Source organism: Antechinus flavipes, chromosome 2 (genome assembly GCF_016432865.1).
Source record: "Antechinus flavipes isolate AdamAnt ecotype Samford, QLD, Australia chromosome 2, AdamAnt_v2, whole genome shotgun sequence".
Classification (NCBI taxonomy): domain Eukaryota; kingdom Metazoa; phylum Chordata; class Mammalia; order Dasyuromorphia; family Dasyuridae; genus Antechinus; species Antechinus flavipes.
Window position 1 is genome coordinate 220,442,325 of NC_067399.1, and position 72,089 is coordinate 220,514,413.

Here is a 72,089-nt window from a genome sequence, read left to right on the forward strand (position 1 = left end):
GTTTGTACCAGAAGTTAAGTGAAGTTTTTCTAGAATTAAGGATGGCTCTCTAATATACCACACTGCCTCTTGTTGATACAAAAACAAAAAATATCAATAATTTTAATAGCTTTATTCAAATTCCAAACCAGAGTCAAAGAACTGAGAAGCTGTGAGCAAAAGTATGACACTCCAAGCTCCTTTGGTTCTTTTAATATTTGTTTATGGTTAACTTTGAGCCCAAAACAAACAATCTTGGGCTGCCCACTGAGTCCTCAAACCCAACCAAAAGGCATCTGGCACAAGTGAGCTCCCTAATGGCCCCACACTCTCCCAGGCAACAGGAGGCAGTCATAAGGAAAGGTTCCCTAAAGAACATGTAATTTAAAGAGCTCTGGAGGATGATTCAGACATTCCAGGCTCGCTTTTATTTTTCCTTTTTTTGTTGATGTGTGAAATATAATTTTAGTCATTTTTTCTGATGACTTTTGAGTTTATAAGCAGTAATTATCAACTTGAGATCAGAGACCATCCCTAACCCATCCACATTGCAAAACTTTGCTTTCTTCCAATCCTCAGGCTATTTTAAAGACAACCAGTTAGCTAGTATTTGACAAAAATTGCTGGGAAAATTGGAAATTAGTATGGCAGAAATTAGGCATTGACCTACACTTAATACCCTATACCAGGATAAGGTCAAAATAGATTCATGATTTAAATATAAAGAGTGATACTATAAGCAAATTAGAAGAACAAAGGATAGTCTATTTCTCAGATCTCTGGAGAAGGAAGGAATTTATGACCAAAGAAGAACTGCAGTACATTATGGAATGCTAAATGGATAATTTTGATTATATTAAGTTAAAAAGTTTTCATACAAACAAAACCAATGTAGACAAGATTAGAAGGGAATCAGAAAACTGGAAAAAATATTTACATCCAAGGATTCTGACTGATATAGGCCTCATTTTTAAAATATATAGAGAATGGACTCAAATTTATAAGAATAGAAGCCATTCTTCTTCTAAAACATATAGAGAATGGACTCAAATTTATAAGAATACAAGCCATTCTCCAGTTGATAAATGGGCAAAGGATGTGAATAGACAATTTTATTATTAATTTTAATTATTAATAAAAAATTAAAATTAAAACTATTACTTGTCATATTAAAATGCTTCAAATGACTATTGGTTAGAGAAATGAAAATTAAGACAACTCTGAGATACCACTACACACTTCTCAGATTGGCTAAGATGACAGAAAAAGATAATGATGAATGTTAGAGCGGATATGGCAAAACTGGGACACTAGTGTATTGTTGGTGGAACTGTGAATTGATTCAACATTTTGGAGAGTAATATGGAACTATGCCCAAAGGACTATCAAACTGTGCATACCCTATGATCCAGTAGTGTTTCTACTGGGCTTGTATCCCAAAGAGATCTTAAAGGAGGGAAAGGGACCCACATGTGCAAAAAATGTTTGTGGCAACCCTCTTTGTAGTGACTAGAAACTGGAAAATGAGTGGATACCTATCAATTAGAGAATGGCTGAATAAGTTATGGCATATAAATGCTATGATTTCAGAGACCTGGAGAGACTTAAATGAACATGATGCTAAGTAAAGTGTATAGAACCAATTGTACACATCAATAAGATTACACGATGATCAATTCTGATGGATGTGGCTCTTTTCAACAATGAGATAATTCAAGCCAGTTCCAATGGACTTGTGATGGAGAGAGCCATCTGCATCTAGAAAGAGAACAGTGGGGACTAAATGTGTATAACAACATAGTATTTTCACCTTTTTTTTGCTATTTGCTTGCTTTTTGTTTTCTTTCTCATTTTTTCCCTTTTTGATCTGATTTTTCTTGTGCAGCATGGTAATTGTGGAAATATGTATAGAAGAACTATGCATGTTCAACATATATTGGATTACATGCTCTAGGGGAAAGGGAGAAAGGAAGGAGAAAAAAATTGGAACTATCTATACATGTATTTTGAAATTTAAAAAGCTTTAAAATATTTCTATTTTAAAACAGGACAGCCAGTTAGGACTTGAGGCAGAAGGACTTGTCCCTAGAAATGTTCTTCTGGGATATCAAGCTTGAAAATAAGATAAAAGTTTGAGTCCCTCCTGCACCTTTTTTCCTCTTTCATCTTCTCCAAGGCAGGGCTAGTTCTCTGTTCTAAGAAGCAACAAACAGAAGAACAGATATTTTCATAGTAAATCACAGATTTTGAAGCTAGAAAAGACCTTGAAGCTCTCTGATCCAATTCCTTCATTTTACAGGTGAAGGAACTGAGAATTTAAATAGGTCACATAGGTAAATCACAGAGCTGGCATTTGAACTTTGATGCCAAATTCAAAACTCTTTTCACTGGGTAATTCATTAGGGAATTATTCTCCAGAAGAATTTGTTTTCTTTGGGGGAATGGGAGGAGGAGGCCTCCAGAAATATACCAATGTCATGGCTATTGGATATCATCCCCTTCTCACCATCCCACAGATACGTCAACAAAGTTAGTTTTATTCATTTGTTAACCCAAGTGATGAGTTAATCTAGACCAGTGGGTCTTGGAAATGACCAAATTTAACCCTTTGACTAGACAGATGAGGTGATCCCCCAAGATGACCCAGCTAGCTTCAGACAGAAAAACTACTACCAACTCACTTCTCAGAAGCCAAGACGCTATGGCCCAACATAGCTGGGAGAGTCACAGGACCTCAGAGGCTGCCTGGTTGTGGCCAAGGCCAGTCAATCTCTAGAATACGCCCCTCTCTCTGCTTGGACTTTGGTGCAGGCCCTCCGATTTTCTGTGATCGCCTCCTGGGGTACTGTCTCAAGTCTGTCCCCATTCTAATCCACCTTCCATTCATCCACAAAGGGATTTTCCAAAAATGAAGGCCCTTTCACGTTAGCACCCTCACCACTCCCCTCCAGCATCAGATAAAATCCTCTGTTGGACCTCCAAAGCCCTTAAAAATCGAGCCCCATCTTCCACATTACTCCCCACTTAATGCGTGATTCTCTGACCCAGTTTCAGACACATTCACTGACTGTCCCTCATTCATGGAAGGCTTTCCCTCCTCATCTTTGCTTCTTGCCATTCTTCAAGTACTCCTTAAAAATCTCATCCCCTACAGTAAGCTTATCCTGAACTGTCTTAATTTCAGTGGCTTCTCTCTGTTGATTATCACCATTTTATTTTGTATAGGACTTGTCAATACATAATAGTTTGTGTGCTGTCTCCCTTATGGGACTTCTTGAGAACAAGAACTGTTTTTTTGTTTACTTTGCAGTCCCAGCATTTAGAACGGTGTCTGGTACATAACAGGCACTCAATAAATGCTTTTTCACTAAGTGACTGACTAATCTATCCTACCCTTCACAAAAATCTCCTGCAGCATATTTGAACAAGACTCAACTGATCGGATGAAGGGGGTTCTAGTGGCAGCTTGTCCCACTTATTCGAAAGCTCTCTGACCTTGACAAAGACTGTGAGACTTGAAGGTATAGTGCTTTGATCCTGTAAGGAAGAAGGTCCCACACTGATGGGTTTTGGGATACAAACTTTGGCCAGGTGACCATGAAGGCCCATGTCAGCTCTAAGGAGAGGGTCAGGGATGGGCCCTTGGGGTATCACTGCCATTTGGTGGACTGTCTCTCTACAAGCATGGCTACTCCAGTAGTAATATCTGTGGGTATTTAGGCTGCTGGTAGCGCCTAAATCCAGCTTAAGAACAGTGATCCCTTACCTCCTTGAGCCCCATTCCTCAGATGTCAAGTGAGGTAGTTTGTCCTAGATAATCTCTAAATAAAATGCTATGGTACTGTGACTTCCCCAGCTCACAGTCTTGCACAAGCTAAATCCTCGGAGAATTCTAATCCTGCTTACCCTGAATCTTGCCTTACACCACCCTAATATCCACCCACTCTTGGGAGACTTTGCAAACCCTCAGCTGGTCCATTAACAGATTATGGTAGGGAAAACTACTTCGTAGGCCCCAGGAGTGGGAAAGCTGGGGGCAAGAAAGAACTTGGGAGGCTAGCCCAGAGAGAGAGTGCTGGCAGGTCCAGCCCCACCCTAATTCCAGGGGGGTGACCTCATCCCAAGGCAAGGGCAGGCAGGTCTTGGCTCATAAGCATCTTGGGGGAGGGGCTTCAGGGGCGTCCCAAGGACAGGACCAAGTGCTTCCACAGGGAGAAGGGAGAAGAGGTGAAGAAGACTTTCCCACCTGGAAGCTTTAGAAGCTAAGGATCAGGGCTGGCCCCCCTGGGAGGACCATCACCCCTGGTGCTTCCTGTGGGTAATGCCATGTAGAATTGTTTCTCATATTTATCTGGTGTTTTGAGGTTGTAGAATACTTTCACATGGACGCCTCACAACAACTCCGTGAGGTAAGCAAAGGAAGTATTGTCAAGTTCATGGTAATGATGAAGAAATTGAGGTTCAAAAAAGGTTACACTGACTTTGCTGAGGTCATGCAGCTAGGGCTGTGCTGAAACCAGCTTGAACTGGCTCTGGAGAGGCAAATTAGGGCTGGATTTGTTATTTTGTGGATTGTCTAGACTCAAGAAAGTGATGAAGAAAAGATTAGTAATACGGATTAAACGGATGTCGTGCGTGCATCTTCCCCCAGTGAGCTGGTTGTTCAACAATTACCAGCAGACAATTGGACTTAAGGTTAGAAAGACTTGAATTCATATCTCACTTCAGACACTTGCTAACTGTGTGACCCTGGGCATGGCACTTAACTTTTCAGCCTCAGTTTTCTCATCCATAAAATAAGGATAATAATAGCACTTGTTTAAGGTTGTCATGAGGGCTAAATGAAATGTTGCAAGTACAGTGCTTTGTAAACCTTATACATGTCAACTATCCCAGTGGCTACCCACCACCATGGAACCATGGAACCTGCCCTTCTAACAAATGATTACAGTTTATAACAAATAGCTATAATTAAAGCAAAAAAAAAAAAAAAGCTCTGAAAAAAATTTTTTTTAATTTTTAAATTTTATTTTACTTTTTTTTTTTTTTGGCTGAGGCAATTGGGGTTAAATGACTTGCCCAGGGTCACACAGCTAGGAAATGTTAAGTGTCTGAGATCACATTTGAACTCAGGTCCTCCTGACTTCAGGGCTGGTACTCTATCCACTGTGCCACCTAGCTGCCCTGAGGTCTAAAAAATGCTTCTGCCTGGAGGAAGGAACCAAATATTTAGCTATCAGTCATCTAAAACCATCTTTGGTCACTTGCATGGATCCAAGTGAGGAAATCTTTCATTGTTATTTTCATTTCCCTGTAGCTAGATGGCAAGATGAATAAAGTCCTGGAGTCAAGAAAACCTAAGTTCAAATCTCAGATACTTAGCTTGGCCAAGTCACCTAACTTCTGTCTGCTTCAGTTTCCTTAACTATAAGATGATAATAACTATACCACCTCCCAGGGTTATTGTGACTATCAGTTAAAATAATATCCATAGAGCATTTTGCATTATGCCTGGAATATAATAGATGCTTAATAAATGGTTCCTCCCTTTATACTATTGTAGCCATCATGTAAATTGTTCATCTGATTCTGTTCTGCATCACTTCATAAAAGTCTTTATAACTTTCTCTGAATTCCTCACTTTCATACTTTTAAAATATGGCATAATATTTCATTATATTCAGTAATGTGATTTGTTCAGCCAGTCACAAGTCAAAGGTAATGATAGATTTAAAACTAGACGTGACTTCAATGTTTTAACCCAACTCCTCTTTTACAGATGAAGAAAATGAGGTCCAAATGGGTGAAATTACTTGCTCAAAGTCACATAGGAAATAAATTGGGGTTTGAATCCATATTCCTCAGATCTTAGAATCAGTGTTCTTTCTTCTATAACATGCTATTAATTTTTCTTCCAGGTTTTTGCTGCTGCTGCTACTACTACTACTACATACTAGTATTACTACTACTACTACTACTACTACTGTTATTATTTCATTCCCCAAAAAAGTGTCCTATTCCCCTTTCTTGCCACTACAGAATAGAGCATGAAAAGAGTATGAGTTTTGGAATCAGATGATATAAATTCAAATTCTAACTTTACCACCTATTCCCTAAATTCTCTGGGCTGCATCTATAAAAATAAAGTGTTGGATAAGTTAACATTTAACATCCTTTCCAGTTCTAAATCCGTGATTCGCTGAGTACCTTTCAATGGTAGGGAATGGCAAGATAAATTGTTATGTGAAAATAATCAAATATGGTAACACTATAAGAAAGTATGAATTTGAGGAATTATAGTGAAATTTGGAAAGACTTGTATGAACTGATGCAGAGCCAAGAAAGCAAAATTAGGAGAACTATTTCCATGGTGACCATCTGATGATACCATCTTCACTTCCATCCCCTAGTCTCATATCTATATGCCTATATGGCAGTGGCAAAGCCCTCTCTGTAATGGCAAAGAAAGAATAAAATTCTACATCCTTCTCCCTAGGCTATATTCCTCCTCCCCCATCATAGCCTTCCTCCTGCAGTCACATCCCCAGTTATTTTTATTCGATGGGGCCTTTGTTGGTCCTTACAGGCACCGTGTGGTTGCTGTTGACTGCTTGCAGGCAGAAAGCATGAATTTCCTGTGTGGCTTCTTCCTTCTTCCTCATGCATGCTCTGAGACCTTCTCTATTATAGTTGTCTAATCTAATGCTTCACCAAAGTCTAACTAAGAAGCTCAGAAGATAAAACTCCAGATAAATAGCTTTCCTCAACTGGGACAAAGAGTGAAAGAATAGGAGAAGGGAACCAACTGTCCTCTAAGCCAAGTTTTAGACAGCCTAGCCTTCCATCTTCCTGCATCTTCAAGGTTTTCCAACTTGATTTCCTTTGCAAAGAATCTTTTATTTAATCTATTAAATTTCTTTCTCTAGTTATCTCCTGCCTAAGCTGGAAAAATAACAGTAACTTTAAGGGCTAAACTTGCTGAAAGGTTAAATGCCATACTCAGAGTCACACAGCAAGTGTCTGAAGTGAAATATGAATTCAAGACTTTTTGACTCCAAGTCCAATTGTGTGCCGGTAAATACCATACCAGCTTGCTGAGGGAAAATGCACACATGATAAACTTTTAACCCCACTCTGAACCTGTTTTTTCTTTTCTCAGAATCAATATTTGGGAAATGAGGACACTATGCAAAACTTGCATATTGAAATTTCCTGGTACAGAAAATGGACCTCAGTCTCCTCATCTGTAAAATAAGATTGTGAGATTAGTTTTCCCCTGAAATCCCTTCAAGAACAGTGGATAGATTTCTGCATTTGGAGTAAGGAAAATGTAGGTCTCCCTAGACACTTTCTTGCCCCATATGGCAAACCACATCACCTCAATATCTTCACTTTCAAATTAGAGATAATAATAGCAACTATCTCACAGAGTTGTTGTAAATATCACATGATCTAATGTATATATGAAAGTACTTCACAGACCTTAAAGAGTTATGATTACTTTCCTAATATCCTGAGAATACATTGTTGCTAGAGGGATAAAGCAACTGCTTACAACTCTCTGGTAGCCCCAAAACCCTCAAGTTCTCTAGCCATGGGCTCAGGGGAGTCAGGTTCATGGGACAGAATTTACTATTTTAGACTTAGGCTTGGGCTTAATTAACATGGAATCTCAGGGGCCAGCTAGTCCAAACCCTTCAGTTTACAGTCAAAGGGAATGAGCTTAGAGAAGTGAGTGACTTGTCCAAGTTCACACAGGTGGTAAGTAGCCAAATCCAGATTAAAATTCCTGCCTTTGACTCAAAGTTCAGTGTACTTTTTGCCTCCTCCAGATACCTACTTTAAAAAAAAATTCTTTGAAAATTCCTTTACCCATTGTGGTATATGAATGTTATGGAATATTATTGTTCTGTAAGAAATGACCAGTAGGATGAATACAGAGAGGCTTGGAGAGACTTGCATGAACTGATGCTAAGTGAAAGGAGCAGAACCAGGAGATCATTATACACTTCAACAATGATACAGTATGAGGGTGTATTCTGATGGAAGTGGATTTCTTCGACAAAGAGAAGATCTAACTCAGTTTGAATTGATCAAGGATGGACAGAAGCAGCTACACCCAAAGAAAGAACACTGGGAAATGAATGTAAACTGTTTGCATTTTTGGTTTTCTTCCCGTGTTATTTCTACCTTCTGAATCCAATTCTCCCTGTGTAACAAGAAAACTGTTCGGTTCTGCACACATATATTGTGTCTAGGATATACTGGAACCTATTTAACATGTATAGGACTGCTTGCCATCTGGGGGAGGGGGTGGAGGGAGGGGAAAAATCGGAACAGAAGCAAGTGCAAGGGATAATGTTGTAAAAAAAATTACTCTGGTATGGGTTCTGTCAATAAAAAGTTATTATAAAATAAATATATATATATATATATATATATACCTTAAAGTGCTAAATAAATGCTATCACTATAGAGTTACTATTTCTCCTTGCCAGAGGAGAATAAATTTATTTTTCTTTTAACTATTTAGATATTATTTCATTTAGTAAAGATACATCAGGTATTGAAAAAAAAGAAAAGAAAAGAAAAGAAAATTCCTTTACCCGTGTAAGATTGTTAAAATTTCTTGGGGGAAAGGCAGCATGGAAACTTAATAAATGTTTTTTTTTTTTTTAATTCAGTTGAGTTGGGTTGAATTGAAGCAGAGTAGGCCTAAGGCTTTTTTGCAGTTTAGAGAGGCCATAGACACAGGCAATCCTTAACTTGCCGGAGCTCGTCTATAATAAGTACTTTCACATAGACCAGCCTGTCCTCTTCACTCTCAATCCACAGAGAAGATAATAAGAGCCCGCAGGACTATATAACTCATGGAGCTTTCCTCATAGCAATCCCGTGTGGGCTAAATTGATTAAATATCATCATTCTCATTTTATAGTTGAAGAAAGTGAGTCAGAATAAGGTAATTACCCTGAAATCATATAGCCAATTAGTGTTGAAGGTAAGAGTTGAACCCAGATCTCCTGAGTTCAAGTCCAGCACCCTCTCCCAACATACCATAGATATGGTATACTATATAGATACCATATATATAAAGATATATGTATACATTATATACCATAATAGATATATTATATCACATATCTTACCTATAATAGCTATATCCTAGAATTCTATATTCGGATGCCACAATGAGAAAACTCTAACTCTGGTGTCTGAGAACCTGGGTTCAAATTTCATTTCTCCCACTTGTTAGCTATCTGACCTCATGCAAGGTAATTAACCTTTCCAAACCTCAGTTTCCTTATTTGTCAAAAAAGATTATTAGCTAGATGGTCTTTTCTGGTTTTAAATCTACAACCCTGTGATGTTCAATGGAGATGTTTTCGAAAAAAAAAAAAAAAAAAAAAACTTCTAGCTGGGAGAGCAAGCAAATGTCTATGTACAAATAAAAACAGGCAAGGAGAAAAGCAACTTTAGGTCCAGATAGGCACTGATTGCTGAACTCTGTGATGATTTTTAGCAGGAAGCTGGATTGGAAATCAGAATGGGAAAAAAAGTTTCTCCTCTCCTGTTCCACCAATCATTTACTTGCCCTGAATACTGATTCAGCTCATAAAGGAAATGATCATCTGGAAAGAGTGTCTCCTGTTCCTAGACCCTGTCAGACACAGCTGCCATAGGGTGACAAACTGGTATTCTACCTCTGGAGAGCTCTTGAAAGCTAGAAAAAAGTGGAAAAGTTAATTAGGCTAGGTGCTCTGGAAAGTAAGGTTCAAACAAGGTCTGTAGGAAAGGGCAAACTTAACATTTTTCTTTCCAGGGGAATAAAAATGCAAATATCACTGGAGCAGACAAATTACAGTTCAAAGTAGAATCTTTGATCCACATATCATAAAATCATTCATCTGGTATGATCAGGGAATGAGGTATTCTGGTTAATCAAATATTTTCATGAATAAAGTTTTTGTATACATCATTTATGAATAGCCATTTTTTTCTAAAACATTGTTGATACTTCTCAGTGACTCTCCTCCCCACTCACACCTTTGTAACAAAGAGTACAGCTAAGCAAAAGAAATCAACCCATCATCCATCCCTGTTTGAAAATATATTTTACATTGCATACCTGTGATCTACCACTTCTCTGCCAAGAAGCTGAAGGGACACTTTCAGTCTTCTGAAGTCTTGAGGATCACTAGTATTGAAATAATGATTCAAACACACAAATGAAGGCGTGATCTCATGAATGTGGGAAATAAATGGCAATCTTTGAAAAACAGGCAATATGATACAGATACCAATAAAAGTTGTAGCACATAGGAGGTTGGGAATAGCTGATAAGTTCGAAATTTCAGATACAATTCAGTGCTCTTGCTCTAACTCTCTGTATGGCTTTGTATAAATCACTTCTCTCTGAAGCTCTGTTTCCTCATCAGGAGAGAAAGGGACCAAACTAGAGGATCACTAAGGGCTCTTCTGAGTCTAATATTCCCTGACTCTATGAAACTTTAATGTGTCTAAGTTAATTTTTCGTTTTCAATTCAGAAATCTCTTTAAAATTTTGCCATTTCTAATGAGGGTCACCATTATGGCCATCAATTATCTTCATATGGAGAAGTTTGGAAGCAGTGATTAATAGAAGTATAGTTGAAAATTTATATATTTCTTAGTTTAGCAAAAAGAAATTTCCTTTTCTCAGAATAGTACTTTATAGAAGGAGAGATATATTAGATAATAATGAACTCTGGGATTGGGATCAGAAGACTCAGGTTCAAATGCTGACTTTGTCATTTAGTATTTGTGATCTTGAGCAGATGCTAGAGGGTATCCTTCAGTGAGCCATGTGACTCTCCCATTATTAGTTGGCATTCAGTCATGCTTAACTCATCATGACCCCATTTGTAGTATTCTTGACAAAGATACTGAAATAGTTTGTTATTTCCTTCTCCAGCTCATTTTACAGATAAAGAAACTGAGGCACACAGGGCTAAATGACTTACTCAAGGTCATACAGCAGCAACTGTCTGGAGCCAGATTTGAATTCATCCTGGCTACCTGATTGATCTCAAGTAACTTGTCTTTCTGGGCCTCTATTGCATGAATAGATAAAATAGATACTGCCTTATGGGAAATTTTGTGAAATTCCATGGTTGCACCAGTTTGGAGATATGTGCCTTAGTATATCTGATCTCTAAGATATGGAAATGATTCCACATCCTATTCTGGTACCTTGAGATAACATGGATGTGATCCTGGGGTCCTGACCTCCACGACCATGAGGAAATGTTATGGATGGCTCTACACATCTGGGAAGGCTTCAACTAACAACCACCAAGAGAATGGGTGTTTATCTGAGAACCTGCCTGGCTAAATAACCAACAAAGAGGCTCATCACCATGTTGGCCACAAGATGACGATTTATTTCTCTACAACAGAATTCTTAGGCATGGAATTGTTTTGAACTATATGGATGAGAGAAGAAATATTCCTTCCCCCAGGTGTGATCTTAAATTTTTATGAACAGATAAAGGATGATGATCACTACTTAATGTAGGAGAAATGATACATAGACATAGAATTGGCCCATGCAAATGTTGGATCATAAAAATGATGGTTAATATTTATATATGGCATCCACTATGTGCCAGACACTTGACAAATATCTCATTTGAGCCTTAAAACAACTCTGGACTCTAGATACTGTGGTTATTTCCATTTTATAATTCAAGAAACTGAGGCAAACAGTGGCTAAATGGTTTGTCCAAGATCAAACAGCTAGTGTCTGAGGCTAGATTTTTCAGATCTTCCTGACTTCCGACCTGGCACTCTATCCACTAGGCTACTTTATCCAAGATGAAATCATTGTTCCTTTCAAAAACTTTTATGTTGTTATTTGCTTCTTTTACTGGACATTTGATTTGATTGTTGTGGAGAACTCCTAGTAGATAATTTCCTTATTATGAGTTCTGCAACATCATAGTCTTAAATGTGTCTGAAAATATGAGATTAAATGATTTGTTTGGCACATGCAGTCCTTCAAAATGAGAAGTCTCAGACGTCAAGAAATGGTTTAATAATCCTCTAAAGAAATTGTTATTCAATTGTGTTTGCTTATCAAGAAAGATGCTTCATGGAGTAACTGCATTACCTAGTAGACACTCATTGGCTTTGGGTTCAGTAGATGTGAGTTCACATATTATATTTCTTATTACCTCTATGACTTTGGGCCAACCACTTCACCTCCAAACCTCAGTTTCCTTATCTATAAAGTGACTGGACTTCTTCCCGTATCTAAACCGATGATTCAATGATTTATTCCTTTGAAGTCCAATTTTTATGTATATGTCATTTCCCCTCAGTAGCATCTAGATTTTTTGAGGGCAGGAGTTGTCGTGTTTTTTTTTTTTTTTTGTTTGTTTTGTTTTTTTAATTCTCTATTTCCTAGCACATACTTGATAAATATAGGCACTTAGTAAATATTTGAACTTAAATTTTTTAGGCAGATAATTCACAGACTAAAGTGATGACCAACACATTGAGGTTAGAAGAGCCCCTAGATTTGGTGAACAGAAATTGACATCTCCAGCAGTTCTTTTCATTGTGTTAAACTAATTTTCATCACCAGTGCTGATGGAAGGAAGTGATCCAAAATGTCCAAAATAGAGAACCATCACCTAATCATTCCTAATGGCTTTGGAACAGATCATGACTTTCTGGGCAGCAGATTCCTATTTCTAATTATGTTTCACTTAGATAGGAAAATGAATTGCATTTCAAATAATGTTCTGTTATATTCTGAGCACATATTGACTGCCAGAGATGGGGTAATGGAGAACAGAGCAGCCTGGTGTGGTAGGAATTGTGCTGAAATAGAAATTTAATTTGCCAATAACTAGCTAAGTCACTTCAAGTTCTGGGGTCTCACAAAATAAGTTTCTTGGGTTAGAGCATAGATTCTTAATTTGATCAAGGACCTATAAATTTGTATTGTGTATTTTGAATATTTTGGTAACTATTCTAATATAATTGGTTTCCTTTGTAATGCTGTGTATTTTATTTTATACACTGAAAGACATTCTGAGGAATCCATAACCCTCATCAGAAGAACTGCCAAAGGGGAGCTCCAGGATACAAAAAAATTGAGCCACAAGGCATTAGACATCTGTAAGGTCCCTTCTAGTTTTAGTATTTCATGACTAAAACTTTCTGATCAAGTGAAAAGATGAACAAGCCATCATTAAAGATCTGAGATGATTTACTTTAAATTAAGATTTTTTACTGAATCCCTTATACTTTTCCTTCTCCTCCACCACTAAAATAAATAGAGAACCTCTGAGCTATGAGGACCATATTCTAGCATATGTGTCCCAAGTGGGTTTCTTTGACACATTTCTTCTATCTTAAGTTGTGTTTAAAATAAGGGAGCAAAAGTCTTTATCTTCTATTTCTTCTGCACAGAATTATTCGTGTACATGTTGATTCTCTCTACAGAATGTGAAAAGCTCTTTGAGGATAAAGATTCTTTCAGTTTCGGTTCTATAACCCCAGCATCTAGCATAGTATCCGATACATAGGAGGTACTTAATAAATACTTGATGGTGGGTTAGTTTGGCACTCTTGAAACTTGGAGGAAAAAAACCACAAATAAACTCGTTTCCCTGAAGACCCAAAGATCTACTTTTGCCCAATCACTTAAGGATGTCATATCCTTGTTCCTGTATCATTTATTTTGTTCCTTCTCATTAAGGAAAGAAGGAAACCAGGCCAAAGTGGAAAGCATTTTCAAACTTTATTTACAACTGTCACAGTGACAAAAAGTAGTTTTGGAAAAAAAAATGCTAGTTTCTCCCTGAGCCTCAAAAAAGAACAGACAGAAGTTACAGAAAGTTCATCAAACAACAGGTATTTTTACTGTTTTTTTTTTTTTTTTTTGATACATTCAGTTAGAAATACACACAATTATCTCTAAAAGGGGAGGGGGGAACAACAACAACAATAACAACAAACGAAAACCCACAACAACACAGAAGCCAGATAAAGAGCATAGTTTCTCCAAGGGTAGATGGGATCAACCCAGTGGGCCTGAGCCTTCTGAAGATCCTGGCCTATCCTATGTTGGCTGTTGGCCCCTTTCCTGCTCAGAATTCCAAATGGTGGTAGAGAGTGATCTAAGGACCAGAAAGATAATAACCCACCAGCCATAAACAAACACACATACACAAAGTAGGTTTGTTATGCAGTGTACAAAAGCACATTTCATCACACAGCAAGACTGGGACGGATGATAACAGGTAGCAGATGGGGAGGGATAGGGGGCTGGATACCCACCCCAATGAGGGATTTGAAAAGATAAGGAGTCATTAGGTGAGTCCCTCACTCTCCCCTCCACAGAAGTTGAATGATGTTCAAAACTACAGCGGGGGATACACAACAGAGATGACTGGCTCTTTGCCACAAAACTACAGACAGAGAGAGAGAGAGAGAGAGAGAGAGAGGGGCAGGCAGACCTATCATGGGTCACCAGCAGAAAGTGCAGGGAATGGGTCATCTTCTCCCCCTCCCCCCTACCTGCTGGCCTGCTGCCATTATATGGACCTAAAAGTTATTGCCATCAATGTTTATAATACAAGCGGATGAGATGGGAGGGAAGAAGAGGGGAGAGATACCCCTCAAACCTGGTCCTGCTGATATATAAAAGCAACACCCTTCCCTAGCGCCATACTACCCATGAGGTATTAATTACAAATATATTACACTAAGTCCAAGACTAGGGGCTGAAATAGGACTGATTGGAAATAGGGAGGCAATAGTCAGGTGCCTTGGGTTCCCTTGTTATACCCAGGGAAAGCTTCAAAGCCTGATTCCTTATCACATGCTGCCTCTCTGCGCTTCTGTGGAAGCCACAGAGGATCTGGCAACAAGATGGAAATGTTTTTATACTTTGTTCTTTGTACCCTGGGTTCCAAAGTGGAGAGCCTGGCCATAGCCAGCTCCTACGGAGGCTCCTAATGTTCCCGTGTCCTGTGTCCTTCCACACGAAGGGCCAAGGACAGTGAAAGGAAGGAGGGAGTGGGAGCATTCGGGAGTCTTGAGGGGAGAACGCAGATCTGAATACAATATTCTTTCCCTTCTGGAGCCTCCTCAGAGCAGAGCAATCCAGGATAAGCCTCCCCCCTCTCCACCACACAATACCTACCTCTCCAGAACTTGGAAGGCTGCAAGGTATCTCATGACACCCTCTAATTTCCAACTTGGTCACAGTACTGCTGGCACTCGCCCTACCACGTGTCACCCCACTCACTCCCCCTCCTTCCCTCCTTCCCCAACCTATCCTCCTTTCAAGTCCCAGGTCATCTCAGCCCTCATGATGAGAAGAAAGACTCAGCTCCCCCTAAAAACAATACCAGGAGATAAAGAACTCTCTTCCCCTGGCTCCTCCACTTCTCATAAAAAGGAGAGAGAATATTCAAGGTGAAAAGTAGGCTGAAGGCCAATAGTAAGTGACCTAGCTAGTCAGACTGGCTAGAATGAAACAGGTGGGAGGAAGCAAAAGATTCAGCTCAGAGACTGCTACAGAGGCTTTGGAAGAAAGGGTTAATTAAAGAAAGAGAACCTAGCTATTCCCAAATCTCCCTCTTGGACTTGAGAATGACAAGAAGAAAGAGGAACTCTACCCTGTGCCTTTCATCCTGAGAAAGGCAAGGGACCCATGCTGTAGCCCTCTTATCCTCCCCATGCTCCTCAAAGGGACATGGGATGCCAGGGCACCAAAAACAAAAAGGAGCGGATACTTTGGGAAATGGACCCAGAAAGTCTTGCCCTCCCCATCTACAAAACAAAAAAACCAGATACACACTGGGAAAGGTCCTCTGTCAGAGGAACATGGAGATCAGGGCTAACAGAGGGGAATAAAAAGGAGAGAGGAGGCCATCAAAAATATATATGCTTGTCTGTCTCACAGCTCTTTTTGCCCTTGCCTCCTCCCTTGTTAATTCACTCAAACACTCCGAACAGAAACAAAAGGGGAAAAGAGAATAAATGGGAGAGATGATGACTCTATCTACGGATGTACTTTTAAGCCAGCACTAGTCCCCTTTGATTGCTTTCTGGCTGTAGATCTTTGCTCAGTGTCTTCTTAAAACCTTTATTTTCTCTTATTTCTGTCATTTGTTTTCTTGCCTCAGAACAGTCCTTACTTGCTTTGCCTTTTACCAACCCCCTCCCTGGAATATCACAACTCCTCAAGACTACACAGAGTTCAGATAGTGATCTCAAAGCAGCAGACACTTCCCCAACCCCAGTTAAGTGACTTCCTTTCTCAGAAGGCCTTGCTAATTTTTGCATTGAGGACTCAGCTGCTGGACACATTTCTTTCAGAAAAAAAAATATACATATCAAAAAAAAAAAAAGAAAAAAAAAAAAAAAGAAAAAACCAACCCAGTGATCTCGCAGGTGCAAAATTGAAGCTGTCATTGGACATTTTCAGAACTACTGTGGCTCACTCATTTTCCACCATGATGGGAAAAAAATACAGTTCAGATGTATTTTTTTTGCCCCCTTTGGGTGCTCTCAAGAGATTTACTGCTCCTTCTTCTCATTCTCTGTTTCTTTACTGGTTTCTTGCTCATCTTCTTGGACCAAGAACTCCTCTGGGGGCCATCTTAGCTCCCCACTCTCCACCTCTCCCTCTGTGGGCTCCACCACAATGGAAGGCAGGCGGTCCTTCAGCTTGCAGTAGCGATCAAAGTCTGAAGGATCAGGGAAGATCTGAAATGAGAAAAACAGGGGATGAGGTGTAAGGGAGAAGTGAATGTATTAGGGAAATTATAGGGGTGCTTTGGGCATTAAGGTCCTATCAGACAAGGATGAAGGAAGGTGCTTTCCATCCTCTAGTGAAATATTCATTTGGGATGCACCACCATTTGGGAGGGAGTACCTGCATAGAATATTTTCACCTCCATTCTTTAAACAAATGAGGTCCAGGTGTTATCACTCCATAGGCACTCCACTCTCACACTACAAACTATAGACCAGAAAATCAAAGAAAATTTATAAATAGCCAAGGATCTGGATTAGAGTAACAAGCAAGGGTGGAATGAAATCCAAATCTCCATTTCTACTCTGTGGTAGCCTCCAAAGTTTGACCATTGAATTTCTATAGCTATCAAAAAGTTTGGCTCAACAAGCTATGGCCCAGGGATGTTATGAAATTTTACTGTGCTATAAGAAATGGTGAATATGATGAATATAGAAGCATGGGAAGACTTATATGAACTGACAAAAAAAATAAAGTAAGCAAAGCTAAGAAAACTATACTCAAGATGACCACTAAAATGTCAAGTGGAAAGAACTTGAATAGAACAACTGAAACTAAGTACTTTGAGAGTGACCAAACTTGGTTCCATAGAAAAGATATGAAAAACAGCCTTCCCCCTTCTTTGCAGAAATGGGAAGACTTTAGCTGTAAAATAGTACATGTTAGTCAGTTTTGCTTGGTTAATATACTTTAATTTGGCTTTCTTTCTTTTTTTATTCTTTGCTATAAGGGATGACTTTGTGGGAAGAAGGGGAAAAGATACAGAGGAAAATGTAGGAAAACAAAAGATATCAACAAAATTTATTTTTAAAAAAGAAATTTCAGGAAAATAAAAGGGTTTCAGGTCTTCATAGCTTCATTCCTCTCCAAACTCTTTCCAGAGTCAAATCATAAACTTCTTGAAATATAGAAAACACTGTTTATTGTCAGCAGAATCTATTTATTTCAGAAAGAAACTTAGGGTCATGAAAGGACTTTTGCAATTTCCCCAAAGCCTCCTTTTAAAATTCTGGGCTGATTTCAATATCCATTTGCTACATACTGATGAAAAAGTTCTACAGATTGTTGGTCTGATTACATGTCATAGTCTGGCCTATAGACATTCTTCATTCACTTGGTTTTTCCCATATAGATAGTTAAACCAAACTTTCCTGAGCAATCTTAGATATCTCATTGAGAAGACTCTGCAACATTTGGAAGCCTAATGCTTTGCTAAGAGGAGAATCTGGAGGATCTCACCATCTTCAAATTTGTGCTATTCTTGATTGTTGTGTTGTGAACACTATCATATTACCTTTCCCTATTGTCCCATGGAGGAGAAATCTTTTCTGCCTACAACTATAGTTGAAGTTTACTTCTACCACTAATTAGCAATGGGTCACAGGCCCCATCACTATAAATACCCCCTTTTCTACTGAGGATTTTAAGAACTATCCACCTCAGGGAATCCTTTCCACACCACTGGATGAATGATTAACTATTTATCCCATAAAGTCCTATTGACAAGGATTAAATCTTAAACCAGCTGCACAACTCGTCAACATTAAAGATTTAACAAGCCTCATAAAAAGGCAGTGTAGCAGCATTATGGAGGAGGAGAGGAGAGGGAACATTCAGGGAAAAGAAGCAAGGAATCTATGTGTTAGATGAGGGTTCCCGAAAGTGATTTCTCTACTTTCAGAATTATCTCAATTGTTGAAATTATTTAGAACTCAGCAGTACTTAATAAGCAAAGTAGAAATCATTGCATTGAGGACAATGCAAAAGGAATTATGCCTTTTCTCCTTCATGCTGAAGTACAGCCTTTTCTAAGGTGAGAGGTGAGGAAAAGAGTAACAGGGAAGGTAATAGGACCCACAAGGTGTGAGAATAAGGAAGTGAAAGGAGAACAAAATAAATTCTATTACTTGATCTCTTTATAAACAAACCCATTTCATAGAGTCACAGAAGGAAAGAAAATATCTGGTTAAGATATTTAATTTGACCCCAGCTAGTGATCTCACTGACTTTCAGGTAAGACGAGCAGTTTCCATAGATGTCGAAGGCTTGAGTCAGTTGAAAAGACTTTTTTTTTTTTTTTAAGTTGCCACCAAACCTTCAGACAATAAAAGGGATCATTCAAATCTACGAAAGGTTGCATGGGGTTGGGAATATCTCCTAACTAGACCTCTGCAAGCCAATCTAGACCACAGTGCTTCACATTCCTCATCCTCAGCAGAAGGATCAAAGATGCAGATAAATTCCAGGACATATTCATTGCATAAGAGGGAGAGGCAGAAGAGACTTTCATTTCCTTTTGCTCATCTTCTGGGATATTATGAATTATGACTTATTACATCCCCCACCCCCACATTACTGGATGTGAAGTACAAAGGAAAAAGGGAGGAATAAAGGCCATCTAGTACATCTGATTTGATTTCAAGCCTGTTCCAGCTAAAATCAGATAAAAGATGAAGAGAACCTAAGAGATAATATAATGGACAGTCAGGAAACCTGAAAGCTGAGCCCCTCCCTGAAAACTCTGATGGAATGATCTTGACCACATCACTTATTTCTCTATGCAAGATCCATCAGGACTCTTTTCTTGTCTCCAGTCATGCTGAGCTAAGTTACACTGAGCACAAAATTGAGTAATGAGCAAGCAGAAAAAGAGGGCATTAATGGAGAAAGAAAATGCAATCAGGACAGACCACTTCCCAAATAGTCCAATGTCACTTTCTCCTGGAAAAAAAAACAAACCAAAACAAAAAAAAAAAAAAAAAAAAAACAAAAAATGAACGAACAAGTTATGGCAACTTCCCTATGGTTTCTCACTTCCTCCTGCCTTTTCCCCACACTGAGGACAAGCTGTTGGTATAATGTGTATAAAGCACTTTGCAAACCTCAAAATTGATTGTGAGATTTAAGCAATAGATATATGTGAGTTAATTAAAATCAGAAAAAGATGATTAAAAGATGTAGAAAGCTACAATACATTTCTATTATTTTTTAATTTGAATTTATTTTCTATGAAATAGTACATTTAATTCTTAGCTGGAAATGAGTCAAACATTTAAATAAAATGTCAGGTACTAGTTGTATTATTATTATTATTATTATTATTAGTAGTAGTAGTAGTAGTAGTAGTAGTAGTAGTTGCTGCTGCAGCAGCAGGAGTAATAATAGCAGCAAAAAGAAAAGAGAAAAAAGACATAAGCTCCCTGAAGGAAAGGATTGTCTCATTTTTGTCTCTGGAAACCCATCTCCTAGCACAGTGCCTGAAACAGAGAGGAACTTAATAAATACCTGGTGAAATGATTACCTTTGTTAATGAAATCAGTGAGCAAAATTTACCTTTTAGTGACTTGAATGAAAAATGCCAAGCTTGATATAAACTTGAACACTTCCAAGGTCTGTGAATTGTGGATGGGTTTAAATTATTTTACATTCACATCATGACTTGCTCTGGTGGCCAACCTTCTGGCTGGGCCATGGAGGGCAAAGACACATACAGGTCATTGCCAAGCCTGTGTGGAAAACCCCAAGCTCTGGTGGTCTCTCAAGAGCCTGGACTCATCCCTTCCAGTGAACCCCAAAGGAAGACTTCCATGGAGTCCACAAAACTGCCTCCTTTTTGACGGCAGCCAAGCTAAGGCAACAGCTCATTTCCGATCTCTAAGCGAGAGGCAATGACACTAATATACTGTAATTAAAATAACTGAACAATAACATTTATCCCAGGAGCTGGGCCCTACTGCATGGGAAAGCTGTCTCCAGGGACTTAAAAGACTCTGCACTGCTTCCTTGCCAGAGAACTTTGCTCCCTGGGTTGTTCAAAGGAGACTTCGGGATTTTTTTTTTCTTTTAAAAAAAGGTTCTAAAATTTGCTAATTCTATTTTTTTAAGTGGGGGGGGGGGGGTTGAGATTGTGTAATAATTGAACTGCTTCTTGGCCAGAGTCTCCCAGAAGAGATCTTATCATCAGATTGTACCAATGTATTCTTCTTGAAAAAGGGGGGCTCTACCCTAAAAAGGGGAGGGAGAAGGAACAATCCTCAAACCAAAGAGCTCAACATTTCCTTCCAAACAAACAGAAACACTCCTAACAAGCCACTGAGCTGTTGGCTGCCAGCACAATCTTATCTCTCACAGCTGCTGTGAGAGAGGCTGACCCCAAGGAGGTCGAGATTTTTCCACTAAGTCATGCTTTTTAATCATCAAGGCAGCAGAAAAATGAGAGATTGCAACTGCAGTCTTAAGGGGTGTGGAACAAATATATAAAAAGATTCAAGTTGGATTTCACATGACATGTGACAGGTAGGGACTAAGGGTGGGTGCAGTGGGGCTGGGGGATGGGAGAGGGACCATTAAGCCACCCAGACTCTCTGTTAAATGCTGGGGAACAAAAACAAGAGGGAAGCAAATACTTAGCTATCCCTACACCCCTAGAAGGAATCCATTTCTAGTTACACTTCCTCCTCTAGACAAAAACAACTCAAAGGCATTGCTATCCCCATTTTACAGATGAGGAAACAAATTCAGAGAGATTAAGGAACTAAGTAACTTCCAGCACCACAACTCATATACAAGGGTGGTAAGTCTGTTTCAAATCCAATTCCAGGACAATACCAGTTCCAGAGAGCTGGACTGGCTCCTTCCACAATTCCTGGAGTTGTGGTGCTTAATTAGGGATTGTAAATCAATTCATGGGATCATAGAGGCCTTCCCCGTCCTAGCCACTTTTCCCCCAGTAGATGAAGAATCTTAGGGTTAGATGGGACCCAAGGTCATGGGCCCAAGATTCCAGGATCTCGGGCTCCAAGTCCAGGATTATTTCCCCTTTCCCCTAACCCGATATCACTTTGCCTCACAAGGTATGCTCAAAAATGGTGATAAATGCCCAACTCTGGCTCACCAACAAGCTACAATTTCCCCATTTTTCCAAACACTCAACACTAAAGTCCGAGGTAAAACCCTAGAGAGGCAAGCTATTTCATGTTACATAAGGGAGAGGGGATTTTTCAGGGTTCTGAAATTCTGGATAAAAATGAAGGCCTTTTACATGTAATTGGGAAATACTTAACAAAATAAATAAAAATAATTTAAAACAAACAACAACAAAGAAAACTCAGCACAGCCCCAGATAGAAGGCAGCTTTGATGTTTCCTCTTTCATAATCTAAGTTGAAGGGGAGACCAATGAAATTATAAACACAACACAGTAGAGGACATTTCTATATCTCAAATATCTGTTGAATGGAAATTTTACAGCTGAGATACCCAATTCAGAAACATTTGCAAATCTTTCTTTTACCCCAAACAGAAGTGAAACTAGGGTGAGATAATCAGTACTTTGTCCCAGGGTGACAGCATTTGTATTCCATTTTCAATGTAGAAACAAAAGAGCCAAAACTAGCACTTAAGTTTTCATGCAAAAATGCACACATGGGGACACATACACACAGAGAATGAACTGCCCCAGGTACCAAAAGGGCCAAAAAGGCACTGCGTTCACAACCATTTCAACAATCCCTAGAGATTAGAGACCTCTAGAGAAAGGAATTTGGTGGAGCTAAGAAATAGAGTTTGGAAACTAAGAGTTAGTCATCGGGTCACTTTTCTTAGGTGTAAAAGTAGCAAGTTTGCCATCTCCCATTTCACCCATGGAGGGGAAGTGAAAGGTGATATTATGGTTCTAAAGGGCCCAAAATTGGGGGCCTAGCTATCATCTGTCTCTCACTGAGCCAGGTGACCTAAACCTGACTTACTGTGGGGTGGGGAGAAGAGAAAGATATTTGGCATCTCGAATGGAAAATGTTAGTGATTCTGGTAAGACCAACCCTCCGCTTGTGTGTGCATTTTGTGTTTGTGTATAGCATCTTCATCACCCTGACAAACACACGAGCTGGCCCACTACAATGAGAAAGGAGTGGTCTGCAAAGAGCTGAGAGATTCTAATAGGGAAAGCAGACACCAGCTGAGGAAGAGATGAAAGGTAGTTAACTGGACACAAAGGGCTAATTACCAGCTCTGCAAGCTGAGACAGCAGTAGCCTGCATATTCTGCTCTCCCTGCTGAGGGTAGAGGCAAAGGGAGAGGAATGGAGGCCGCAGGGTAGGCCAAAGCCTCATAATAAATAACTAGTCTGAATCCCGAAGGGTTTTGGCAACCAAAACACCAGGAGTGACTTCCTTTCACCAAGCCTGAGGATAAAAAAGAAATTTTCCATGAAAGCCAAAGGGTCCCACAGGCAAAAGTGAACTCTCCTGAGGAGAGCAGATTTTGTCCCTAAGTAGGCAGCTCTAACTCAGGAAAAGTGTGGCTCAACTACCTTCCGAAAACCCCAAGTGTTTGGCTCGGACACCTGTCTGTGTCTCAGATCCCCCCCCAGGAAAGGTCAAGAGAGCTCTGTTGATTTAGTCATTATTTGAGAAACAGGTTATCCAAATAATCATAGACTCAGAAGGAACTTCAGAAGTCATTCTGTCCAATCTCCCCACTTTACAGATGTGGGAATGAGAGAAAAAAAGAGGGATAGTAATTTGCCCCCAAACAAAGTACCCAGTCTTTTGACTTCTAGACAAGTACCCTTTTTTCCTGAATCAATATGGTGCTTTTTTTTTTTTGCTCTTGCTGTTGATCCCTAAAGAGTATTCTGGCAGCTTTTAATTAATGAGAGCCTAAAGTGTTCCACCAGAGCTTGCTGGTTCATGTCTGTCCATCCCTCACTGCTATATCTGGCCTTGAAGCTCATTATGTATCTTTCCATTTTTGTCTACAATAAAAAAGTATTGATATGAATAAAGCTGCCACCACTTCACTTGATGAGGAGGACACTTAGACCAAGAGAAACATTAGAATTTTACACAGCACTGGAACACAACACTTGGAGTATTCTTGACAGCCATTAATAATTATAGAAATTTGTTTCACCTCCTCACCACTGACTTCCACTGTTTTTTCCATTATAAAAAAATAAAAATGCAGTAACAATCTTTGTTTATCTACTTCTTCCTAGATGAAGCTGACAATAGATAGAAACATAGCTGCAGCTTAGAGTTAAATTAGTCATTCAAAAAAAAAGGCTCCAAATTTTCTTCCTTTGTGTATTGCTTACTCCTCCATCCCACTACTTGCCCCCCTCTCCCCCCCAATCCATGAATGCAAATTTTGAGAAATCCCTTCTTCTCTCCTTTGGAATAATAATGGCATTTTGCAATGGAACCATCAGGAGGTTGAATGTGCTTTGTCTTTGGGAGATCAAAGAGTTAAATTTAAAGACTAGAATATAGGGGAAGGGAGATCAAGTCAACAGCTATTCCTTTTCCTTTTCTTTATTCCCTCTCCCTTTTCTCTTCCAGTTTCCTGGGCTGCAGATAAAAGGATATCTGCCTCCTCTCCATTAGAGTTGGAGGCTAGCAACTTCCTGGTTCTCCTGCTAAGACTTAAAGTGTTTCAGCCTCAAAAATCAAGGGAAAGGAAATGCTTTGTGTTAACTTCATTTTTCAACGATTTTGCAAAGCACCTTTCAAGCACACACCCATCCTGTGGTCTCTCCACTCAAAGCTCTGCTACCCCACAGAAAATCATTAGGAGAGCTAAACTCCAACCAAATGTGTTCATCATGTAACTAATGGATCAGTGAGGGCACAAGAGCTTTGAAATGCTCATAGGAATTCTTCCAAGTTGCCCAGATCTGTGGGAAAAGATGGAGGCCCTCTATAATGAATTGCTTTACATCAGCCTTGACATTGGCCTCCCCTCATAGATGCCAGATCCAATTCCTCGGGGCCTTTTCTGGAAAGTCCTAACCAAGATTATTGCATCAGGCTTTCTGCTTTAGGTCCTTTTCCCTGATGTCTTATTTAGTTTAGTTTATTTTTAATTTTTAAATGTTATTTTATTTTATTTTATTTATTCAAAACTTTCACTTGACCCTGTGGTCAAGTAGTAGCTAATTTCTCTCCTCTCTTTTGATGCTTAACTCTTCAAGTCTGTGGTCCATACTTTTTCACCTTCCATCCCTTCTTAACCCCCCAAATCTGGTTCCCATCAATTCAATCCAAATCAACAAGCATTTATTAAGCATCTATTTTAAACCAGGCATTATAAAGACAAAGTGAAACAATCCCTGAGCTCTTTTGGGAGAAATCAACACAATAGTAAAATCAAAAATAAAGTAGATACAAAATAATGGGGAGCAGAGGGTAGGTTAGAGTACGAAAAAATGAGATAGAAAGAAGATCAGGAAAAACCTTGTTTAAAGGTGGCTTTTGAAGTGATCCCCAAAGGGATCTTGGGGTTCAAAAAGGCAGAGGAAAGGAGGACAGTGACTTAACTGGGAGGTGGAACATTGTCTACTGTTGTCAGGAACAGTAATTTGGCTAGTTTGGCAAGGATGTAGAAAAAGTAAGGGGGAGGAATATGAAATAAGTACAGAAATATATGTTGGAGCCAAATTACAGAGCTTAAATGTCAAACAAAGGAGTTTGTATTTAATTCTAGAGGTAAGAGGACTGAGGGCTACTACTCAACAAGCAGCACTCTGATGTGGAGGTCAGATATATGCTGTTCTTTGCTAAAATTACTCTTTAAAATCTCCTAATAACATGCTTTTGACTAAATCTTCTTAACCTTTCCACTGTGGTTGTTGGTGTTTAGTGGTCTTAATGTGTCTTAATGCACCACTTGAGGTTTTCTTGGCAAAGGTATTAGAGTGGTTTGACATTTCCTTCTCCAGTTTATCTTACAAATAAGGAAACTAAGGCAAACAAGGTTAAGTGTCTTGTGTCTGAGGATAAATTTGAATTCAGGCCACGGTTCCACCTAGCTTCTTCCCTTTCCCCATTAAACCTCATCTTTAGTGACATCTAACTGCCCTTATTTTTTTCTGGAAGGGCTTTTTCTCTCTTGACTTCAGATATTGCACCTTCCTAGTTCTCCTGTTTCTCTAGTTTCTCTTCATTTCTTTTGCTATCTTCTACTTATTCTCCCAAACTTTCAACTAAGGGTGTCTAAAAAGTTCTTCTTTAGCCCACTATTCTTCTCCCTTCACTTTATTCCTTGAAAAATATCAGGTTCTGTCATTTTTCATGACAATTGTCATGTCAACTTTAATTCCTATGTTAAGGACTCCCCCGATTTTTGTTCCAAATCTTCACCTTTCACTTGAATGCAGCCCTCATTTTCTGCCTGCCAATAGAGACATTTTCGCTTGAAGAACTCTCACTCATAACCAAAATCAGACTCATTATCTAAATGCAAGATTTTCCATTGGGTTCAATGATTCAATTGAAATCAAAATATAAGACAGAGGAGGCCTGCTCATGCCCCAGTTTATGCAAAAAAGATCCAGCAATTTTGGTTACCATGAGTTTAACATGAGTCAATAACCTGGCTCTTTAAAAAACTGATGCAAACTTAGGCTGTGATAAAAGAAGTAATATTGTCACTACTTTAACAAGCATTTAAAGTGCCTACTATATATCAGTAATTATAGTAGATCCTGGCATCAGAAGATAAAAATCAAATAGTCCCAGCTCTCAAATAACTTACATTTGATGGGGAGAAACATGTATATTGAAGTACAGATGTTATTTTGGTCTAGACTGAAAATTCAGTGTTCATTTTACTACTTCATGTAGATAAGAGCATAGACTTTAATGTGTTACCCCCAGAGGGCAAAATTAGAATCAATGGGCCAAAGTTACTAGGAGGAGGACTTTTACAAAATTGAATTAGAATAATTAGATTGTCCCACAAATAGGATAGGTAACTTGTTGCATAGTGATTTCCTTGTCACTGGAAGTGTTCCATATGTCATAGATGATGTAGAAGGAAATTATGTATTAAATTGGAGGTCTGATTAAATGACCTCCAAAATCCCTTCCAAATCTATAATTCCATTATTCTTTTTTGTTTTTTAAATGGGCACAGTCTTGAAAATTAATAAGAACTGTCAAGATTAGAAACATAGGTCTTAGATATTGGAATAATCCTTTCCTCTAACCTCCATTTTGGAATAAAAGTATAAAGTTTTTTAAAAAGATACACGTGTGGTGGGAGAGATTATAAAAGTAAATGCAGTATTCATGACTTAGCATTTGCTATATTTATGAATATAATAGGCACAGTTCAATTCCAAGACATATTTTTTCATGTTAACAAGAAGCAGTATCCTTTTAAAAATAAATTCTGTAGTATTCCATATTTACATAGTATCACTAGGCTATTTGCCTATTGCAGTGCAGCCAAGAGCTATAAGTTAGCTTTTAATGCCAAAAACCAAAATGCCCACAACACTATTCTTCCCAAGGGCCAATTGGGAGACTGGAGCCAAAGGTGTTTTTGGTTTTGTTTTTTAATTTAGTATTCCTAAAATGAGAACAGAAGAGACGTGATTCTTGGTTTGTGTCCTCTTAGGACTGCAACTTTACTACCTAGAACCCAAGGGAGCATAATTTCTGGTCTCATTTGTAGTCCCTTGAGCTAGTTCTATAGCATAAGGAAAACCAAGATAGTACAGAGGATTAAGACCAACAAATGGCCATATATTAAATTATATTGCATCCACTTAGTACTAGCAGATATACTGAAATGATGAAATTGGTTCTACATTGATCATAGCTACTATGCCATCTTCAAGCACAATTAAAAAAACAAGATAGAGAAATATATCTGGCCATTTCAATCAACCATGATATTACCAGTGGGAATCCTTTATTCACTGATAAGATATTAACCTCTACCATGTCTTGATAGATGGTTAAATAAGTTTCTGTAGTCAAAATAATTAATCACTGGGGATTAGCCTCTCTAAACTTAGCTGGGTTGGTCCTTGGATAGCAGTTCTTTATTGAAAAATTTATTTTCAAAGTCTTTCTAAGAGTAACTAGAACTTCAATTATCATAAGTATAGCCTCGAAGAACCCAGGGTCACCTATAGGCAATGATGAGGCAAAAAGATACTTAGATTGATGAAAGACAGATAGATGATAGAGACATATCTATCACACACACATGTAATAAGCAGCCTCAATAAAGCCAAAGAGACCAACAAGATCAGATTTGTAACTGGAAGGGAATTTATAGGTTATCTAGTTTAGCCCTCTCATTTTACAGATGGAGAAACTGAGGGCTATTCTGATGAAGTGACTTATCCCAATGTTATCCAGGTAGCAAGGAGGAAGAACTGGCAATTGAATGGAGGGCTTTTGGCACTGAATCCAGCATTCATTCTACTATACTACAATGCAAATATTTCTTCCAAAAAGAAAATGCCATAGATAGATAGAAAGCTATATAAATATGTTTTCCTAATGAGTAAAATTAAATGTTTTTACTACTTTTATCATTATTACATAAAAACTGATAAATCTGAGTTAATGTGAAATACCTAAAAGTAAAATCAAATAAAAATATTGTTGGGTTTTTAATTTTTTGGTTGTGTGTATATATGTGGTTTTTTTTTTCCTTTTTTAAGATCTCTATTTACAAAACTTTTCTACTATTACTGTCTCCATGGACTTTACTGAAACAATATATAGTCAAAAACACTTTTGTGAGCCTAATAGCCGGAGCTTTCAGTGCTTCCAGTGCTGTAAGCTTTCATTTTTTTACAATCAACCTCTCACTCAAGAAGCCACGAAAACTTTGACCTTCCCCAAATCCACGAGTTAGGACCTTTGAGCTGGTCAGCCTTGGTAGGAGCCCTAATAATATGGAAAAGTAGTATATTGGGGGTGGTAAGAAGGAGAGAAAGCATTTTAAGATCTTTAAAGCAAAGATGCAAAAATAACACTAGCTACAGTAATAGCTACATTTCTGGCTACAGTCCACACAAAAGAACACAGGAAAGGAGGCTCTGAGTGTCTCAATATCTATATTAAAGAGACAGGGACTTCTAAGAATGATGTTCTTTTTGATAATGAATTACCAGTTCAGATTGCTCCACTTAAATCCTGGAACATCACCACCTTCCCTATTAGAACAACCAAAATGCAATTGTCAACACCCCAATGTTGAGGTGGAGGAGTAAAAAGTTTGAATGAGAATATCTGGGGTTTCCTTTTTGATTGCCAGCTATAATCACCAAGCCATTGTCACTAGAATGTTTTCTAAATAAGACATTTACCAGAATACTCCTAATTCTGATTAAAATACTCATTTTGGGTAGAGAAAGCACTACTTTGGACCCAAAAACAAATCTTGAAATTCTTTAAAATTGGTCTCTAGGAGAATGTCATGAGCTCTCAGTGAACTAGCAGAGATATGATCGAGTTTGCTGATTAAAAAAAAATCTGTTTCTCTTTTTGGTGGTCTTGGGGTTGAGGAAAGGACAGATGGGGAGAGAAGAGAGCCAGCTGTGCATCCAGACAAAAATGCCCTAGGCTGCCAGAGCTAGAGAAGAATGAACCTTTTCCCCCTGGAGAACATCTTCCTCTGACATAAGAAGCATCTGAAACCATCAGTCCCATGGGAATGAGTGACTGTCTTCAGATCCACAAGAAATGATTTTAGGACATATCCCTGAGAGATCATTCCAGGACATTCATTAGACACCCAAGAATAGCTCTTGGCTACAATCACAAGATCTATCACCCAAACACATTCCTCCTCCCTTTCCCCTGTAGTCCTCCTTCCCTCTTATTCAAGTTGGGAGACTGGGTCAATGACTGGAAGAATATGGTTATGAACACTAAGTTCTATATAGTTCTTACTCTGGAGCCAGGAAGTTTATTCAGATTGTTTATTCTTCTGGGGGCTTACAAAGGTGCACCAATATTCTCAGTACTAGCAAACTAATGTTAGAATAGAATTAATCAGTATCTACTCACTACAGGCAGGGCACTGTACTAGGTATTTTGGGGAAATAAAGAACAATATCAGCCAAAACCTAACTAACAGTACAGACATATATTGGAAAAAATTAAGTTCTGAACCTTGATTGAAAGAATTGAAAATAAACCCTTCTCTGGATAAAGAGGGGGTACAATATTTATATGGAATGGGGCATGGGCTGTCAAATGCGGTTAACATGTTGGGGGATTCTACTGAATTGTGCTTCTTTTTATTATAAGAAAAGGCTCTCTTGAAAAGGGTCAGTAGTTACTGGGAAAAGATAGGGATCTAAAGGAAAAACATTGGTAATTATTTAAAATGTTTAAATTCATGCTTTTATGAGCATTCTAGTCAGTTGATATTTGAAAGTTATAATAAAGTTATAGCTTCTAAATGGTAGAAACATGTTAATGAGAATGCACTCTCCCACAATAGAGTTATCTTTACAATTCTGAAAGTCATTTGGAGCCAGGTAGGGGTACGTTTGGGAAAGGATTTGTTCTGCCAAAGGGAGTGCAAATGGAATAAGTCAGCTTCAGCCAAAGAGAGAATTTGGGGAGAGAGCTAGCTAGAGTCAGTGCCATGACTAAAATACACTATCTTTCTAATCAGCTGGCCTTCTAAAGGAGGATGAAGTTATAGACTTTAAGTGGTTTTCACATAAATTTCCAATGGATAAAATATTGACAAAGTAAAAGCTGAGAAATAAAAATTTTCCCTGCTTCCATCAAAAACTCATTAGTGCTATTATAGATAAGTGACTTTCCCTCTTGGTGGCCCAGTTTCCTTGACAAGAATAGGGTCTAATGTTGTGGTAATGTTGTAATGTTTGTAGGGTCTAATGATAATAAATTGTAATTTAAGTTAATTTATTATGTATAAATTATTAATAGTTAGAAATTTTATTTTGATCATTAATAAATGTTTATTAACTTTCCAACAGTAATGCATGCTTTTATCACATTTCAATTTACAAAGTGCCTTCTTAAGCGTCCTGCTGAGATATACTGTAAACATCATTATAATTTTATTTTATAATTTATTATACCAATTAATTATCATTATTATTTTATGGATCAGGAACTGAGATTCACCAAAGTTAAATGACTTGGCCAGGACCACACAGTTAGCAGTAGCAAGATTCAAAACTAGGTTTATTAATTAGATGGTCTCTTGTTCAAAATGGTACAGAAAAAAATTAAAAAATTTCTAAACTCCTTTTCAGTTATCCAGTATTTGGGGATTATTTCACTTTTTTTTTTAAATCTCTAGAGCCTACCACAGCACCTAGAACAAAGTAGGTATATAGTAATTGCTTGTTGGTTGATAAATTATGATTTGATGACTATAATACTACTGCTCTTGACTAGGAAAAGCAGCAGAGCATAATGGATAGATTACCGAACTTAAAATAAGGATGGCCTAGACTCAAATTCTGCTTTAGATAATCACTTGTTGTGTGATGCTGATTGGCAAGTCATTTAACTTCTCAGCCTCAGTTTTCTTATCAATGAAACATGGGAGCTCTTAGTGGCTTTTATCTCTAAATTTGTGATCCTATGATTCAAGGTTTCCCCACTGAATCAGTTGCTAAGAATCCCAAGGAAGACAAACACTAGATATCAGCCACAAAGGAATGTTCATTTTTTAAAGTGAAAGGGAGGGTTAACATAAAAAGAGCTTATGCATATAGACCACTACCTAATGTCTCTCTTGAGAATTCATTCTCTTCTTCCTCAAATATACACTCAGACTGAATTACCTTTTTTGGTCATTTAGTAGTAGTAGAGGAAAAAATTCTGTGGTAGTCATTTTCATCAAGCATAACATCTGGTGGTGGAAATAGAGTAAAGAGGAAGAGGTAAAGAGTAGGAGGAATTAAAAAATGTTGATATTCTACTGAAATGCAGGTCCCTGGATGAACTTTTCCTGCCCACACTCCTAAAACTTTACTGAAGCATTCACATGTTCCCTTAGAAACTAATGGCACAGAGCCTTTTAGATGTTAATTATGGTAGATTATTTTCTGATGGCCAGAGGATTGTTTCCTCTACAATGTCATTGAGCAGTGATTTGCTGAAGTCTTTGGAAGACTCAATATGTGTGTAGCACTGGGAGCTAACTAGGGACATCAAAATCATGATCACCTCATGCTTTATTCATCCACTCAACAATCATGGGCCATTCCATAAACCACTGTGAGAAAACGATGATCTGTTACTCAACAAGCCCTTTTAAATCAGAAGGCAGAAGCAAGAGATGTTCTTTACCTCCCCCTTTTCTCCTTTTTCCTCTCTTCCAGAAGCTAGGATACCCACTTGGGGGGAAAACAGACCCTGAGTAGAGAGGTTCTCTTAGGAGGAAAAAAAAGAAAAGAAGGAAGGGGAAGAGAGAAAGGGAGGAAGGAAGGAAAGAAAGAAAAAAGAAACAAAGGAAGAATATGTACACTATATGCAATCAAGACATCCTGAACTTTTTCTTCTATGATCCATTTGGAAAGATTAAATCATACCCATTTTTTAGTCTTGTCAAAATTTCCTTTAAGTAAGGGATGAAGAGAGCAATTAGGCCGCACAGTGGATGGGATACTAGATCTGGATTCAGGAGTTCAAATTTGGTCTCAGTCACTTACAAGCTGTGTGACCATGGACAAGTCCTTTAACCCTATTTGCCTCAGTTTCCTCATCTGTAAAATGTGCTAGAGAAGGAAATGGCCAATCACTCTAGTACCTTTACCAAGAAAACCCCAAATGGGATCATGAAGAGTTAGACAAGATTGAAAAAATATGAAGGAATGTCTTGACTATGTCTCTGAAAAGGGGAAGCAATGCTTGTCCAACAGGTCCAATTACTATGTGTTGGATCCTCCATTGAGTTCCTGAAGGCAGGGACCATCTGTTTTCTAGTACCACAGGGCTTTGTACATAGTAAGCGCTTAAGAAATGCTTTTTAGAAAATTACTCATCCATCAAATAAGGAGTGTCTTTCCTTAAAAACACATTTATCAGTAAAAACAGCAAGGATTTATATGGTGTCTTAAGTTCTGTAAAGCACAGCACATGTATTATCTCTGGAGCTATTACAATCTCCATAGTACAGATAGAGAAACTGAAGCCATTCAACTAGTATATGTCTGAGATAAGATCTCAAAAAATCCAATACTCTTACGCACTGATAGATGCCTCATCAAGGACACATCACTTCTTCCTCTAAAAGATACCCTCAAAAAAAGAGTTTCTGAATGTGAGCCATAAATGACAGAGTAAGATTTAGTTTTGGTGTCTCAGAGTGATCAGAGAAAGACAGCAAAGAAATATCATGACCATAGGATGACCAATTTTGAACTGAAAAGAACCTCAGAACCCTTGAGTCTAATCTTTTCATTTTGAGGTAACTCAGACTTGGAAGAGGTTAAGTGATTTTTCCCAAGGTCAACACAGGTAGGAAGTAATTGGGGCAAGCAGAGCACTGAAGCTCTTTGATTCTGGGTCCAAAGCTCATTCCACATGTAGGGCTCTCCATCTCTCAGTCATGCAATGCATTAGCAGAAGGATATGTGGAGAATTATCACTCTTGGCTATTTATAGTTTGTATTAGAACCTCTGCCCCTCTGGAGAGGAAAAGGTTATCCAATGGAGAAGGGGGGCTATAGAAATGCTAATCACAACTAAGCAACAGGGAAAAATAGAGGATAACAAGACAGCTGGTGTCCAGGAGCCAAGGAAGGAGATGGTGAGAAAAAAGGAAGTTGATTAAAGATTGATTTCTATCTGGCTGCAGGAGGGGCTACATTGGTGGACTTGAAAAGCATCAGCTAATCAAGAGGAAATTCCTCTATCTCAAGCCGGTGATCCTAGGGAAAGGAGAGATTTCTCACTTAAGAGAGAAAGATCAGGCCCAACTCAGGGGAGCAGGGAAACAAGCACTAAATCAGAATACGGACAATTTGGGGAGAAAGAAGTGTCAAACTGAAACCCAAAGTTTCCAGATAGAACCAGCAGGCTCCCCTCAGAATTCACTCATCTCAGAGGAGGCTAGCAAGAGAAGACAGTTTTCCCAAGCATTGGTGACAATGTAGGGGGTGAAACAGAAAGAAAACCTCATCATTTTAGACAATAAGTCAAGGAATTCTCTCACAATATAGTTCAGGTAATCTTGCAGTCCATTGGTGTGCTGCCACTGTCACTATGGACAAAGAAAAGTAAAGTCCAAAAGGGAAGATTAAAGGCTTGATATTGATGGCTAAGGAAAACCAAACCTCTGAATCCTTCAATAGCAGCAGCAGAAAAGACAAGAACCAGCTAAGGGGAAAACTTCTATTTAGGGATTTCCTGTCTTATTCCAATATGCTTTTAATATGGAAGGGGAACTTGTCACAAAGCATCCTTTTTAATTAAGCTTTATTTACTTTGTAAATGCACCTTAAGCACAGGGCTATGGAGGGGTGATTGTCCTAGCCCTCTGGTTCAGGAAAAGAAAACTAACTATGTGGGAAGGAGAGAAAATTGATTTTTGTTCAATTTAAAAAATTAATACAATAATTTTTTTAAAAGGAAGAACACTGTCTGAGTTCCTAAAGTATGGAAAGAAATTCCATAAAGATATGAGGGACTATCATAATTCATGTTTTCCTGGTAGGAAAAAGCAAGATACAGAGACCTATAGATATAGGGTATACTTTCTGGGTCCTTTAACTCATTCCATAAGTCCTGATGCTCTTATTTCAGTATTGACAACTTGTTCACTCACTTCAGGGGGAGTATGATTGACACTAAATCAATGTACAGGAAAAAATTCATTTGATCTTATTTTTTTTAAGGCACAAAACACCAACCTATCTTCTTATAACTGACACTTCCCTATCCTTACTCTACTTAGAATGTTTTCCTCAATTTCTCCGTAGGAATCCCCAATTCCCTAAAAGATAAATACTCAAATTGTTCTGGTTGAATTGTTTTAGATTCTTCATGACCCCACTGAGTGGTCTTTTTGGCCGAGATACTGAAGTGGTTTGTCGCTTCTCTGTTTTACAGATGGGGAAATTGAGGCAAACAGGGTTAAGTGGCTTGCCCAGGGTCACACAGTAAGTGTCTAAGGTCATATCTGGACTCATGAAGATAAATCTTCCTAACTTTAAGCCCAGTATTCCATTTACTGTGCCACCTAATTGCATTATAAAGTTTAACTATCTCTTCCTATAAAAGTTGTTTTCCTATTTGCTAGTTATTAGAATTCCCTCTGTCCCTAGAAGATGTCTCAAAAGTCTTCATGAAATTTTAAGTTTTAAGAGCTCAAAATTGCACAAAGATTTTGGGACAGCCTTTATTTTGTATTACTTATCACTTAATTTGCCCTCACCCCTATGGAATAGAAGCTGCTTGAGGACACAGGCTGTTTCATTTTTTCTTTCTTTCTTTCTTTTTTTTTTGTCTTTATATCTCCAGCAGCTACAATAGTAACTGCCATATAGTAGGCTTTGAATAAAATGCCTATTGAATCAAAAACCACATTAACTGATCAGGATCAATAAATATTTCTCACCTAAATAATACAAGACAGTAAAAGGTAAATCTCTGGAACCTTTTCCACTAACGGGCTAAGATATCCTCCTCTCAGCAGGAGCTGGTGACCAGAAATCCAGCGTAGGGTTAGCTCTGGAAATCAGAAGGCAAGGATTCTAGTCCCTTACATATGACCTTGAAGCAAGGTTGTACCACAGTGTCAAGACTCCATTTCTCCATCTGTCAAAAAGGGATTAATGCCTGGCTTCCAGAAAGCTCATGGGACACTGCAGATGAATGACAATGGCTCTCAAACTCTTTTAGTTCCTTGGAAAAGAGACACAAGATAAGTCCTACATACTATTATTATCCTTAGGAGGAATGCCAAGTGGAGAGTTAGCTATGAGACTAACCCCCCTCTTCCCCACCCCTTCATCCTCCACTCTCCGGAAAAGAGACCAGGAATGCAAATGAAGGAAAGCCTTTAGCAAAGTGTCATTTTTGGCCAATCACAACAACTCTGGCGGAATTACTTTTAATTAACCAGCATATGCTTTGAGCGGGTTTTGAGGAAATTGGTCATACAACATTTATGAAAACACTCGTTGTCTTATTGAGAACACTGTGGAGAATGTGAAAGAAAAACCAGGAACAGGTCAGAAACTCAGGAGGGTCATTTTCTCTCTCTTTTTTTCCTCCAAACCAGCCAGTTAAAGGTGGTCTTTCCAAAAATTGCAAAAATAAACATTTTAAACCTAATAACAATGTTTGAAATTGCTCTTGGAAGCACTGAGTCAGGGAGAGTTAAAAGCCATCTGTGGCTACCAAAATGCAAAGTAATAGTGAAAAAGGAGAGGCAGTTAGGTTGTGTAATAAATAAGAATATGAGACCTTAAATCAGGAATATCTGAATTCAAATCTGGCCTCTAGACTCTTACTAAGCTGTGTGATTCTAAGCAAGTCACTTAACTCTTATTTGCTTCAGTTACTCATCTATAAAATGGCAACACACTAGAGAAGGAAATGACAAACTACTCCACTATCTTTTTGTAGAAAATTCCACAGACTAAAATCATTTATGAATGAACAACAAGAAATGGAAAGGAAGGAAAAATCATACTACTAACTAGCTGAGAGAATGTATGCAAGTCATTTCCCCTCTGGACTTCATTTTCTTCATCTGTTCAAATGAGGTAGTAGGATCAAATGATCTTTACACTTCTAAAATTCTCTGTCTCCACTTACACGGCCACCAGGCTAGTTTAGGTCTCTAATACCTGTCTTCTGAACAATTACAATAGTCTCCTACTTGGTCTCCCTGCCTCCAGCTCATTTTCCACATGACTGTCAAATTAATAGTTCTCAAGCACAGATCTATGCTATTGTCCTGCTCAAGAAGCTTCCATGGTCTTAATTGTCTCTAGGATTAAATGCAGACTTTATTGACTGACATTTTAAGCCCTTCACAATCTGACACAGGACTCTCTCTCCAGACTGATATCACATCATTGGTCTCCTGGTTGTTCCTACATAAACAGCATTCCATATTCATTGCCTTGGCTTGGCACATGTTCTTACCTATGTCCTTCTTTCTCATCTAAGCCTCCTGGAATCTCTATCACCCTTTAAGGCTTAGCATCTGTGCCTTCTCCAACAAGAAGCCTTTCCCGATTCTTCCAGGCCTCTGGAACTCTTCCGCTTTCCCCAAATTATTTTTGTATACTCTGTTTATATATATATGAGTTCATTTTCCCCCAACGGAACTTAAGCTTCTTGAAGACAGGCACATTATAGCTGCTTAATAAGTACTTTTGGAATTAAACAATCCTACATAAATTCCATTGAAAGATTTTGTGATACAATCTAAGAGAAAACAAAGTTAAAAGAAAACCTCACTGGTGACCGCAAAAAAATATTCAGTATGACTCACTGGCTAAGAAACTTGCAACCCAAAACAGATATAACTTGAGAGCATTATTGCTCTTCAGTTGTTTTCACTCATGTCTGACTCTGTGCTCCCCATTTGGGGTTTTCTTGGTAGATACCAAGTTTGCCATTTCCTTCTGCTCATTTTACAAATGAGGAAACGGAGGCAAACAGAATTAAATAACTAGCCCAGCACTCCATGGTTAGTATGTGTCTGAGGTTATATCTGAACTCAAGTTTTTCTGATTCTAGGTCCCCTGCTCTACCTGTTACCCTACCTAGCAAATAAATCTTAGAGAGTGACTGGCTCTTATATCAAGAATTCTCCTGCCTGAAGCTGGCTCCTTGCCCAGAATCCTGAAAGTCTGGCTTATAGAATTGAACTATAGATAAAGCCCATTCCACCTCTATTCATACTAATTAAATAAAAATTACCAAGTGGGACTGGTGATATTGACTTGAGAGCAAGGATCTTGAAGGTTCCTTCTAGACCTGAAATTTTATGAATATAAGAGAGAGCCAAAGAACTAGAAACTGAGTGGATGTCCATCAGTTGGGGAATGGCTGAATAAATTGTGGTATATGAATGTTACGGAATTTTATCGTTCTGTAAGAAATGACCAGCAGAATGATTTCATAAAGTCCTGGAGAGACTTACAGGAACTGATGCTGAGTGAAGGGAGTAAAATCAAGAGAACATTGTACACAGCAACAAGATAACATGATGATCAATAGTGATGGACTTGGCTTTCTTCAACAGTGAGGTGATTCAAGCCAATTCTATTAGATTTAAAATGAAGAGAGCCATCTGCATCCAAAAAGAGGATTGTAGACTCTGAATGTGGATCATAACATGGTATTTTCAATTTTTGGTTCTTGTTTGCTTGTTTTTTTCTCATTTTCCCCCTTTTTGATCTGATTGTTCTTGTGCAGCCTAATAAATGTGAAACCGTGTATAGAAGATTTGTACATGTTTAACACAGTAGATTATTTGCTGTCTAGGAAGGGAGTAAGATGAAAAGAGGGAGAAAAATTTGGAACATAAGATTTTGCAAAGGTGAATGTTAAAAACTATCTTTGCATGTATTTTGAAAATAAAAACTATTATTAAAAAAAAAAAAGTGTCAGTGGCAGAAAGAAGATAGAAGTGAATTGAGATGGCCCACATCCCATCACCTCTAGTTATCCCATTAACTCTTGGTTTTTGTCTAACTTCCAGTTTGTTGTAGGTCTGGAACTGTTCATTTCTCCCCTCCCTCTCTCCTTTTCTCTACTTGGCAAAATGCCTTTTGGAGGTAGTCATGAGGAATAACTATGTTTAGCCTACAGAAGAAATGATCTGAAGATGTTGAGTTAGGAGGAATGAAAGCATTCCTTACGTATTTGAAAGGCACAGGAGAGAGACTGGATATGTTCTATTAAGCCATGTAAGGAAGAACTAGGGCCAGTGCACACAAGAAAGAATATATATATATATATATATTTTTTTTTTTTTTGCCTCAGCCTGGGGGGAAAAGACACCTTGGAAATCAAAGCTGTCTCAAAGTAGAATGGGCTGCTTTGGTCAACTGGAAATATATAAATAAAGGCTAGAGATCACCAGTCTAGAGCTGGAGAGAGACCTTAAAAGTCACCTTGTCCAACTCTTCACTAAGCAGATGAAAAAAGAAGTCCAGAGTTAAGTGACTTGCTGAAGTCACACCATGAGATGTGAGAGATAGTATTCCTTCTTAATTAAGGGAGGGACTTAATGATCTTTCCAAGTTGAAGATAGGACATCGAATAAGTTAGAAGTATTGAAGAGTCCTTATCCTTAGCCACAATCTAAAGCATAACCTTCATCTTCCTAGCAATGAGCTACCTTACAAGGAAGATTTTCCAAGAGCCTCCATGCCCACAAGCTAAGGAGTCTTTAAAATATTTTGTCATTTGAATTAAGAAAAATAACCAGTTTTGTGTGCCAAAAACAATCAAAAGGTATTTCAACATATAGATTACTCCTTAATTTTGAGAAGTTTTATTTGCCATTTATATAATGCTTTAAAGTAATTTAAAGTGATAAAAGAGAATAAGTCTCACAATAATCCTATATCATTAACTATTTTACCCAGAGAAGGAAATTGAGGAAATTAATGCTTCAGCATTAAATGATTTGCCCAAATGAATTCTACTAAGTAGAATGAGTATTTGACTTCCTGTCTTTCTGATTCTAAAAATATTACTCTGCTATAGGGCACTCTAAGAAGTAGAATTGTTTTTTCTTGAAAAGTAAAACTGATTTAAAGATACTATACCCACAAATTTCTTCCCTGAAAAACTTCATTTACAACATCTCTTCCTTACAAAACATTTTTACAGAGGAAAAACCTTTATTGCTGGAGTCATGGAGCTCCCCTTGTGAGTCACTCTCTCACTTTTCCCTCTTGTTTTCCAGTTGGGTGATAAGTAAGCATTTACTAGATTAGACAATAGTGAAGTGCAAAGGTGGTCCATTCTTGTCCAGCTTTCCAGCTACATTCACCAAGTGAAATGGCACTAAGATTCACTCACCTGATAGGAAATACCATCCTTCCGGGTATTCAGCCCAATCTCATCCATAGAAGGGGTGCTCATCATCACCTCAGTCATGTCAGCTGATCTCAGATAATCAGGGCTGCCAAGAGATCAGAGATACAAAATGAAGGGAAAGTGATTGATCCCACTCTTCAGGTCACACCGTTCCACCACAAGGAAATGGGATAAGAGGTCAAAGGATCATGGACTGAGGCAGCGTGGTACAGAGGCAGGGCAGTAGATTAGGAGTCAGGAAGATGAATTCAGATCATGAGGACATTATGAGCTGTGTGTTCCTGGGCAAGGCATTTTTCTGTGTCTCAAGTTTTCTCACATCTCAAATGAGGGAGTTGTGCTTGATGTCTTCTGGAAGGCAGGTAAGTAGCACAATAGGTGCTGGGTCTATTCTGTCAATTCTGGGCAAGTCACTTAATCTCTGCCTCAGTTTCCTTGAATGTAAATAGATAATTATTCCTGTAACTTTTCAGCACTGTTGCAAGAATTAAACGATATAATGATTGTAAAGAGCTTAGAACAGTATCTGGTACATGGTAGGGGCTTACAACGTATTTCCTCTTCTCATTCTAAGGTCCCTTCTAACTCTAGATTTAGGATTTAGAGCTGGAAGGAACTTTGCAAGAACAACTTTTTCATCTAAATGAAGACTCATCAGAGAGATTAAGTTACTTAACTGAATTATCTTAATTTAGTAAGTGCTAAGTCTTATGAATCTAGCAGCATTTGAAGTTCTTAATCACAAAACTCTTAAGGAAGAGGGAAGGCAGAGAGAGAAATATTGAAGCCCTTGAATAACTGATCTCTTAGCCATTGACCATTGATCTTAAACTTACTGGAGAAAAGATAATCAAAGATAAATTTATTTTTTGCACTTCTTTCTAAAAGTTCTGAGTCTTGAAGAATCTCAGATCATAAAACTTAGAAATGTAAGATATCCTAAAAGTAATTTAGCTCAACCCTTTTCATTTACCAATGAAGAAAGTGAAACCAAAAAAATATATAATTTACCAGAAGTCACAGAGGTAAAAAGTAACAGAGGAAAGACCTCAGATCAGAAACCAGACTCCAAATTCATCCCTCCCTCCCCCACTGGATCATTTATATCCTTGTTCTCAGTCTGGTTCCTTTATATCTTAGGAATGGAAGGCAGAGGAGTTATTTCATATCTCTCTCTTCTCTTCTCTTCTCTCTCTCTCTCTCTCTCTGTCTCTCTCTCTCTGTTTCTCTCTCTGTCTGTCTCTCTCTCTTTCTCTCTCTGTCTCTCCCCTGTCTCTCTCTCTTCTCTCTCTCTCTCTCTGTCTCTGTCTCTCTCTTTTCTCTCTCTCTCTGTCTCTTTCTCTCTCTCTTTTCTTTCTCTCTCTCTCTGTCTGTTTCTCTCTCTCTCTTTTTCTCTCTCTGTCTCTGTCTGTCTGTCTGTCTGTCTCTCTCTCAATTATCGTAAATAAAGTGTTTCCTTGAAAGGTTTCTGTTATTAATAACAATGATGAGGATAATGACAAAAGTACAAAACTGTCACTTTATAAAAAGATTCAACACAGAGAGTGGTGTCTATATCTCTCTACCACATGTATAGATAAAAGTTCCAAATATGGAGGTTTTCAGAATTCCCCCACAGTCCTTGGTGCCTCTAAATTAAAGCATGTCCTCTCCACATCCTAGGTGAATTTGTACTTTCCCACATGACACATTGGCCAACATTCACTTTTCTAACACCAAATACAAACCTGACCAGCTCCATGCTGGAAGCAGCAAGGATACTCACTCTCTTAATGACTGTCTGTCTTTGCCTGCACAAGGCAATTTCTAAAGGAAAAGCAGCCAGAGAAACATTTCTACCCCAAGTGTGTAGTTAGTGCACAGGCAAAGTGGGCAAGGGCACAGGACCCTGGGACACGGTGTCCATTCCCATATAGCCTAGGGTGCATGCCCTCCACCCATTCCTCTTATCTTCACTATCTCACACATGCACACACAAAACAACACTAAACACAAGGCAGGCAGAGCTTGAAAGGAAACAAAAGCCGGCTCCTTCTTGCTATAGCTACTAAGATGTAGGTTTTCCAAAAATTAATGCTTCTCTCCCTGGACGATGAGGTAGGTTAGCCAAGACTGGCTTGCCAGCCTGCCTGGATGCTCACTAGCTGAAGTTGGTAAAGGCAGCTGGAGAAGTTGGAGGTGAGGGACGGGGCCTGAGGATCCCCAGCAGTTATTTGTCTCCTGAGTCCAGCAGCCACACCCGGCTTAAGGGGACACTGGCTTCTCCAGGGGCTTCAAGTCCATCAATTCTCCCTCTAGAGAGAGAGCAGGGTTGAGGAACAGGCAGCATGCAGCCATCCTGAGCCCTGGCTTGCCCCGTGTCAGAGCCCCTTCCCCCCACTCCTCCCAGTGAGCTGATCCCCAGCTGAGGGAAGAAGGGGTGAAGGTGTGGGAGAAGGCCCAGCAGCCCCACATTTGCAGCCCATTGGCTGGGGCCTTTCCTTCCTTCTCACTAGGGTCTGGGGCTACAGCTGTGAAAAGTGGAGAGCAAAAAGCTGCAAACTTTCCGGCTCCATCTCAGCTTAGCAGCTTCAGGCTAGCTGCAAGCGGCCACTTCACCCTGCTGGCTTGGTACATGCAAGCCTGCCTTGCCAGGAAACAAACACCCTGGTTGGGGCCCAGGGTTCCTCTAGAAGCTTCTATTTCTCACACGTGGGAATAGGTTTTGCAGGCACTAAGCTCGCTTTCCTTGGCACCCCCTCCCCAATGTAGGGGAGATGCTAAATGTTTGCTCGAATCCCTTCCCCTCCAGCAGGAAGGAAGCAAGCTCTGAGCTCCTGCAGGAGGTCGACTCTGAGGCCCGGCTCTGCAAACCACACTGCTCTTCCTCCTCCCCTCACAATTTCCACAACCCCTCCACTGGTGAAGCCCCAGAACTCCGGGATCACTGCCCCCTGCCCCTGGGGGTCTCAGACTCCCAGCCCCACTGCCCTAAGGATCTCAGCATACCCCCACCGGTTCAGTGCCCAGCTCCAAACACGCCCCGATTAGTACAGCCCTTCCCCTTCGTCCACTCTTCTCCCCCACCGCTCCCAGACCCAGCAGCCCCCGAATCCAGCCCAGGTTGTGGGTTTGTGCTCTCGCGGCTCTTTTCTTGCTGCTGGGTCTTGATCAGCCACCTCCCTCCCCGACTCCCAGACAAATCGAGTGGTTTCAAAGGCATTCCTCTCAGAAAGGGGGAGAAGGAAAGCGATGGGGTCAAAAGGATGCAGCGTTCCTCGCAGTGAGTGCGGGGAGAAGGCACGCGCGCACACACGCGCACACTCGCGCGCGCACACATACAGATATTGTATCACCACTCTCCCCCCCGCCGCCCCCAGCTCATCCATAGGAGGTCTTCTCCTCTAACACCCAGTACCAGTGAGCCGTCACACTACCCTCTCAAGCCCATCTCCCGCACGCTACAGCAAGACTTGCATGCAAATGCAAGGAAAAAAATGAGGTGGGGGGGGGGGGACAACGGGAGGGGAAGAAGAGAGGAAGAAGGGGAAAGAAGACAATGTTTCTTCCCAAAATCAAGCAGCACTCAAAAGATTCTGTCGTCAATCCTTATTTGAGGAGGGGGCATTTGGAGCACAGGGCGGAGTGGAGAGGATTTCAGTCCCGGGTGCTACAGTCTCTCCCCCATCAGCACCCCTAGTTTTCAAGCACTTATGCAAAACCTCCAAGTTCACCGTCTTTGTCTGGGTTCTTTCAATACCTTCCTGGGCACTTAAGTCCCCTTATTCCTCTCCCCTTTGACCTCCACCCAACACCGACAGACCCAGAAACCCACACACGCATTCGCACACGCACACACACCTTGGGTGCGACTTGGGCATTTAGCGGCTGATCACCTAGAAAGGAGAGCCGCCCCTCCTCATTAAGTCAGAGCAGTCAGTAGTCACAGTCCTACAGGGACGGACCCCGGGATGGGAAGACGGGCTGCTGGCTAGACCCCGCCGTGCAACAGCGCCAAGGGTAAAGAATGAATACTCACCAGTGAATGGGGAAATATACAGACATGAAGTCCTAAGGGAGGCTGACCCACGCCCTTGGATATTTAAAAAACGGTCCCCGGGCCAGAGGAAAGAGGGCACTGCAGGGTGCCGGTGCCCAGCAGTTTTCTCTAGCTTTTAGGGGAAACGGGGCGATTCACCGTCCCGGGACACCCCCTTCGGAGGAAAAGATCTCAGGCTCCCACCTCTTCCAACCACCACCCGGAGGAAAGGCTAGCAAGCAGAGGTGGCGATTCCCTTCCCAATGAGCTCTCAGCCCCACAAAGAGCCCGTGAAGCCGTATTTATAGGAGAAGAGGGAGGCGGGCCTTGAATCCCGGAGGCCCCGCCTATCCTCCCCCCCACAACTGGAATAACGTCACCAAAATCATGAATGGTTTCGTAGCTGCGAGCTAGTGCCTGCGGCTCCGCCAAGCTCCACAGAAGGGCCCTGGTTTGCTGCAGCTCCCCCCTTTTCCCCTCCTCGTTCCCCCAACCCATTCCCGTGCGCGAGCGCGCGCGTACACACACAGAGAGACAGACAGACAAACATACACACGCGCGCGCACACACACGCACACACTCATCCCTCTTCCCTGCAAATCGCTCGCTGATTCTGCGGGTGCATGCACCCCCATCTCAAATCCAATCAGCTCCATTTCTCCCCCCACCCGAAGTAAGCTGTCTCATTCGGGTTCCTGGAGAAGGGGTGGGAGATCTCGGAACGTAAAGAAAGATGGGGTGGAAGTGGGGGGTGGGAGTGCGAAGATTGTACGTGCGTGGAATCCGTGTCCTTGGAATCCTCGTACAGATGGCCATGCATTTCAATGCAAATGAGTCGTGCTTTAAAAGAAGAGCCTTCCCACCTCCCCTGGCCCCTTCCCATCCCCAATTCGGCATCCATTCATGGGAGCTCATTCTCGGTCGTCGGCATCTGCACCAACGCCTTCGCCCAGCTATTGCCGCCCACCCCTATCCCGCGCCCAAGGTTTCGGCACGAGACGGAGTCCGGGCAGTCCCAGAGTATAGCCCCCTTTGGAAGCCTCCTCTTGACCAGAATCCCTTCCCCGGCCCCCGGTTCCCGCGCCCGGAGCTGCTCCTTTCTTTTTCGGAAGAGCGACCCTGGCTAGGAGCTCCTTGCGGAATATTAAAGACTCTGAGAGGGAGACTCGGAGTTGTGTGATTTCGAAAGGGGTCGTTTTGAGCCCCTGCTGTTCGCGGAAGGGCTAAACATATATGCCCACATCCATGCCTTCCTGGCTGTCTCCATGCATATAACTGTGTATAAATATATATTTATAAATGTCGCACGTATGCACATATGTGCATATATGTATGGATACGTGAGGGTGCCAGAGAGGATGGAGTCTCATCCTGGGTTTTTTCCATGAGACGTATACATACACACACTCCGTGGCAACGGTTGGGGAGGGAGGCAGAGAGGCGGGCAGGGAGGGGACAGATCACCCCACAGCCAGAGCTCCCCGACCAAGCTCAGAGGAAGTCTGGTTTTACACCGGAGAAGCTAAGACCTGACAATTCCTCTTAATCTCACTCCTCCGTTTGGGGTCTTGGAATAACCATGACGGTCTTGTTTGTTTGGCCACTGTCCTTGTGCACACCCTACTCCCCTCCCCCAACCCCTTACCCAGAAGCCAGTCTGGGAGCCAGAAGCCCTGAGTTGAGGTAGCTTGAGAAGGATGCTTTTTTGCTTTCTTTAATCTAAATCTGAGTTATTCTACCTGGGGAAAAATGGAGATAGTAACACATCTATCCCAGCAAAGGTGGGTTGGGTGGTTTGGGGGGCGCAGGAAAAGCAATAGAATGAAGGGGAAAGACCCACCTGTTTTTAAGCCAGTTAGATCTCTATGAAAGGCAATAAGCGTACAAAAAACACGGACTGTATCCATACCTTAGGCAAAGGCTGAGGAATGTGCAGTATATGCCAGAATCTGTGTACAGAATCTTCTTTCCTTCTTTATACTAAATAGTAATGAGAAGACCACCCTCTGTCTCTCTTTACTTCCAGTTCTTCCACTCATCCTCCAGCAACCAGTGCTTTAAAGGGGGGAGGAAGGAAGAACAACACAAAAAAAGGTCCCCATAGAGATGCATAGGAATAGTAGTTGGATAAGAGGCAATGTTTCTATGGACAGACTACCAACATAAAACTCAAAGTGTGTCTCAGTAACACCAAACAAAGGGAAATTCTTTGGACTTTTTTTTTTTTTTCAGAGGGTGTGGGGAAACTGCCCAAAGTTGCTGTCTGGGATGAAGGATGTTGTAATCTTATTTAGTAAAATGAGAATGTAAACTACACAAAAGTCTGTGATCTATGATCTTTACCAAGGAAGGGAGAGAGAATGCCCTGGCAGAAGATAATGGAGGCTTTAGAGAGAGAGAGCAGATTCTGGAGACTGAGGTTGAGGAAGGCCTGGCAATAACCAGCTTTTCTCCTTTTCCTCCCAGATATATAAATCACAGACCCACACCCATTCACAGAATGCTTTCCTGGAGGAAAAGAATGTTCCACCACTTCTGCATTACAAAAGCCACACTTTGCTTTTTCTATGTCATCTGCCTTTTGGGAGCTTTCAAAACTTCAGAGAAAAATTAGATCAATGTTCCTAAGAAGTTCTCTTTGGTAAGAAGTGAACTATGTTGAAGTTTATGTGGCCAGTGACTTTCCAAGTCCTGGATTTTTTCCTGTTCCTCCAACTGATGCCCATTTCAAACAGAATTCTCCTGTATCAAGATGTTGGGATCTATGTGATGGGGTCTTCCCTTGATGCAACCTAATTGTCCCATATATTTTGTCTTATGTATTCAATTCAATAAACATTTATTAGGCACTGTCTGCTTTAGTTTTTTCATCTGTAAAATGGGGATAATAATAGTGCCTGCCTTCTAGGGTTGTCCTGTGGCTAAATAAAATGAGATGACATTTGTAAAATGCTTTGCAAACTTTCAACAATTTTCTAAAATATAGCTACCATTATTATTCAAATCCTATCAAATCAAATCCTATTATTCAAATTCAAATACTCCCTGGCCAAGTGACCCTGAGCACTTACTTGACCTTTGAGTTTCCTTTATCTATAAAAATGAGGGTGGTCTCTGAGCTCCCTTCTCACTCTAGCTCTATGATCTTATAGTTACAACTCATTGCCTCATGTGGTGTCTGCTTGGCAGGGGCCCTAGTTGATTTTTTACAACCAAGCAATAAACTCAACATAAAAGTGATAATTCCATTGGCAAGGACTGGATATTCTGGTGCCCAGCAGAGCCAGTCCAGCAGGAGTAAGCAAACACATTCACTATGTTGGGAACCTGTGAGCTTCTTAAAATATCTGAATCAATTACAGGGTTTAAAAAATAAAGTGATGTGTGGGAGGGGAGGATGTTTCCAAGTCAATTTTATATGTGAAACTCATTTAATAATCGAAAGGATTGGTAAAAGGTGGGGGAAGGAGAAGGAAAGAAAAACAAAGATTATCTCATCTAGTTCAATTCTCAACTCATTCTGAAACAAATAGACCTCCCTCTTCTTTCTCTTGAGTTCCTTATTTACCATTTGGGAGGCAGCTGTTGCAGATAGAAAGAACATTGAACCTAGAGAGAGTTCAGGATACCTAGCTAAGTCCTGGTTCTGATCTAACAGGTGTTATGGAACATGGCACACAGTAGGTTCCCCTACTAAACATTTGCTGAAACTAATTGGGAAGTGAATTTTTTTCACGCTTCATTTCAGCTCAAAGATATGTTTCCTGGCTCCCTTCCCTCCTCTAGAATGAAGAGTCTTTGAGCTTTGAGTCTATAACTATTTGCCTTCAGCAACTTTGAAGCTGTTGGGTCCCTTTATTATTTTTTTCTCTTTTATTCATACTGAGAGGCCTTTGAATCAAAGGGAGATTTATAAGCAGGGACCTCAACGAGATCTTTCATATCTAGGACTGAAAGTAAAACACATAACTGGAAACCATCCAAAACTCTCATGTCCAATTAAGGAAATATTAAGGAGAGAGAGAGAGAGAGAGAGAGAGAGAGAGAGAGAGAGAGAGAGAGAGAGAGAGAGAGAGAGAGAGAGAGAGAGAGAACGAGAGAGAGAGCAAGAGAACGAGAGAGAGAGCGAGCGAGAGAGAGAGAGAGAGAGAAGAGAGAGAGAGAGAGAGAGAGAGAGCAAGAGAGAGAGAGAAAGAGAACAAGAGAGAGAGAGAGAAAGAGAACAAGAGAGAGAGAGAGAGAGACAGACAGACAAAGAGACAGAGACAGAGACAGACAGAAAGACAGAGATTCAAGAATGTGCGTATTTCCTCTCCCTCTCCCTTTCCCTCTTTTCTTCTCCTTCTCCCCCCTCTTTCCCTCCCTTTCAACACACACACCCACACCCACATACACAAACATACACACACTTTGACAGAAAGAGAATTGCATAGCCTCTAGATTCATATTATATAATAAGATGCTCTGTAGAGTGGGAGCCAGCAAGCTGTTCGCTTTTTTTCTTGGATTAGTATGAGAGAGGCTTCAGAATACAGATCAATCCACACAAGATCTCTACATACCCAAGCTTTCATTTTTACTCACAGCCCTGACTAGCCAAGCTCTGTGGTCTCAGACAGCTATAAAAATAGGAAGACACTTACACAAGTTTCTCTTGGGCAGCCAAAGCATTTTTGGTTTTCCTTTGAAATGTTTAGGATGCTGGGGAGCCCTCTCTGTGGGCAGCTGTCTTCTTGATGGCTGATTTCACACCCACTATTCCTCTAAGTCATTAAAAAGTAAGTTATGCATGGGGACTGATTCCACCTGTACACTTCTGCCAGCTGGGTAACCCTAGCTAACAGAGGCTCACTTTCATCTCCAATGTATTTTCACACCCACATGAGTGCCTGGTCTCAGGATCTGATAGCTGAGTCCATATTATACCATACTACATTTTGGAGCTCTTGAAGGCATTTATTTACTTCTACTGCCTATGCACTAAAGTAGAAATGTATTTGGAAATAGGAATAAATATCCAAGTGCAATTACTGGATTATGTATAACTTTACTACATTATAGAATTTACAAGAAATTAGCATTATTTAAAGTGCTAGAATAATTCAGGTGATTGTTGCATAGTTAACTTCCTTCTAAGTTATATGGAGTTATCATTGGTATTTCTCTTCTATTAAGGTAGTTCTCGGCATAGTGATTAGCTAGGATCATAGAATTAGATGTGGAAGGGACCTTAAAGGTTTCCTAGTTCAATTGCCTCCTAATGTAGAGGAGGAAAGTGAGTCTTAGAAAGGTTAGGTTGGCTAAGGTGATGCAGGTAAGGAGAGGCAAGACAAAACCCAGATCCTCGTGCCCTCTAGCCCTCTTGCCCCTTAAATCAATGTTCATAAGTCAATTTTATCCTACCAGTGAGACCTCCCCTTCCAGTAGAATGCAGAGTAATAAGCAACATATCAGAAGCCAAGAATCCTGGGTTCTAATTGTGGCTCTCATAGTCACTAGATGTAACCTGGAATACGTGTTTTTCCCCTACCTGAATCTTAGTTTCCTCACCTGTCAAATGAAAGTTTAACTAAATAATCACTAAGGTCTCTTTTGATTACAAACTTCTATTATTCTGTGGTCCTTTTTGTAATTCTGATATCATGCATCTTTCTAAGTAATGGCACAATGGAGAGATGGCTAGACTTGAGCTAAGAAGACTTAAACTCAAGTCCAGCTTCTGACAAAATACCTGTGTGACCATGGAAAAGTCACTTAATATCTCTGAGATTTTTCTCTTTATCTGAAAAATGGGGATAGTAATTGAGTAAATATTTTCCTCATAAGACTATATGCAAAATACTCTGTAAACCTTAATGCATTATATGATTGTAATTCTTAATTTATCAATCTACAAACATTACTATATGTCACGCTCTAGGTTAGATACTGGGGAGATAAAGGCAAAAGCAAAACCAGTTCCCGACCTGATCTTAAATGCCCTATTATATTAGGGACCTAAATTTTTTTTTTGGCCAAATTATTCCTCTATTTTCTGCAACAAAAATCATTTGGATCAAGATCCTAGATAAATATTTTCATCTCAATCTATTGGCTTCTTTTAAGACTTAGATCAAATCCAATCTGATTGTTCAAAAGGTCTTTCTGAATCCCATCCTGCTTCTTTCCTCTCCCCACTGCTGATATATCTCATTTATACTGTATGTATTTTGTATGTACATAGTTGTTTGAATGTTGTATCCCCACTCCCTTCCTAAGACGATGGGAGCTTCCTGAAGCCAGGGACTATGTTTTTGCCTTTCCTAATATCTCCAATATCTATCCCAATATTAGGCACATAGTAGGCACTTAATGAATGATAGAAATTATTTCAAATTTACTTGTGAATAGTTCCTTCATTTAATATATCTGTTTGCATTTCCAAGCTTGGAAGTTCTTAAGCCAAAGGAATACCTTACTAATCATGGAATTACCCCAAGCTGCAGGTAGGGTGGCTCTGGGGGTCAAAGGGACCTTCAAATCATATCACATAGATGAATGTCCAGTAGACAACTCTGTACATATCCTAAACAGGGGTCTTCAAACTATGGCCTGCGGGCCAGATGCAGCATCTGAGGACGTTTATCCCCCTCACCCAGGGCTATGAAGTTTCTTTATTTAAAGGCCCACAAAACAAAGTTTTTGTTGTGTGTTACTATACTCCGGCCCTCCAACGGTCTGACGGACAGTGAACTGACCCCCTATTTAAAAAGTTTGAGGACCCCTGTGACCTAGAGTAAGACATGAGTGAAAATAACGCAAGGTAGTTATAGAACCATTGACTTAGATTTGGAAGGAAACTCAGAGGTGAATTTTTTACACATGAGGAAACTGACCCTTAAGGAGATTAATGACTTGACCAAGGCCACAGAAAACAAAGGTATATTTTAAAGAAGACGTTCATAAAATCATAAGATTGAGAAGTGGAATATACTTTATAAATGAGAAACTTGAGATTTAAGTCAAAGCTATTTGTCTTGGGACAAATTTGCCTTTTGAAACCTTTAAATAAGGATCCCCTGATTCTAAATCGTAGCAAAGTGATTTTTTCCCTCTGTCCAATACATTTCTTCATGATTCTTTTTCAGAAGCATTATCTCATTGGAGTCTTATATCCTAAATGGAACTTTTGGGCAGCATTTTAGGGAACCAGTCACACTGAATGGTGGTGGAAGGAAGAAAAGGTGTAAATTAGTGGGCATTTGCATCTATTATTTCTCATTGAGAAGGAACAGAGATCTAAATCCTAGAGCTGATTTTTACACCCCAACTTTCCAACTGGCTCCAGGGCAAGGTCTGGTGCAGAGTCTCAGGTGAGCATCAGCAACCCATACAAAGGATATGTTGACAACACTGAGAAAGGAGAGCTATGCAACCTCAGAAGTCATTTGAGAGATTGGATGAAAATTGGTGAAAAGTGATAAAAGAAAAGAAGGTCAAATATCTTCTATGGTTCTCAGTAAAGCAAACCCTTGAGACAGGACAGGGAAAGGACAAGGTTTTAAAACAAGGATTTTAAAAACCTAAGGGGTTTAGCTCTACCTAATTCTGGGGCCTGCACAAAGTCTTCTGAAGTTTTGCTGCATGATGTTAGGGAAATGGAGAGGGAAAAAAAGGAAATGGAGATGAGTGAGGCAGCCAACTTTCTCAAGATCTTGTTTCTGAACCCTATTTTTATTCCAAGAGTGCTGGAGGTCAGAAGGAAGAGAGAGCTGTCACTGAAAATTGAGCATTGGACTTGTCCTGGGCATCCCTTCTGTTCTGTTGGTTTGAGTCCTGAATTTCTTGTTCTTTCTTGCCCCCACCTCTCCATATAATCTCTCTGAAAAATCAAAAGGCAAAAATGATAATTATAATCTGTATTTCCTTTAGTCAAACCCTGAATTTTGTCCAAGTGGTTACAAGTAGACTATAAGCTCAATAATATTGGCTTTTGCCTTTGTAGTCCCAGTGTTGAAGAAGGCACTTAGTATATGCTTATTTCAATCCAATATGAATTGAACTGAGTTAGATACCCCTCCAAAAAAAAGTTAAAATATGAGCCTTACATGGAAGGGATGTCTCATCACCTGTTTGCCTGTTGATTGGTACGATGATGGGTTTGACACAGAACTCCACTGCTTAGCCCTTGGTTCACTAGTTTTTCATAGTCATATAGAAGCAATATAATGTATTGAACAGTGAAATGGACTTAAAGCTAGGAAGATCTGAGTTCAAATTCTGCTTAAGGAATACATCTGAGCTTCTGATTCTTCATCTGTAAAGTGAGGGGCTTTCTATGACTTTAGAGCTAGAAGCTCATCAAGATCCAAACTTTTCACTTTAGAGAGAGACAACTAGAATTCAAAGTAGGAAAATGATTGGCTAAAGGTCCCATAGCTAGTTAGTGACAGAGTCTGTCTGCATAGAGAACCCTTTCTATTGATTCCCTGGCAAGAAGAGAGCCCTGGTTTTAGAGTCAGGAACGCTTTGATTTAAATCTGGTCTCAGATACTTATCAATTAGGAGATCTAGTCAACTACTTCCTCTCTGACTGCCTCAGTTTCCTCATCTACAAAATAGGAATAATAATAGCAGCAGGGCTATTGTTAGCATAGAATGAGATAATATTTGCAAACTTTAAAGCACCATATAAATAGTAACTATTATTAGAGAATCTAGTCTAAATTTTTTTTAGTCACAGACATGAGCCTTTTTTCAATAGCATACTTCCTTTATCTTCAGAGCCAAAAACCCCTAGCTGTTTACTTTTTTCTTTTTTCCTTAAGAAAAGACAGAGACAGTGAAGCCAAATAGGAAATTCCCTGGATTTTGCCTCTTAGTCACCACATAAAATAGCAACCATCATTTCCCTCCTCAGTGTCTGAGATTATTCACCTGTAAAATGTGAGTGTGACTTTCTGAAAAGATAGTGGACTCGAGCAAAGAGAGTGCACTAGATCTAAAATCCAAAAATGTGGGCTTTAATCCAGCTGTATTTTTTATTACTTGGGTGGCCTTGAGTTAATTATTTGATGTCTTTGAGTCCTTACTTGTCTCACCCATAAAGTGAGGGAGTTGTAGTAGATGATTTCTAAACTCCTTTCCAAATTTAAATCCGATGATTGATGGGATAGTATGTTAAATGGTGACATCATTAGGGCCTGCATTGTGGATGAACTGGAAGAAAAGAAGATGAAACTCACATGATGAAACCACCTCTGCTCCTTGTTGGCAGAAAAATAAAGCAGAAGAAACATCCTTCCTTGGTCTAGAAAAAATCAGGTCAAAACTGTAAGTATGGTTGAAATAAATTAGCTTCTACTTCCAGCAATCCAGACTGGATTAATATTCTCTGGGATTGTTATCTGAACCTCTTTTATTCTTGGGGGGATAATTGTGAGGGGGTTTCCCTCACAGTTCTCATGGGTTTTTTTTTTTGTTTGTTTGTTTGTATGTTTGTTTTAGCACTCATGATTGGTATTATTTGTACATTTCTCACATTTGACAACTCCGTTTGACTTCAGGGAAACAGGTGTGAATGGTTGCTCTGATGAACTATATATTGCTGCTTCTGTCGTTGACAGTGACAATCTTGTGTATCTACAGGTGTGATGATTCAGCCAAGAATCCTTATCAAACTTTGTGCAGGTCAAAATTGTCCATCAGCATTCAGAGATAGTGGTCACTCTTGACAGGGTATCCCAAAGATTTTTGTTTTGACAAACCATGATAGCAAGGGCCTTAAGGTCCCATTGTCCATAGCCCTGTTTCTCCCCCTCTCCAAAGGGACAGACAAGTTGAAGAAAGGCAACTTGAGGTAAGAGGATGGAGAGAAGTTTCTAACATTCAGAGTTCTCCAAAACTACCTTGAAAACTAGAAGATTCTCTATTGCTTGATACCTTTTGCAGAAGGTAGATGGAAATGTTTATCAATACATTCATTTATTGGATATGTTATTAGTAATAATAAAAGTTAGCGTTTAAGATTTTTAAGTACTTTACAAACATCTCATTTGATCCTCACAACTATCCTGAGATATAGTGCCCATTTTACAAAAGAATTAATTGAGGCAGACTTGGGTTACATGAAATGACTTGTTTAGTATCATACAGCTAGGGTCTGAAGCCAGATTTGAATGGTCTTCCTGACCCCAGGACGAATGCTGTAATCACTATACAATCTTAACTGTTTTATGCTATTGAGGGAGTTCTTATTCTTTTAAAATTTGGACTAGTTGAGCTCTGAGATATCTTTCCACTCTAAGATACTTTAATTCTCAGAGAGGTAAACCTATGAAAAGGATTCAGGACCAAAGCTAGAGTCAGGGAGATTTCTGGATTCAGCTACCAACTCTAGCAACTTACTAGCTGCATGAACATAGGTAAGCCTTTTAATATTCTCTCAGCTTTAGATGGAAATGATAAATGGAAACGATAATACTTGCTGTACATGCCTCCAAAGGTTGTCATGAGACTTAAGTCAGCATTTTTTCCCTCTAAAATGTTATGTAAATGAGAGTTATTACTATTTGTGGTATAATCAAGCTGTTTAAACATCTGCCAGTTGCACCCAAAGCTCTAAGCTGGTAAGTTAATGGTGTAGAGGTCTCATTGTTCTCTCAATTTTTTAGTTTTTTCTTCATGGCCAAAATCAGCTTCAACATAAAGCTAGATGAGTAACTCCTTTGTCTACCATGTCAAAAGGTATATAATGTACTTGGAAGTTGCCTCGTGGAAGCTGGCTTTGCAAGGACACATTTCAAAATATTTCAGTATCACAGGGTTGATTTAGTTTGGTTCTAGGTATCTCCAAACTGACTCTGCTCTCTAGATTGGGCTGTCTTTCCTCTGAAGCCCTGAGAATTACTCCAGAGATACTAATTCTAACCTGATACATTAAAGGAGATCTTGGAGTGGATTGCAAAAGCAAGGTTGTCCCATTTTTCTTTATTTAGACAAAGTTGGACTAGATCAAGAATTCATTGAATGGATACCTAAATCCTTTATTTGGAATAACTAATCCAAGGGATACATGGATAGATTTCAGAAACATCTATAAACTTGGATGGGGAAAAATATCATCTTTATTTTCAATTATCTTCCACTGAAATTTAGCCATTATTTTGAGAAGGGTTCACCAGACTGCTAAAAGAGTTCACAATGTAGAAAAAGTCAAAGGCTCTTGTTTTATCTACAATCTTCCTTTCCATTTTCATCATTTCTGGTCTCAAATCAACCCAAATTTTTGGAAGGAGTGATAGTGAAGACAGTTAATACAATGACTTATATTAACTTCCAAATAATTTCCAAAATGTATTTCTTCTTTACACTGATGCCCCATCTAGCTCTTTCTCCTCTTTAGGTATGATACTTGAAGTTATTTTCAGGATACTCTTGGAATTCAGTTAAGAACTAAGAGGCATATGAAGTTCAATTCAGTCCAGTAAGCACGTATCAGACACAGTTCAAGGCACTGGGCACTGAATTAAAGTTGGGATTTTTTCCCCTTTTCTGATCTTTCTACTACTCTTCATCATATCTATAGTCTTAGGTCACAGAGAGCACTCGGAGACTATATGACTCATCCACAGACCCAGAGTCACTATGCAACTATGTCAGAGTTTGAACCCAAGTGTTCCTGACTCCTATGCTGGCTTTTCCCAAACATTCCTTCCTTGATTAGTGGGGGTAGGAAGACAGGAACAAAAAAAGTCCCAGAAAAGTTTACACTCCATCTGAAAAGAGTCAAAGAAAACTGCAATATTTATTTAAATCCATAGTAAATGTGTAGATCTTGTTTAGAGGGCTTAAAGAAAGAAATGGATAAGAGTTATGCTGGATGAAAAGGTATTAGCATAGAGCAAGCTTTCTTAACTTGGGCTTCGTGAAATAGATAGTAAATAGATAAATAGATAGATAGATAAATAGATAGATAGGTGGAAGGACTGATAGATAGATGGATGAATAGGTAGATAGATTAGATGGATGGAAGGATAGATAATAGACAAATAGTTGGATGAGATGATGGAGATATGACAGAAAGATATATGATAGATAAATATTTGGATAGAAATGGGTAGATTAGATAGATAGACGGAAGGCAGACAAATATTTGGATAGAGATATGAAAGATCTGACAGATAGCTATTTCAGTATAATTTATTTCTTGAAATCCTGTCTATTTTTTCTTTTTTGCCTTAAAAACATGATCCTGAAAAGGGAACACAGCCTTCACCAGACCAACAAAGGAGTCTACAACCCAAGAAAGATTAAGAACCCCTGGTACAGAGGGAATATCTGTATCAGTCAGAACACAGTTCCCACAAAGCATTGAAATATCCCTTGTCCTTCCATTCTAGGCTTTAAGATTCTGTTGGTGGTTTTTTTTAACCTTTGATCTGTTAAAAGGCTTTGCCAGCCACAATCTTGGTCAGCCAGTCAGTCACATCCAAGTGACATGCATCCATCCCCCCAGTGGGCACCAACCCAGATTTATTTTGCCTTCTGCCAATGCACAGCCCACTATTATCAGCTGCCATCCTGGCGTTAACCTGTTCAGTGACTGAGACAACTAGAAGAATGAATGCTTCTTGTTTACTCAGCCAGGGCAGATAAGGTTTCTCATCACTCCACCTGGAGGCCTGTGCCAAGGTAAACTTTCTCCCTAGAATCACTCCCTCACTGGAAAATGTGTCAGTCTATTTATTTCTCACTCCCACTGGAAAAAAAAGAGGAGGGGGGGGCATTGGAGGGGCTGGCCATGATGTCATTCTTTCCACAGAATTTCTTAGAACGTGTTGCATTTCACAGTGACTTCCAGGCCCTGCTTGGATTACACGGCTGTACACGGAAAAGAACAAGTCCTTGGCTAGAATGGGAAGGAGGCAGCTTCTCTTCCTTCTCCCATCACCTCCACTCCTCCGCTCCCCACACTCCGCTGCTGCCTCCTCCCTCCACTAGCAACTCTAGCTCCTTCTTCTGTTTTGACACATTGAGGTCTTTGCAGACTGCCCTTGGGAGGACGCTGGAAACCAAGAAGTGTGGGAAAGGTTTCTTTTCATGCCTAAGGGATGCAGACTACAGCTGGGAAAACAGCCGTTATTGATGGGAATGGCTGGCAGGTGCTAGGTTTATCTCTGAATCTGCTCTCAAGTAGTGGAGAGTTCTTTACCACTGCTGACTTCAGGCTCCCACGGCCTAAGAAAAGAGCCTAAGTTTTTGAGAACTTCCCCCTGAAGGGACATAGAAGTAAAAGGGGAAGGCAAATTGACATGCCCAAGTGATGGAAGGAAGGAGATTACTTTTGGTCCCATTCACTTCCTATTTCTCCTTTGATCTTGGTGCCTTTTTCCATACTTCCAAATTTCCTACTATTATGACTTTCTCAAAAAAAGAAAAAAATTAAGTTCCTTGAAGGCAAGGACTGTTTCAGTTTTGTCTGTCTCGCTAGCACAGTACCTGACACATAGTAGTTGCTTAATCAGTGTTTATTTCTTGACTGCCTTTCTCAGTCCCATAGCAAGTGTGTAATAGGATTTAAATGCATTTTCCTTACTCTACCTATACCCTACATCTAATTGGAAGAAATTTACCTTGGGCATGAAGAGTAGCAGGCAGTTGAGGAGAGGTAGGCCTGAAACAGTAATTCTGGGGTATCCTAGGGGACATCCTGAAAATACAGCTGTTTGTCTTTGCCAACTCTGGCTAAAAGCTATAATAGCTGGATAATCTTGTTAAATCTCTCAAGGAACAAATAAAAGTCTTGCTTATTAAACCAGGTCTGGAGAAGCTGTCAGTCACAGTCCAGCCAAGTGTCAGGGCTTGTTGAGATGACCTCTTTAGTTACTGGAGGGGCAAGGCCAGAAGGGCTGTGACTCAGCTGCTGTGGCAGACAAGGAAAAGTGAGCTTTAATTTCCCCTTATGGAGCCACATCTTGCAGCCTTTGTTCTCCCTTGCTCTGTGCTCACTTAACTCAGAGCTTCTCTTCTCCTGGTTATCAATCCACTTAGCCCACCATGTCCCAAGCCTTATAGTTCCCAACCCAGTGGCAAAGAATAATTCAACTCTCTCACTCCACTGATTCTCTGTCCTGAGCAGGTGTCTAGTAATTAACCAGCTACCCTGCAGAACACAGTGCAGGTGAAACATGAAACCATCTTCCTGAAGGAAAAAACCCACCTTGGCTCGGGCTACTTCCCCCATCAACAGACTGTATCTTGCTAATTCAGTTAATTCCTTTTTTCCCTGCCTCCTTAGGAGCTCAGCACTGCCACCCATATGCTCCAAGGGCTAATCATTGATGGACTCGAAGAGCATTCAGCACTGCCAATTCCCATTTGATCTTCCAAGATTTCATGGGAGCAGGCTTAAAATGAAGTCTGGACTTTAACCTTAAGACTCCCCTCAAAGAAGCTAAAAGGAAACTACAGACAGGGCTCCAAGACTTAGCAGATTTGGCTCTATATGCACTGTTAGGGTTGACACTTTCTTATAGTGAAATTTAAATTGCATAAAAGACTTTCCACTTCAAGGATCCTCCATTCTCCTTCCCTACCCACCCCCTTCCGGTTTTCCAGGGATGCAAAAAAAAAAAAAAAAAAAAACTACAATTATTCTCTGCTATGTCTTCAGGCTTTGAGGACCCCTATTAAAATGCAAATGTGTTATCTGGGACTGAGTCACTTAGGAAGTCATTATCAGTCCTCTGGGTCTACAGATTAATGCCTTTTATCACATTAGTTTCAACCCCCTAGCAGGGGGCAGGTTTTGAGGCAAGAGGACTTTGGACCTGGAAGTTCTGATCAGAAGAGGCGGAACAGAGAAGACCACAAGGTCCCATTATAGAAATACAGGGTAATAAAATATTAGAGCCAAATGAAAGGGCCTTTATACAATGCTTTTACACTTTAAGGAAAATGAAATGGTATTAGGGATAGAGCTCTAGACTTAGAAGAAGGAAAATGCATTTAAATCCTATCTCAGGAACTTATTTGCTATGTGACTGAGAAAAGCAATGAATAAATAAGCATTGATTAAGCACCTACTGTGTGTCAGGCACTATGCTAGGCACTAAAGAGACAGACAAAACTGGAATAGTCCCTGCGCTCAAGGAGCTTACTTTTTTTTTTTTTTTTTTTTTTGAGAAATACAAGAAGAATGTATAAGCAAAATAAATACATAGTAATTGGGGTGAGGTCATTTAATGTCTCAAAAGCTATTTCCTTATCTATAAAATAGGGATAATAACATCCATGGCACCGAGGTCATAGGATTATTGGTAGATTAAAAATGAGGTAATATTTATGGAACTAAAATGATATACAAATGTCATTATTACTGCCTATGTCATGCTATTTGATGTTTATAATAGTCTTAAAAGATAGATTGTATGTTCATAAATATTATCTCTATTATGAGATGAGGAAATAGAGGCTGAGAGGAAAGTACAGGTCCCAAGGGCAAATACTATTTGCTAGAATCAAGACTTGAACCCAGGCCTACTAACTATAAATTTTCTATACTCACTACTACATAGAGATCATTTAATAAAGTTCCTTTATTTTACAGTGAAAGAAACTACGCGCCAGAAAGAATTGACTAAGAGTCCAACACTGTACTGGGAGACCAGAATCCAGAGGTAGCTAAGATGGTGCAAAAAGCATAAAGCCATGGACAGGAAGCTGAGAAGACCAGAGTTCAAATCCTACCTTAGATACTCACTAGCAATGAGATTGTGGATAAATCACTTGACTTGTTTGTGCTTTAGTTTCCTGCTCAGTGAAATAGTAATAATAATCAATAAAGGGGTCAAGTTAAATGTCTAGAAAGGAAAGGGGGAAGATGCCAAATGTAGCATATAGAAGAACGAGAAACAAACCTTTTTGACAAATTCTTCAAATCCCCACTTCTTGCCCTTGCTCCAGAATTTCTGATGACCCATCTTGCCAGCCTTTCACTACCCTAGGCCCGCGTGGAGAAAAGTCTCTCAGGATTGAGTGCCAGAAATGAGATTCTTCACTTTGTCTGGGGATGTCCCTTTGGCTTGTCTGAATTTGGTACAAAGTGAGTTGTTTATTCAAGATTGCTCTTCCTGCCCCAGAGGCAGCGGAATAACAATGAACAGATTTAGAGGCAGAGGGAAGGTTTACCCACCGAGTGAGGGATGACGGTGCAGAGTGGAGAAAGGGAGTGCTCCAGGTCATGTTCCTAGACCATAAGCAGCAAAGAACAGGCTGCAATCTTTTCAATAAAGTGAATGATCTTGTAATATCTCTTCTGAAACAGCATTCTTTTATGCCAAAGTAAGATAGATGGACTCTGTACCTTCTTGTTTATGCTAAAGCTTCTGTAGTTTCAAATTCTCATAGTCATTTGCAGATGGGGACAGTTGAGGAACTAATAAAAATGTATTTGTCCCGTATCCTCAGGTCACCAGCTCCAGCCGGGGCATGGGCCAGTCCAAGGCCTCAGAGCTCTCAGAATATGCAGCAAAGGCAGCTGCCCCACAGGAAGAGGTGGCATTACAGCCATTTCACAGCTGAAGAAGCAGGTGAGCCAGTGAGATCTCTTTAGAAGCAGAGCAGAGCAGTGTGGTACCAGGGCTTCGGAGCTCCTGGGTGCCTTCACCTCTGTCTGTGTTCTTCGGTGTTGTGGTTCCCTAAGGATGTCTTGTTTGCTGAGCTGGGAGATGCCTGGAATCCTGAATGCAGAAGACATTGAAGTATTTGAGGGATAAAGGATGTTAGAACAAAGAAGCTGCAGACGCGGACTTGATACCCCCCGCTTTCTGAATCCTTCCTAAGGACTTGACTCTCACTCCCATAAGAACCCCTGTTTTGCCTTGAATGCAGATTGTCAACCACTCAGTTCCCAAAACATAGTAGAGGAGCATTGAGGATGCATTTACAGAGTTTTCTGATTGGTTATATCAGCTAAAATAGCAACTAATCAAGTCTCTGAAACCCAAGGTGCTTCGATGCCATACTATATAATAATAATTGTTGTTTCTCAGTTGTGTCAAATTCTCCATGGCCTCACTGGGGTTTTCTTGGCAAAGATACGGGAATAGTTTGCCATTCCTTCTCCCGTTCATTTTACAGATAAGGAAACTGAGGCAAACAAGGTAAGCAACTTGGCCAGGACCACAGAGCTTGTAGGTGTCTGAGACCACATCTGAACTCATATCCTGACTCCAGCCCCAACACTCTTATCCTATGTCACATAATAGGTTATGTCTATGTCTTGCTTTATACCTAAGAAGAACTCATTTCAGAAGCTTATTGGCTGTGTGACATCAGCCATGATATTTAATTTCTCTCAGCCTCAGTCCCTTAATATGTGAAATGGGAATAACATTAACATCTACTTCACATTGCTGTGAACCTCAAAGGAGGTAATGCATGTCAAGCTCTTTGTAAATCTTAGAACACTTTGCAAATGTCAGTTGTTATTACAGAGTTCTCATTTTTTGTAAGTGGATCGCAGACCTCTATTTAAAGTAATATGAATATTTGCCTATAGACATGGGGAAGGAAAAAAAAGAAGCAGGAAGAGGTCCAGGCACCTGTATAAGGAGGGGGGCAGCATACAATTCAAGGACACGTGCGGGCTAGGGGACACAGGAGGAAGAACATGTGGGGGTGGAGGGGAGAGACCAAAGACCACCTAGTTGAGGCATAGATGTGGAGAAAAAAACAGAGAGATGGGGAGAGAGACACACAGAGAAAGACAGACAGGGACAGAGAGACACAGAAAAAGACAGAGAGATAGAGAATTAGAGGTGAGGGAGGCAGACAGATTCAGAGATAGAAACAGAGAGAGAAAGAGACAAAGACACACAGAGAAAAACAGAGAGACAGTAAGAGAAAAAGACTGGGACAAAAAGACAGAGAAAGAAGAAAAAGAAGAACAACAAGAAGAACAAGGAGGAAGAGAAGGAAGAGGAAGAGGAGGAGAAGAATGAACATGAAGACCAAGGAAGAAGAAGAGGAGGAGGAGGAGGAGGAGGAGGAGGAGGAGGAGGAGGAAAAGAAGGAGGAGGAAAAGGAAGAGGAAAAGGAAGAGGAGAAGGAGGAGGAAGAGAAGGAGGAGGAGGAGAAGGAGGAGAAGGAGGAGGAGGAGAAGGAGGAGAAGGAGGAGGAGGAGGAGGAGAAGGAGGAGGAAGAGAAGAGGAGGAGGAAGAGGAGGAGGAGGAGGAGGAGGAGAAGAAGAGGAGGAGGAGGAGAAGGAGGAGGAAGAGAAGGAGGAGGAGGAGGAGGAGGAGGAAGAAGAAGAAGAAGAAGAAGAAGAAAAGAAGAAGAAGAAGGAGAAGAAGAAGAAAACAAAGAGAGGGAGCACAGTACCTAGAGTAAGTTAACATAGATGGAGTTTATTTTTTTTTAATGTGGATTTCTCTCAGTATTCTTTCTATAAAATTAAGTGTACATAATATGAATTTACATCATGAGAACTGTCTGAATAGTTATTATATCCCAAAGAAATAAAAAATGTAAGCTATTTTTAAAAAAAATTCCATTGTTTTATAAACTTCTGCTGAGGAAACACCCTCTACCAATGCAGATTGGAACTTACTTTACAACTTAAGTTTTAGAGTAGCCTGTGGACATTAAGATGTTGGGTGATTTGCCCGGAGTCACATAACCAGGATGTGGCAAAGGTGGGACACTTGAACCCAGGTCTTCCAGAAAATTTAATTGAATGGAAATAAATGAATGGAAAAAGCTGTTAAATCACTACCACATGCCAAACACTGTACTAATCAATAACAAATTTAATAGTCAGGTATTCCTATCCTCAGGTTATAATGGTTGTAACTGCTATTTTTATAGCACTTTGAGGTTTGCAAGGAAATTAACATTTTCATTTGATTCATATAAGAATCCTAAGAAGTAAGTGCTATAGGTATTATTCTGGTTTTGCAGATGAAATAACAGAAAGGACAACTGACTAACTCACAGTCACATAGCCAGTAAAATGTTAGAGGCAGAATTTGAACCCATTCCTCCCCTGCCACTAAGACCAAGGATTTTTCTACTATCTTATCTAAAAGGAAATGAAATTGGAGAAGTTAACAGACTTTCCTAAAGTAACACAGCCAGTTAGCTGCAGACTTGGGACTCTAATATCTGTTTCTGATTTCAAGTCTCTGGACTTCATTTTGCTGAATTGTAAAATAAGAGTATGGCCCCTATAGAAGGGGAAGCCAGTGAGTCAGAGGATCTGGGTTCATATCTTATTTCTCATGCCATTTACCTTGTAAACATAAGCAAGTCACTTTACCTCTGTAGACCTCAGTTTCTTCATCTGTAAAATGGAACCTCTTTCCAGTTCTAGATTTATTGTCCCATGAATAGATAACAACTAGGGGCAGTTAGATGGCACAGTGGATAGAGCACCAGCCCTGAAGTCAGGAGGGCCTGAGTTCAAATCTGACCTCAGACACTTAACACTTCCTGGCTGTGTGACACTGGGCAAGTCATTTAACCCCAATTGCCTCAGCAAAAAAGAAAAAAAAAATAGATAACAACTAAAATCCTTGCTAACTGTAAAGATGCATGATTTCAGATCTATGAGATGTTAGGGCATCATCTCTATTTTATCATTCTGAAAACATGCCTTCTACAGAAAACTACCTTTGAAAGTTTCTAGCTCAGGTAGGAGCGCCTAACTATTGCTATCCAGCACTAGACGGCTCAGTTACAGGCGCTGGTCATTTATGCCTCACAGCTGTTGCTATGGGAAGCAGAGCATTCCCTTGGGAAACAAGACTCAGGAGGTAAAACAGCTCATTCAAAGTTATATAACAGATCTTAGGGATCAGGCTGGCCCTGGGCAACAGGGTGGAAGGGTCTAACTCTACTCCCTTCACTTCCTTGTGGGACCTAGGTCCCATCAAGCCAAATCTGATCTCCCTACCCTAGGGCCCAATGCCTATTTAATCACAAGATATTCTTGTAAGAAGAATTTATCTAGTTCTAGTTTACCTAGTTAACTAGTTTATCTAATTAACTATTTTATCTAGTTCTAGTTTACCTAGTTAACTAGTTTATCTAGTTTTAGTTTACCTAGTTAACTAGTTTATCTAGTTAGAAGTTTATCAAGTTTTTCTAGATAGGTGAAGAAATTTAAACCCAGAGACTTGCCAAAGCTCTTTAATGGCAGATATGATTGAGACTAGAATCCAAACTCCTTGGTTTCTTACAGACTGCTTTGTGCACTATGTAAGGCTGAATATTTGCTGATTACTTATCCTGTCTAGCTCTTTCCCCCAGAGCTTCCTCAATTGAAAATGACCTGTAGTCCTCTCAGGTTAATTGCTGTATCACTGATAAACTGATCCCTATTAAGCTACCAATATGCTAATAAGAGAGACCTGCAACAATGCTTCCTGGTACCTTTTAATAAGGGCCTTCGGGAGACCTAATGGAGAAAATGTATATGTGTTATGCTCGTAATAAGGGTTGGTAAACACATCAATCTTACAAATCTCATCAAAAAGGTTTTAAATTGAAAAGGAAAATGGGATGAGAAGGAGAGGAAAATGTCTACATAGACCCACCAAGCTAGAAGCAGCAGAGATATATTTTAGTGTAGGAAAGATAGTAGTAGAGATGTCCTGCAATTCATAGGAGGTTAAAAACCAAAAAAGAAGCTAGCAATGTAACTTCTGACTTTAGTTATATACACAAATATTCAAATTTTAGGCTAATAAGAAAAGTGAATTAAGAAAGTAGGTGGTAACAGTGGACAAGACAAAAAGACCTGAGGTTAAATCTTGCTTTAAATATTTATTAATTATATGGCCATAGACAAATCACAACCTCTTTGAGCCTCAATTTCTTTCTTGGTAAAAATAAGAGGGATGGACTCGACGGTCTCTAGAGTCTTTTCTAGCTCAAGATCTATTATCCTAAAATAAGGAAGCCCAGTCTCATAACAGGGACTTCACTGGACAGCATAAGTAAAGTGTTGTAAGAATAGTGTCTGGGAGGGTAAAGCTCAGAATCAGTGAGACTGGGAGAAAAGGGATCTACACAGAAATGGATTTTTATGGCTATTCTGAAGAACTTGTTCCCCACCAATTCTTTTTTCTATCGGGCCTCACGTTAGCAATTGCTCAAGGAAAAAAAAAAGGAGAGTAGTATTGCCCCATGGTAGGAATTTTCCACGGTCCCCGATTTGCAGTCTGTGGTTACCCCCAATCTCTCCAGGATTCTTTTCCCCCATTTGCCATGAAATCACTTCCTTGGGTCCACTTTTCTGGACCTCAGTTAACCCCATGAGCTCTGATTTTCTTTCTCCTGAGAGGACACTCTCCATGGAGGCACAACACTCTAACAAAGGAATTGGTGTATAAAGCATAATATCCCTGCAGATTATACCCATTGTAAAGTTCCCATCTCATGTAATAGAATATTTTTTGGCTTCTATGCGAGTATTCTTCAGTGAGATGTCGCTTAAATCAGTGAATAGTAATTTCTCTTTTTTCCCATTCTATAAGAAAGGATTCTTATAGATCCTTTCAAGAGACTACAAGTTATTTTCCTTTGTTATTTGCCAGCAATTGAGAGAATATTTATATAGTACTTAGTACAATGGCTGGTGCTTAATAAATATTTCTTCCTTTCCTTCCCTACCAATGACTTGACTACAGAATATCACTTTCCTGCTCTTCTTGTTTGGGATGTTTGCAAAGCAAAGAATCTGATAACATCTGGTTTTCTTTGGAGGAATGTTTCAATGCCTCTCTTTTATTGAACATCCATCTTTTTTCTTGGATGATTAGGCACAGGTCTATGAGGAATATAATACTGGATTTAAATTTGATTTCTTTTTGCTCTCTGGAACATGTTATTCCATTTCCTTCTGTAGTTTCTTATAGGTACAGAATAGTCTATTAATCAAATGAATTTTCTTATAGATAAGCTTTTATAGGACTTTTGCCTTGCCACTTGCAGAATTTGTTTACCACTGGAATTGCTAAATTCAATCACTATGGGTCTGGAAATTTACAATTCAATCACTATGGGTCTGGAAATTTACAACATAAAGATCTCTCTTTTTAAAATAGAAATAATCTGTAGATTCTATCAATTGACATTTTGTTTTCTGTGTTCAAAAGTTTTAGGAAGTTTTCTCATATTATTTCTTGAATTATGGTGTTCAGGCTTAATTTCTCGTGTTCTTCTAGGAGACCTTTAGTTGTCTCAAAATCAGTTTGTCTTGTAGAAATAATATGTTGTTGCTTTTTTATCATTAATTTTTCTTTCTTTCTTTCTTTCTTTCTTTCTTTCTTTCTTTTTTTTTTTTTTGCTTCTCATCTTCTATATTGTCCTTTATTTCTGTATATTTTCATTCCCAATCATTTGTCTTCTCTCTTGTTTCTTTGGTGAGATTTACCATCTTGAATTCAAGTTTTTCAATTTTGTTAATTATTCTTACTGTACAGGTCTTAAGTCCAGTTTTCATAATTCTTATTTCTTTCTTGAACCATTTGGAATCACCTTCCTTAGGGTCCATCCTTTCTTGGAAATCCATAGAGAGGCACCTCTTCTTCCTCAGTATTGATTCATTTTCCTTTGTCTTGAAACATTTATTCATAAATATCTAGATGCATTTTGCTGATTTGGAGCATATATTTTTCTATTTTTAAATATTCTGCTTGTTATTTTGCTTATGCTCAAGATCTTTAATTGATTTTTTTCATAATATCTTTGGTTATTTCAGTCTTATTCTCCTTGTATTTTCTTTATTGCTTCCTTTCTTACTCCTTCCCTTTTAAAGCAGTTTCCCTGGAAGGAATGAACTTTAAAGTTTTATCACTCTCCTCCCACACTGGGGAATTCATTTTTCACCAATCTCTCTGCCCTAAATGGCTTCTAGGGAAACAGAACTGGTCTCAACTGGATGCCAGTGCTCTTTCCTTCCGATCTGGTAGAGCCCCCTTTAATACTGGAGCCCTGCCCCAATTCCCTCTATTTCTTATATCTCTGGCTGAGCACTATTGCAGCATAGTGTACTGTCATGCTTTTGTTCCAAGAAGAACATGATTTTCCATTTTCTCTCCCTTCATCTCTGTGGCATAGGGTATAAGGAGCAGAGTTGAGTTCTGTGACCCACACAAGTCTATGGCACACAAATTGTGCCATACTACCAGAGCCTGGATGTCAGTGAGTCAGGAGGTGTAGAATGAGTTCTTATGAATTAGTGATTAGTCTTTTTGCTGTTAATTAGGTATATTATTACTTTTTTAGGGTACTTAGTATTCTAGACCCTAAAGATTGCTGAAACTGCTTTGTCTTACCCTTACCATGATTTCTATTTTAAAGAGGTTTGAGAATTCATGAGGATGGGGGGAAAATGTCTAGTCCTTCATTTTATGAGTTTATGACCTGAAAGGTTCCCCCCCCCCCCATGTTTCTTTTGCCAAGTAAAGGTTTAAGGAATAGGATATATGGTAAATGTTTAATAGCTGCCACTCCAGGGGGGAAAACATACACATTATAAATTTTTAAGTTTAACTAGCATCATTAATATTTTATCCATCACTTTCTTAAGTTTAGATAATCAACAAAACAATAAATAAAGCCCTGATTTTTCTCATTTGAAAATTTCTGATATGTAAATGATCACAATGAAAATTTAACAATAAGATCTCATAAGCCATTATGATCAGGTTCCATCACATCCCTGGGATGATAACCAGTGGGCATAAAGCAGAATTGTCAATGAGTTCTTCTCTTCTCTTCTCTTCTCTTCTCTTCTCTTCTCTTCTCTTCTCTTCTCTTCTCTTCTCTTCTCTTCTCTTCTCTTCTCTTCTCTTCTCTTTTCTTTTCTCTCTCTCTCTCTCTCTCTCTCTCTCTCTCTCTCTCTCTCTCTCTCTCTCTCTCTCTCTCAACAAGTAAAATTATCTTTTAACTGAGAAGGATAGTTAGTTGATTAATCACGACTTAATACCTAAGCCAAAGTCCTTTATGAGTTTAAGTTCAAATAAACTTTGTTCAGTGGTCCTGGAAAGAAAAAAAAAAAAAAAACTGGTAGAGATTGTTGTTAAGTCACTGTCAGCAGTTTTTGAAAGATCACAAGTAGTAGGAGATATACCACAGTAATGGAGAAGAACAAATGTTCTAATTTTCCCCACAAAGGAGAGACTGGAATTCACAATCTATATAACCCAATGAACTTAGCTTAAATGCCTGGCAAAATTGAAGAGCTAATTAAACATATGGTCACATTAAATTTAGTTTGATAATGGTTACTGAGTTAGTAAGTTAGGGGAATGCCATAGAAATAGTTTATCTTGATTTCAACTAAACAATTGACAGATCCTCTTGTACTATTCTTGTGGACAAGATAAAGAGATGTGTATTAAATGCTAGTATAAGTATGAGGATTAAAAACTGGTTAGATTTATGTCAGCTTGGGGAGATGTCTCTACTTGAATGCACCAGTAATATCTTCATGTCTGATGCTATTTAACATTTTTATCTATGAATAAACAAACCCAATCTATTTAATTTAATGGAGATAATATACAAATTCAAAAAAAAATGTATCTTTGCAAATACAAAATGAAAAGTTTAAAATTGAACAATTTTTAGTAGACTATGGAAATCATTCAAAAAGAATTAAAAATGGATTATGGCAACTAGAAAGTTCATATAATCTTAGGCTATATTTTGAGAGATATAGCATCTAAGACAAGGAAGGCAAATGATAGTTCTGCTCCATTCTGTCTTGGTCATCACACAACCGGAGTTGTGTATTTGATTCTGGGTACCTAGGTGGCTCAATTGATTGAAGACCTGGCCTGGAATCAAGAAGACTCACCTTCATTAGTACAAATCTGGCCTTAGATATGTATTAACTATATGATCCTGAACAAGTCATTTAATTCTATTTGTCTTGGTTTCCTCATCTGTAAAATTAGCCAGAGAAGGAAGCGGCAAACTACTACAGTATTTTTGCCAAGAAAACCCCAAATGGGATCATTAAGAGTTGGACACATCTGAAAAACAACTCAACAACCTCCATCACATTACAGGAAGAATATTACAAATTAGAGGTATCTAGAGAAAGGTGAGCAGGTTGCTGAAAGGTCTGGAGTTCTTGTCATTTGAAGAAACTGGAGATGCTTTGTCAGAATAAGAGAAGGGTTAGGAGGGATTCCATGATTATTTTCAAATATCTGAAAGGCTGTCAAGTAGAGATGTGATTAAACTTGTTCTATTTGGCCCAAGAGGATAGAATTGGGAGCATTTGGAAGATGATTATGACATTATAAAGAATTGTGTGAATACAATTAGGAAAAAAAGGCAGAAATGGACTGTTTCACAAAATAAATAAGTTTTCTCTTACTAGAAGTGTTCAGGGAAAGATGAGTTAACTCCTTACTAGCTATGTTGTAAAGAAAAAACTTCTTTTCAAGTGATGGTTGACCTCTATGGTCCCTTTAAGTTCTAGAATCTTGTGATTTTTCCTGTAGTCCAGTCCACTAGTGGGTCTAATGGTGGGAATATCAAACCATCTGAGAAAGGAAAAAAAAAAAAGACTGTGCCTTATGTGGGTACTTTGGTTGAAGGAAAGAAATGTTTTGGATGCAGGTAACTTTTGTGCTTATCAAATCACATCTCACACATTATACTCCTGTTTATGTGCCACAAATCACCCACAACTCATTATGTAAACTCTTACTCTACACATTGAGTATTACATGGTAGAAAAGCAATAAAAGTAGATCTGTAGGAACTTAAAGTCCTAATGTGAACCCTTCATTTAATTCTTTAAAATAAAGCAGATATAACAAAAATTACCATTCAAATAAACAAAATTAATTTTATCACATTAATCTGTCAAATTACATATAATTTATTAAAAGTTGTTTAATTACTCTAGCAGAATAATAATAGTAGCAGCCTATGTGCTCCTGTGTTCTCTTTTGATCTTTTTTGTATGTTTTTCCCAAATTTTGTTGCTTTATCATAATAATTTTTACATAACCACAATGTTTATTTTTTTGCCCTATTTCTACATTGTTCACTATTGAATCATATTTCCTTGGATTTTTAAAAAATATGTGCCATTTCTTATAGTGTAACAACCTTCCAATCACTTAAGAAGCATTTATTAAGTAACTATTTTGTACTAGGCACTGTGCTGGGCACTGGGTGGGGTGAGGGGAGGACAGACTGATATTTATACTCCACAATTTCTTTAGTCATCCTGCAATTACTGGATATAACATATTGAAGTGTTTACATTTTTTGTGTTACTATGAATAAAGCTGCTACAGACATTTTTGTATGGATACATATTTTTTCTCTTCTTAACACTGTCTTTTATGGTATAGTCTTAATAGTATAATCATTGAAGTAAAGGGTCTAATTTCTCTTACAGCTCTTATTGCATGCTGACATTTTTATTTTCCAAAAATTCATAGTTTCACTAGTAATAACAGCTTTAGATTTCAAATATTTGAGCTAATTTGATGGATACAAAGTGGAAAGTCAGAATTTTGAAACAATATTTCTCTAATTATTACAGAATTGGATTTTGTGTGGAGGATGAAGATAGTTTAGAATTAATAGTTTTTTCTCTGCTTTCAGACTTAGTTTTCTCTTACTAGAAGTGTTCAGGAAAAGATTACAGACTTAGGTTCTAATTATTCTTCAGATATTTACTAATTGTGTGACTGTGGTTAAGAGACTTACCATTTCTCAACCTCACTTGACCTATCTGTAAAATGGGTATAATCTTAAAGTGTTATTAGCATCAAACGAAATAATGTAAATACTTTGCAAATGTTAAAGCATTTCTATAAATGTTACTTATTATTATTGTAATCACATTTCTTTGATAATTTGTCCACTGAAGAATTATCTTAACTTTATAAATTTGGATCTATTCCTGATAAATTTGAGATATCAGATTTCTTTTCTCTATTTCTGTTCTATTTTTATATAATCAAATTATCTATTTTTTGTTTTACAATTCCTTATTTTTCAATTACAATTTTATTTACACTCTTAAAAACTTTTTAGTTTATTAGTTGTTCAAATTAAAGAAAATTAATAAAGGAAGAAGGAGGAGGAAGAATAAGAAAGAAAAAAAGAAAGAAAAAGGAAAGAAGGAAAGTAGGAAGGAAGGAAGAAGAGAAAAAGGGAAGAATGGAGGGAGAGGAAGAGACAGAGAGACACAGAAAGAGACAGAGAGAGAGAGAAAGAGAGAGAGACAGACAGAGAGAAGAGAGAAGGAGGAAAAGAGGGAAGGAAGGAAGAAAGATTTCTGGTTCTCATTTTGGTGTTTCACTTTTGTTTTTAAAATACACAGGATACAGAGTGAATAAGGATAATAATAGCTAACATTTAGTTAGCATCCATTAGGTGCCAGGCACTATGCTAAGGACTTTACAAACATCTAATTTGATCCTCACAACAAACCTGAGATATAGGTGCTATTATTACCCTTACTGAGGATGTAAATGAGGAAATTGAGGCAAATAAATGTTAAGTGACTTGAGCAGCCTGGCTAATTTAAAAGTCCAGTTGGGAAGGATGAAAAAAGGGAGAGGAAGGAAGTAAAGAAATGGTCCCTGGTATACTTTAGATTCTGGGGAGCAGTGGGTAAGATGTTACTACTTGCTCTTAAGGACTAACACTGGTTTTGATGATCTTGTTACCATGCCTCTTTTTCATGGTTTCTTGAGACAGATAATAGATAATTATGTCATGAGCAACCTAGGAAGTTCCTGAATGCTTTGAAGATTCCAATACAGTTGTCATAAATGGATGACACGTTCTAGAAGAAGGCCACTAATAGCCTGAATTTTATTTTTGTAAGACCAGAATGGTGGGAGATCACTGCCCAGAGAACTTGGTCTTTCCTCTATAGAAAGCTAGTGGTCAGGAAGACCTGAATTCAAATCTGATCTCAGATACTAGCTGTGTAACCCTGGACAAGTCATTTGCCCTGTTTGCCTCAGTTTCTTCAACTGCAAAATAGAGACACACAGAGAGAAACAGAGAGATAGAGAGACAGAGACCGAGAGACAGAGAGATAGAGAGACATAGAGAAACAGAGATAGAGAGACAGAGACAGAGAAACAGAGAGACAGAGAGATAGAGACAGAGAGATAGAGAGACTTACCTTTCTATATAAATCTTTATTTCCTCCCCATTCCCTTATGCTGAAGCTATTGCTAGAAGTAGAAGCCAGAGACCTTTTAGAATAGCCTCACTGATTGCTATTTCTTTTGTGATAAAGTCGAACATACTGGCAGTTTCAGAGAAGTCATTATCAGGGAGCACCTGTGGCAGATCATGGGATGACTTGACTCAAGCTCCACAGCTCCTATGAACAGGAGATAACCAGAGGATTTCCATGGCAATAGAAAACAAGAGCTCTTTGACTTTCCAATTACATTTTTCAAAAACTTAGATCA

At 39.2% G+C, this 72,089-nt stretch overlaps 1 protein-coding gene across 2 annotated transcripts; it reads right to left on the reverse strand.

Annotated features, from left to right (window-relative positions):
- Positions 1–13,752: 13,752 nt before the first annotated feature.
- Positions 13,753–45,645, reverse strand: LBH (LBH regulator of WNT signaling pathway). 2 transcript variants are annotated; one of them, XM_051976204.1, is made up of 3 exons: positions 45,539–45,645; positions 39,594–39,696; positions 13,753–16,749 (listed from the first exon to the last, which is right to left on the reverse strand). In XM_051976204.1, exons 2-3 carry the CDS (start codon positions 39,669–39,671, stop codon positions 16,561–16,563), a joined length of 267 nt encoding a protein of 88 aa, XP_051832164.1. In that variant the 5' UTR covers positions 39,672–39,696; positions 45,539–45,645; the 3' UTR covers positions 13,753–16,560. The 2 variants fall into 2 exon arrangements, with proteins under 2 accessions (XP_051832164.1, XP_051832163.1); XM_051976203.1 differs by lacking the exon at positions 45,539–45,645 and adding an exon at positions 43,630–43,911.
- Positions 45,646–72,089: the final 26,444 nt, after the last annotated feature.

Excerpts from the sequence above, each read along its gene's own strand:
- LBH (XM_051976203.1), bottom strand. The coding sequence starts at position 43,655 with ATGTCTGTATATTTCCCCATTCACTG. Across the intron at positions 39,697-43,629 it reads GTATATTTCCCCATTCACTG|CCCTGATTATCTGAGATCAG; the intron begins GTGAGTATTCAT and ends ATCTCTTGGCAG. Across the intron at positions 16,750-39,593 it reads AGGATGGTATTTCCTATCAG|ATCTTCCCTGATCCTTCAGA; the intron begins GTGAGTGAATCT and ends TTCTCATTTCAG.